The 72,089-nt window shown below is 43.2% G+C and overlaps 2 protein-coding genes and 1 pseudogene across 3 annotated transcripts; 2 read left to right on the forward strand and 1 right to left on the reverse strand.

Moving 5' to 3' along the window:
- Window positions 1–3,431: 3,431 nt before the first annotated feature.
- LOC123184257 (probable carboxylesterase 5) lies at window positions 3,432–5,121 on the reverse strand. The gene has a single exon (XM_044596403.1). It carries the CDS (start codon window positions 5,037–5,039, stop codon window positions 3,696–3,698), a length of 1,344 nt encoding a protein of 447 aa, XP_044452338.1. The 5' UTR covers window positions 5,040–5,121; the 3' UTR covers window positions 3,432–3,695.
- An 18,541-nt stretch (window positions 5,122–23,662) lies between these two features.
- On the forward strand, window positions 23,663–26,569 carry LOC123184258 (bisdemethoxycurcumin synthase). 2 transcript variants are annotated; one of them, XM_044596405.1, is made up of 3 exons: window positions 23,663–23,822; window positions 25,048–25,257; window positions 25,425–26,569. In XM_044596405.1, exons 2-3 carry the CDS (start codon window positions 25,068–25,070, stop codon window positions 26,414–26,416), a joined length of 1,182 nt encoding a protein of 393 aa, XP_044452340.1. In that variant the 5' UTR covers window positions 23,663–23,822; window positions 25,048–25,067; the 3' UTR covers window positions 26,417–26,569. The 2 variants fall into 2 exon arrangements, with proteins under 2 accessions (XP_044452340.1, XP_044452339.1); XM_044596404.1 differs by having other exon boundaries at window positions 23,669–23,822; window positions 25,051–25,257.
- Window positions 26,570–66,099: 39,530 nt separating this feature from the next.
- Window positions 66,100–67,186, forward strand: LOC123191317 (berberine bridge enzyme-like Cyn d 4; annotated as a pseudogene).
- Window positions 67,187–72,089: the final 4,903 nt, after the last annotated feature.

The following is a 72,089-nucleotide window of genomic DNA, read 5'->3' on the forward strand; positions in this document are numbered from 1 at the left end:
CAAAAGCCAAACAATACAAATATTGATCATGTTTATAGACAAAGATATGTACATTGAAAATACCAAATGGATGTCAATGGATACAAAGTCAATTATATTTTCATGTTGCACATTTTTATATTTGTATATATGAATAATTATCTATGTAAAGTCGGTCAAAGTTTGCTTAGTTTGACTTCTCCAAAAATCTATACACACTACATTATGAAACAGAGGGAGTATTTTGGTAAAAAAATGTTCCTCGCATGCACACATTTTCTAATTACAATAGAATTCCTTGGAGATATCTTTTCTGTGGTATCAACGTTTGCAGGACAAAATACTTCCAAGACTTTACTAAAGAGGCTGCAATTGGAATGGCAAAGCGAGGCTGCCATTTCTTTAGCTGCAAAACATAATCAGCCATAACAGTTAGTGAAATTCCCTTGAGTTACCCATCTAAATAGATGTGAAGTCATGATTGAGAAAATATTCCAACTCCAGAAAGAATCAAACCAACAAAATGATACAATACAATAGCATAGACTCATAATACAGATTAGCGAGGATACAAACTTCTCTAGCTTCATAGCACCACCAGGGTAGAGGCAACAACGAATATTATGGTTTTCTTCATAGGATATCTATCCCTCCATGACATAGGCATAGTTTCGGTCATATACCTTACCCGCGCTTTCGCCTACGACCCAGATCAATAGCCCTGCTCATGACAATTTTAAAATGTTAATATAATGTAAAAACAATATCGCATACATAAATGTTTTGTAATATTCAAAAATTTTTTAACATATATTTGAACTATTTTAACATTTGTTTGAAGAAAATGTTCAAACATGTATTTCAAGATTGTTCAACATGTATTTTAAAAATGTTCAACATTATATATGAAAAAATTTCAACTTGTATTGAAAAAATTCGACATGGATTTGAACAAAAAATAAAGAACTAAACAAATGAAAACCGATAAAACACATCAAAATGAAAGAAGAAGAAAAATCACCCATAAGGTTCTAAAACCGCTCCATAGAACCATCCCAAAATCGCTCCTAGAGCTACAATGTTTGGTCAGCCTGTTTAGTGGAGCATCAAAGGCGAGGCAGGACTATCTCATTAAGCGACTTATATAGCCCCCACGGCATAGCAGGCCCTGCCTGGGCTGATTTCCTAAGCTCCTCATCCTAGGCCATAGGTCAGTTAAGCGCCTGGGCCTTGCCCGACACTTTCTTGGGCAGCATACCCCGCCTGAGCAGCATGCCCTGCTTGGGCCACTGGACCGTTGTGCCCTCTTGTAGCATCCATGGATGATCATGTGTTGTGCCTTGGACACGAGCAAATCTTGTCAAGATCATTTTCCCAAACAAATCCATCATCCCTGATGTTGTTCTCGATTCTCGAGTGCTTTAATTTTCTGTATCATTGCAGTATCACCCTAGTACGACTTTGTTTCGGGCTAGTTGCATGATCATACTAACGAATCCTTTTCAACTCCTCCATCTGATGTTCAGCTTGTTCAACGAAAATCGACTCAACTCCAATCCCTCTAGATCAACTATCTGCATACTCCAAACCTCACATCCTTGTTCATGATATCACTTATTAGAAGATCCGGCACATACTTCAATCCATTGAGGACAAGCAGTTGTAACAAAACATCGAGGTTTATTTACAAGGTTCATCGAACATTGGTTACACCAATCCATGGGGCATGACTGCGAGCGCTCATCCCCCAAGTACTAAACCAAACATAGTACATTCAACAACAAGCCTGTTGTGGCCATCTCCAACGACCCACCGCGACCATTCCAACAACCCCTGCCACGGGGTCCGGGTCATCCCTCTCATGATCTCTGTCCAATGTACCAGTTTATGTCTGGTCTATTTGGCTATCAAATGACACCTTTATAGAATAGGCTTGGGTTACATGATTCAACTCAATCACATAAATCTCAACTAATTACAAGACCAACTGTATCCTGATACATACCCATACACATTTGACATAATTTCTTTTAAGATGTATTTGACACAATTTTCACTTGGAGAAGGAAAATAGAAAAGTCGGTGAACATGATAGTGAGAATGGGGATGCCGAAACAGCGGTGAGGGCAAGTGTTTTGTTTTTCTCTTTGTGATTTTTAATATTTTACACCACTGGCAGCGACAAACACATCATGCCATCACCGGTGGGATTAGATTCAACGCTAACCTTAGATTTCTGATGGGTCAAATACCACTAGTGGTTACGCATTTTGGCCTGTTACATGCAAATTATGTAACAACCGCAGCTTTACATGTGCAAAGACTGTGGTGGCCTGTTATTTTTGTGAGTAAAAGTTTGTTAAAACCATTTTTAATATATAAAATGGTTGTGGTTAATGGCTAACCTTCTTCTTTAGGTATATACTCTCATTTTTGATATTTTGCCCTGTTCTTTTTAACATTATTATCCAGAATATGAACCCTTGTATAAAGCCAATTAGTTGTTTGATGAAACCACTCTGGGTCAGTCGTGTGACATATGGGACATTGACAAGTTTGATTGACCCTCTAAAGGAAAAAAAAACTATGCCTATCACCAAAAACTGCCAATGAGATAATATTCAATAGCATAATTTATTTCCATGTGTTAATTTATAAACATAAATGAATGAGTAAGCGATCAGTAGAAATGGAGCCAATCAAATTTTTGTATAAAAAGAGCTCTAATAAAGTGAAGTCTATGTGAACTTAAAAAATCATCTTATGGCATCGAACATGCACAAATATTACATAGTGCTTATTGAATGGGCATTTCTCTGACAACAAAGCCAATTTAGACAAGGACGAGCATGGGCAAGAAATTCTAATTATTTTATTTAATATATTGTACTGCATATTATAGAATGTCCCTTTACATATTGTAATTAGTTTTGTCAATATATTTGTGAATATTCATTTATTATACCTATCCATTTTTATGTCTCCTCGGTTGGAATCAGATGCAAAATTCCAACAGTTTTGTACATAACTAATGCTATTTTGTAGGAAAAAAACATCATTTAATTACTATTATTATTTCCTCATTTTTACTTCCTTGTTTACTTACTGTAATACGCAATAATTTAACATGCACATGTAACATTATTTTTGTGTGTATACACGCATGCAACTTTAACACACATGAAAAAGCATGCACCAATGCAACATGAATCCAGACATGTAACTGTATATTCCATGTTAATCGTACGGAATATTCCATGTAACCGAATACTGCAGAAACTTGTCCTATGAGGAACATACCCTTATTTTTTTAAATAATATGTCAAAGAGGCATTTCACATGCAGTTGTTCCTATGATATAAACTTTTACGTCCTTAAATATGTTCAAAAGCATTTTCAGTTATCTTTTAGAATTGGTAGGCTGTGCTGGTGCACAAATTGATAACTACTTGGACACAATTTGTATAAATTTCATATACGTATGATGATACACAAATACTAGTACATAAGTCATACACCGATCTTACATACATAGTTTATATAAGGAAAAAGAAATATAAATACATCAATACATACACAGCATACAATTCTTTCGACCCAAACAAGCAGTTGGTAAATAATGTCCCTCTGTAACTTTTTGCGTACCTTGCTTATTATATTATTATAGTTATATTGGAGCATGGAATTCTGGAAGCATGTAGATCAACTTTCATCCACTAGATGAAGTTGTGGAAAACACAACTCTCCGGAGCTGTTGCTGATAATGAGATCCTGTTGGTCTTGTTAGACTTGCTAAGATGGCCCAAAAATAACCCATATCTAGTCTTGGAGGCCCTTCTTCCCTGTCCAATGCTTAAGCAACTACTACGTGTCATATCATTAGGGCCACTCAACAAGATTTTCATGGCCATCCCACACCCAAACACCCCCATATACGGCCTAGTAGGCACGCATTCAACAGGCTGGACAGCAAATGATGTCTTCTTCTTACCTCGGGGGCGTGAATGCAGCTCGTGAAGCTCTGGCAGCAAAGCGGCCGGCAGTGGCAAGGCCGTGCGTTGGTTTATGAACTGCACTATGGTGTCCATGAGAGTCTTGCTGGTCCCACGCAGTGGGTTGTACAGGTGGAAGCCATGGTCTTCGCCCTCCGACTCCACCAATGTCACCACATTTTCATCATCGGCCCATGAGCAGCAGTCATATATGCGGGACGCCAGCCGGCGCCCGCGGTCACGCAAGGTGTCCTTCTCGGCAACGGCGACCAGCACACGCCGGCATGTCAGGGAGGCGATCTCCTCGTCGGCAGGGTTGACCCGGCAATCGTCATTGCCGAGCCGACCTGCCGTAACGAACGGCCAGAGCCTGTCGATGACCTCAGTAGCAAACATGGCGACGCCGTCCCAGACTTCCTCGGAGCTGGACAGCCGATCGTCTCCCCAAAAGTATGGTTGCACGATGACAAGACCCTCAACGTCGATGTGGTTGCCAGTGCCACCACCGGTGGCCGCACGCACCGCCGTGTTGTAGACGATGTTGCCGCCAGCGCTATCGCCGGCGAGAAACATGCGCCCGGGATCAGCGTGGTAGGAGAGCCAGGGGTCAGAGAGGGACGCCACCCACTGAAGTGCCGCCCAGGCGTCATCATAGGCCATGGGCACGGTATGCTCCGGCGCTAGACGGTACTCCACGGACACGACGAGGGCCCCGGCGCGCGCGGCCAGGGACCTGGCGTAGTTGTGGTACGTGCGGCAGAACGCACTCTCCGTGCAGAAAGATCCGCCGTGGACGTACATGATGACGGGGAGCAGCTCGCCGGCGGCTGCGGCAAGGGAGGGAAGGAACAGGCGTGCGGACACGCCCGTCTTCTCGTCGATGACGGCGTCCCTTGTCGCAACTCCACGGTTGGCAGCCGCGTCCTCGGACGCTGCCACGAATGGACTGCGAAGTAAGCGTTCGACATGGCCGCCGTTGTATTCACGTATAAATGGATATAGGTCGACGGTGATGTCCTCCTCGGCGTCAGCCTTCTTACTTGCTGGAGAACTCTTGCTTGGATGCATTATTGTGCTAGTTAGCACTTAGCACTTGTGTGTAGGCAGTATAATCTAATGCCGAGCATGCAACTCTATTTTGTGTTGTCCACTTTGTGGTGGCTGAGACGAATTAAGCGGTTCGTTGGTTTTTATAGCTGGAGTTTGTGTCCACTCCCAACATGCCCATGTATGTTGGCACACCCTTTAGCTATACTTAGTTCGACTAATAAACCAATTAGGGTCAGTCGGTTTTTTAGGACGCTGCTAGGCGCCGGCGCACCGGCCCAAATTTGGGCCGGTCTGCCCCAGCTACCTGATACAGCTACGCACAGCCGTTCGATACAACCATACCTCTTCTTCCTTCCGCTCCTCGTCTTCAATGTGGTCACTGGTCAACACCGGGAAATCCATGGCGGGCGTAACTCTCTCCCCTCCATCGGATCCTGTGCGCGGCGTGCGTCCGTCCTCGCCTGTTTGCCTCGCCCCTCGATGCTCGCCGCTGAAGCTCGCCGCCCCCAGAAACGCAAAAGGAAAAAAATATAGGCCGTTGACCCATAGCAGCTTTTCTATTGCCTCCCCCGTTCCCAGTTGCATCCATGGGTGGTCCTTCTCGGGGCGGCCGCAAAACAACGGTTCTCGCCAGTGTTGCCGTCCCTCTGATTGCAACTAATGCGGTCCACGGCGTCGTTCGCCAGCCGAGCCGGTGGTAGCAAAAAAAGACACTGATTCCAGCAAGAAAATAAGATGGTGGTAACAAAAATTTGTTGTCCCAGCAAAACCTAGAAAATGGCAGTAACAAAAATCATCAATGGTTCCAGCAAAACACAAAGCTGGTAGTAGCAAAAAAAAATCAGGAGTGATTTCAGAAAAAGAATTGATGCAGCAAAAAAATCACGCCGGCGACAACACCACCATCCTCTTGATTATAGCAAAATTTAAAGAAGGTTTCAGCAAAAAAAGAAGCGGTTCCAGAAAAAAAATGATGGAGGAAAACATCCATAGCAGCATAACTCAAAACAAATTCGATGTAGCAAATGAACTAGCTAGTTCCAACAAAAAAAATCACTGGTTTCAGCAAAAACTGAAGTCGTTGGTGAGGGCGTAGTCTGGTTCCAGCAAAATTGGAAACTGGTTCCAACACGTGGCCTTGCTGGTTGCAGCAAAAAACGACGCCGGTTCCAGCAAAAGGTGTTGGCCGGTTCCAGCAAGGTGCCACCGGCTCGCCGTGTCGGCTGTAGCTCGCCACGCCTCTGATTCCAGCTTCCCGTCATGGGTTGTAGCAAGATGCGGCACCGGTCACAGCTCCCCCGGACACCGGTTGGAGCTTCTCACATCCATGGTTGCAGCATCGGCTAACCATGGCCGTGGAGAAAAAAGAGGGAGGTAGGCTCCGGCCATGGCCGGGCGCAGCTTTGCTGGGCGGATGGGCGGGATGGAGGGAGGAGGCAGCCGGTCGCAAACCACATGTCTCCCGAATGGCAGCTGTCGCGCAGCGACGAGGAAGCAGGAGGAGGAGACTGCGGGCGGCGGCCATGGCGATGAGCTGCTGGGGAAGAAAAAGGAACGAGGCAAGAAAAAAGATGTGGCTGCGGCTCGGTCCTCGTGTGCTAGGGGATAAGAATGAAGACCGGTGCATGGGGCCACAGGCGATCCGCGTGGCGCCTGACCGAAGGAGTTGGGCCTGCAACATCGCAGCGAGCCACGAGCGACCGGCCGAAGCTTCCGCCGGCGTCCCGGCGTGAAAAATTTCCCTTTTTTTAACTCTGCACACGTACACTAGCCCCAAAGTGAAAATTTGAGCGGTAATGGTACGCAGCAGCCGATCCATAGCCGCTCATACCAGCGTCAGGATTCGTGCTGCAATATGCAGTATAACGATTGAATGGTTTTCAAGCTCGTATACAGGACATGAGCGTTTGGTTTATGGGTGTATATATACCTTATATGAAAAAAATTGGTAATTAAATAAAAGTAAAAAACTGAAAATATTTTTGAAATAACTTGACCTTGCATTGTACTTGTAAAAACACTAGAAGCATACACGCGCCTTGCTGCGCCGTTCTACTTTTCCACTAGTTATTTATTTGATTGTTAATTCACGAATAGATTCCTTGCTGCTCTATTTGCGTGTCGGGGGTTGTTTTTCACTTCATGGGTCTTCTGTGTTTTGACTTCCATAATTTTGCGGCCGGAACACCCTTTATTGCATTGTAGGATATGTCCAGATGCTAAGAATCATCATTTACTTGGTAGGATATTACTCGTTTTTTACAACTATTGTTCTTCACAAAAATGATATGTTAGCAACACTGCCAGAAACATATCCAAAGCAGTGGTAGGCATCACGCATACCCCGGACCTGAAGAGTTAACCATAGTGTTGGATGAACATGATAATATTCATCTACAAAACTAATTCAAAACTATGATATGCGTAACTGAGGCTTCTGATTGTAGTATTCATCTAGAACAATCATACAGCTCTATAATTTGACCAACCAATATTTCATAACTTACCTTAGTCAAACAATACAAAACACCAACAATTATGGTCTGCAATAACGGTAAAAGGGTAGTGGAAGTGAGAAATACTTGGAAGTTGCAGCACTGCATCAAAGTATATGGCTTCTGATTTTTAATATTGATCATTTAGATGTGTAGTTAGAATGAAAATAGAAAGAACATATTTGAAATAAAAGCAATGCTTTACACTGACTAATGACAGAAAAGGGAATGGATCATATCTATAGGGGCCTCTAAGAGGAAGAGACAAAAATGGGAGGATCAAGAGATAATAGTATAAGTGATTGATCTCAGTTTTCATTTGGATGTAACATTACTGATTCATTAACAAGGCCTGATCAGTTGTGTATATAAGCAACCCTGTGACAATTAACCAAATTATCTTCACAGAAAAACCAAGTTAGCATCTTCTCATTGTTTTACTGCCAACTAAGTTCAGTTAGAGATCATGCTCCTTAAGTGTGCGACCATATGCTAATTAATACTCCTTCCGTTCTAAAGTATAGTACATACTTTGTTTTGAAAAGTCAAGCGTATCAATGTTTGACCAAGTTTTAGAAACAAATCAACATCCACATGTACTTTTATAGTTTAGTTATTTAGTACTTTAGACATTGATAGTTTATTCTATAAACCTGGTCAAACATGGACATCTTTGACTTTTGAAAAAACTAATATGCACTGCATTGTGGAACAGAGGCAGCATAAAGCATGTCGTGTATAAACTGTCTGCATGAGGTTGTTAATCCACAAGCACGAACATGGTAATCAAGCAGTGAAGCATGAGGCTTTCAAATTGAAACCTTACACGGTGAGATAAAATCCCGGTATAATCTGCTACTTGTTTAGCCCCGAAGCGAGCGAGATCGAATTTGAATCAGGCTGCGAAAGAAGTGATGACAGAGGGAGAGGAAGGAGGTATGGAGAGTTGTACTGCAGACCTTGTGGGCCATGGCGTGTTGATGAAGGCGACCAAGTTCTGAAGATGATAGTCATCCCTGTCCAGCGTCGTTGCTAGCCATGGCATCCTACCTCGTCGTGTGCTCTTCTAGGCCTCAAGCATCATCGTCGTGGGACGTTAATCACCGCACAAAAGAAGGGGAGAAAGATGGGGCAATGGGCGCTGTGTGCGGCGCGGTGGTGGACAGGCAAAGCCCGTGCATCCTTGTGGTGCGGAGGAGGCGGTGTGCGCCAGGCGCCCGTGCAACCGTGTGGTGTGGAGCAGGCGGTGATGGACTGGCAGCGCCCTTGCAACCATATGATGCGGAGGAGCAGGTGCTGGGTCGGGTGCCTGTGCAACCGTGTGGTGTGGAGGAGGCGGTGATGGCTCGGGCTTACCGCCATGAGAGAAGGGGAGAAAGATGGAGAGATGGGTGGGACATGTGGCATGGTGGTGGACTGATGATGCCCATGAAGTCGTGTGACGCAGAGGAGGCGGTGATGCGCCAAGCTGTCAGTGACCATGCGGATGTGCGATGGTACATCACTTTGACAAGCGTGGATATAGTTGGCCGCGTCATTAATTCCCCTCATACCAGATGTACATGAGCGACATGTAACCCTTTTTGTTCTCGCAAAAAGGTAGTCCCTCCATTGTAAAATAATGTCATGGTTTTAGTTCAGGGAGTAAGTGACACGTAACCCATCAAGTATTGGACATGGTTGACCCGAACAGTAAACAATATCTATTGTTGGATGGTTAGGAGGACATTGATATCCCCTGCTCACCAGAGTTCAAGCCCTAGACTTGACATTTGTGCTCGCATTTTCCTGGATTTATTTCAAGCTTTTCGACGATGTGCGTTCAGTGGGAATAGACGTTTCCTTCAACTACAAAGGCGTGTGCGGCAACTTCGTCAATCTCAAGATGATGTGCAGACTCGGTCTCTCGGAGGTATTCATAAGGATAGGATTGCATGTATGTATTCATAGGGGTGAGTGTGTGTGAGTGACTTTGATTTTTATTGTGTTAAGAAAAAAAATACCTACTCACCCAGTAAAAAACTAAGTAATTCTCCTAAAAGACGACGTGGTCACTTGATCTTTCCAGCCCGGAGCGCTCACCGCGCTTACATTCGTGGAAGCTTAGATATTGTAGTGATTTGACTACTTAAAAAATCGGCTAAAGAGTGTGAATAGTGACTTATAATAGTAATATTTTTTGATTTTTTGCCCTGAAGTCAATGCTCTTTTTTTATTCCTTCAAAAATATATACTAGTGCAAAAGAAAGTCAACTTTATTTAAGAAACGTCTTAAATTTTTTGACTTTTAAAATTAATCTAAACCCTATATAAGATGTATATACACCCAGTAACCAAAGAGTATTTCCTCTAGTATACATGGCTACTATGTGACAAGGTTACATCAACGGACTAAGCTGACGCGTGTCCCACTAGATTTATGTCTCGTCATGCATGCATGATTGCATGCTCCCGAGCCACTCCACCCATAGATTAATTTGAATTCCAAACTACGGGATAGCCAAAACAAGATCAAATTTGAATATATATTTAAATGAGATAAAATTTATTACACTATTTTCACTTTTTTTTAGAAAAAGAATGTTTCACTCATTTCTAGAAAAAACAAGTTTCACCCATTACTTGAAAAATGATCACAGTCGTTGATTTCACTCATTTCAAAAAACATATTCCACTCAATTCAAACAAATAATTTCAATCATTTTCACAAAGAATGATTTCACTCGTTTAAAAAAAACATCACACGTTAAAAAAAGATTTCACTCTTGCCATTCAATTCAAAGAAATAATTTTAATCACTTTCAAAAAGAATGATTTCACTTGTTTTCAAAAATTCTTTCATTAAAACATGATTTCACCCTTTAATTCAATTCAAACAAATAATTTTAATCATTTTCAAAAGTAAAAATTTCACTCAATTAAAACAACATATTTCACTCATTAAAAAACAGATTACATTCAATTCAAACTATAATTTGAACCTTTTTTAAAGATAAAGATTTCACTTGTTTAAATAATTTATTTAACTCATATCAGAAAACAGATTCCATATATTTCACTAAATGAAAACAAATCGTTGCAATCATTTCCAAAATGAACTATTTAATCGATTAAAAGAACATATTTCACTCATTTAAAAAAAAGGTTCCGCAAATTTCAAACATTTTCGAAAAGAACGATTTTACTTGTTTGAAACAACATATTTCAGTCATTTGAAAAAATAGATTCCACTTGTTTCACTAAATTCAAAGAAATAATTTCAATCGTTTAAAAAATAGGGATTTCACTCGTTTAAAAATATATCAAGGAGAAAATAAAATTGATGACTTTTAGAATGGGAGGAGAGATAAAGATATTGCATGCATGTGTCCTATACTCCTAATACAGTACTTATGTCAAGAAAGGACTAGAATGGATGAACATGCCTACTTTAACTTACACGCGGGGAACATCTGAGGTGATTTAAGTCCAAAATACACGAAAGGTTCACATGCAGATACAGGCATGTACATCTATGGTATGCCCATGCAGCACAAATCTCAATAAAACCTTGTCAGTAGGAGATTTGCGTACGGTCACCGCTCAAAATATGGATCAAACCGGAATGGAAACGGATGGAACTGAACGCTACCACATTTGTTTTCTTATATTTTTACAGAAGCGTAAACGAATACAGAAACCGGAAAATGGATAAGGAAACAGCACTATCAAAAACGGACACAGAGTGAATACAAAGCGGACACGGAAACAGACATGGGCGTTGACCGGCACATAAAAACCCCTTCATAGAAAAATACACACAAAAACAGAAGAAAAAAAGAATTGTTAACATGGCTATAGCGTCAAGCTGAGTACATGTGTGGTAGTAGAAGTTGGGCCTCAAATGATTGGACTACAAAGCAGCCATAGGTTTATAGTAAAAACGGAAATTCCTTATTCACGGAAACGGAAAGTTTCGTCTCCATGCATGTTCCACCGGAAAACATAGTTCCATTTTTGTTTCCGTTTCCGCACTAAAAAAATCCATTTCCACTTCCGTTTTCTAAATCTCTGTTCCCTGTTTTCATATTTCCTCTATGTTTCCATTTTTTTCTTCGGAAAAGCGGAAAGTTTTCGCTCCATTTTCATCCCTAGCTTAAAATGACTTTGACGCTACCCCATGAACGTGGCATGCAAGCAGTGCGTGCATTATTACATGTGGCGTGACAGCCAAGAGCATTAATCGGGCATGTTAGTGGAGCGAAAGTGTGATCAATCCAGCAATCTCGTTTTAATTTGAATTTAAAGATATTTTTATGGGGTTTCTCTATCGTGCTAACTTACAAGTCTGAATATTCTATGTCTCTTCTCCATGTCTTCTTTATTTATTTTCAGTTTTTGTGTGTGTGTCTGTGGGGGGGGGGGGGGGGGGGGGGGGGGGGGCGCACGCACATGTGTGCGGGTAGATGACACCATCCATATAAGGTGCACTTTACTTTTGATATGTCTAGAGACGATTAATTTACAACTTTGGTGTCTTGTTATTTGAATATGAAGTATGGCATGAATGTATAGATGCAAATTATTTATATTTAGTGCACAAAATATTTTTTGAGATCTTAGGTGAGTAGCAATGCCACTAACACGTCCTTTCTTTGAAAACTATTTTTAGTTTTTGTTTCATTTCTGTTCTTGTTTTAAGTGTACTACCAATGCCACTAATTTATTTAATCTCAAAAACATTTTTTATGAAATTTCAATATTATATGTTTATTATTGCGTATTAAAAAATGTCAATTTGCTCAAGTGTTTTGTGATATTGCTCCAAAACCCTCAACCACTTTATCAATCCAAATATGTCCAAAACCCTACAATCCAACTCGGCTCCACCGAAACTTCCACATTCGGACCCACCGAGTTCATCTGGACACCGCCACAGCCAAAACCTAACAAATCAGAGTCACCGATATGGTTCTCGGTCACACTGGGATGGCTTGCCCAACTCTCTGTAACTTGTTGCAATTATTACGGTCTCTCCGGGTTTTGCAATCGGTCCCACTAAGATGGCCTGCCAAATCTTCTATAACCAACTGCAATTATATCGGTCCCATCGAGTTTTGCAATCGGTCCCACCAAGACGGCTTGCCAACCTTTCTGTTGCCTTATTGCTTCACTTCGGTTCTACCAAGTTGATGCAATCGGTGCCACCGAAATGAGGGATGCCTTTGCCATTGCACATCGGTCCCTCCGAGTTGTTTCCGTTCCATCCCACTGAAACCTCCAATGTTCATATCTTTTACACAGCTCGGTGCCACCAAGTTGGGTCAAAAGTGTGTAACGGTTGGATTTTGTGTGGAGGCTGTATATACCCCCCACCCGCCTCTTACTAAGTAAGAGAGCTATCAGAACGTGCCTACACTTCCACTACTCATTTTCGGAGAGAGAACCACCTACTCATGTATTGAGATCAAGAGATTTCATTCCTACCATTTAAACCTTGATTTCTAGCCTTCCCCAAGTTTCTTTCCACTCAAATCCTTTTTCCACCATAGCCAAATATGTGTGTGTGAGAGAGAGTTGATAGTTGGGAGACTATCATTTGAAGCACAAGAGAAGGAGTTCATCATCACATCGTCTATTACCTTTTGGAGAGTGATGTCTCCTAGATTGGTTAGGTGTCGGTTGGGAGAGCCTCCGACATAATGTGGAGTTGAACCAAGAAGTTTGTAAGGGCGAGGAGGTCGCCTAATTCGTGAAGATCTTCCTGAGTGAGGCAAGTCCTTCGTGGGCGATGACCATGGTGGGATAGACAACGTTGCTTCTTCGTGGACCCTCCATGGGTGGAGCCCTCCATGGACTCACGCAGTCATTACCCTTCGTGGGTTGAAGTCTCCATCAACGTGGACGTACAATAGCACCACCTATCAGAACCACGCCAAAAAATCTTCATGTCCCCATTGCATTTGCCTTCTCCAAACCCCCATTTAATTATATGTGCAATGTCTTACTTTCCACTGCTATACTCTTAGAATTACATGTGTAGAGTGTTGCTTCACTTGCTATAATTGCTAAAATCTGCCTAGAACTAAAATTAGGAAAATGTTAGGTTTTATTTGGTCAAGTAGTCTAATCACTCCCCTCTAGACATACTTTTGATCCTACCCCCCCCCCCCCCCCCCAATATGCGTTCGGTGCCAGTTTTGCCTTGAGCATCTTACGTGCCATTCCGATCACCTTCTATTTCCCTCGCTCAAAGACATTGTTCTAGTGCGGCAACTATGGGGCACTGAGGTGATGTTGCCACTAGTAGGGAAACCCCTAATTAGCGGTGTTTGATAGTGATGATTAGCAGCGTTGGCGGAGCACGTTGCTAGTACAATGCCACTAGTGAGTTAAGGCTACCAGCTTGCGGGCTAGACGCTGCTAGTCTGTGATAGCTAGCAGCGTTCGAGCAGGACGCCGCTATTGTGTGTTACTTTAGCGGTGTTTATGCCACGAAGCAGTGCTAACTTGTAAAGCACTAGGAGCATGCCCACGCGGCGAACACTTCTAATCGGGAAGTCAAGTAGCAGCGATGATTTCAGCTTATACATTGCTGATTTAATGTCCTGGATAAAAAATTAAAATCATTTATATTGTTTTGCAGCATTTTGATCCTATTTTGCTGCCAAAGAAAATAATGTAATCCAGTTGGTGCAATTGGTAGCTTTCATTCAAGTTCTACCACGTAGAGCAAATGTACGGCTGATTTAATTAACTATACACATAGCAGTAGTCATGCCATAGGAGGATTTTTCCTAATTAATTTTCCTGCCACTTTTGTAGCCCAACATGGTGCCATGGTAGCTGTTAGGAGCCAAAAGAATAATTATGCTTCCATGACACCTTTTTGGGCTAGCAAAATATAATGGAACATTATCTAACATAAGTTCAACACACACAACTAACATGCATACTAAACAGTAATGTTCTCAACAAGGCGGTACATATGATGATTTGAAGGAGAATGTACACAATCTATCAATTGAATAATGAGGGGACAACAAGAGAGTAAAGTGATCGGAAAGGTACATATATTATGATTGAAAATGAGAAGATGCCATTTTAAAAGGCAAATTTCTTTACATTTTAAGTGAAAAAACTTATTTATAGGTACTATTGATATATAAATAAATGCTTGAGTTTGAACAAAAGAAACAACATGATGAGATTTTTATTCAAAAGTATTCTATCATTACAAAACGCATAACCGTCACCAGCAATAACAATGATCGAACATATACCTTAGATATATTTTTATATAAAATGTGATGTATTTTTGGAACTAAATAACTAATTGAGATACATACATATCTAAAGATAATAAAGATTCACTAGCCTACCTGTCCATGCTGATGAATTCTTATGTTGTATACATCTAACTTCCCATACATGCTATTCGATCTCAACTATATGTACTCATGTAATGCCATAGACAAAGAATCGCCTATCTTAAGGTCAAAACTTTGATTCAATGTATTTTTATATCCTCACAGACAAATAAATGTACAACTAACATGATTATCTACGGAATCGTAAAATATATTTTCAACAATTTGAACGTGTACGATCCATTTGTGTGGATTACTTCTAATGATAAAAAATTGGCTACTCTCCACCAAAGCGTTTAAATTTTTAGAGTTGTTCATGGTTGATAATCTTTGTGGACAACTTGACACACACCTACACCTAAAAGGTACATAAAGAGTTAGTTCTTCAATAAATTGTTGACAACATATTTTTATGTGTTTGATCATCCAACTACCGATCTTACATCACTTAGTCAAGCCAATTAAGCCACAAACATAGAAATTCTTCTATATTATATTGTCCAAATTTTACAAGTGAGAAAATTGCTCAAAGTTTGCATAGATTTATCAAGCATCACTGCAACAATATATAAATTGAAAACCCAAGCATGTGGAAATATAAATACGTTGAAAGCATTTACAAAAATTAATTACATGATTAAAGAGGTAGATATTTAAGAATTTGTTAATTACACTTTAACCATTTACGTATGATGAATTTGGAGACTCATTGTTAAACTTTATAAAATCCTAGCCCGCACATTGATGGGGCACTTTGCTAGCTAAAGAAATAAACATATGTCTGATCCTAACTCCATTCATTTATCTTGGTCCACATGGAATACCGAACACATTTTGCAAATCATTAACGTGAACCTCACCGCCCATGAGGACTAGAAAATTGGTCGGATCTGGTGGCCGGCAGCAATGAGGGCCCCACCGACAAAGGAGATCCGGCGAAGGCTAAGACTGCTCATAGAGGGAGTAACTTCAGTAGTAACATATGGTCCAACCTAGTAAATTTGCTTATGTGGCAATGATTTAATGTGAGAGATGATTTGAGAATAGCTAGTTACTCACACTATGAGTAATATCATACATATCAAGACAAAATGAGTATACAAGTTAAAAAATAAAGTCATCTTAAATTGTGGATCGTGAAGGTAGTAACATAGACTAATCATAATATATGAATGTTACTAGTTTAAGTTACTCTCCACTGTGACCAGCCTAATGCAACTGCAGCGAGACCGAGGAGGCACGGGGCCTCAACCCTAGCCCGGAGTTCGATGGCGTTGAATGTCACCCACGGCTGCCAGTACACGTTTTTTCGAAAGACAGTTTGCTTTCATTTTCATGTTTATGGTTATAGTTATTGTCATTAATAGTTGAGTGCCCAAAACGATCAATCATGCAAGTTGCGGCAATAAAAACATGCTAATTGTAGGATTTAATGCGGCCATTAGTTCCTACCCGTCACTTCACCAAGACCTACACTAGTCAAGCATGGACATCACGATCTAGGCATGCCTTAGATTGGACACCGCAAAAAAAGTTGAACAGTGGAAAAAAGCCAACCACCAAACCAATCTTTCCTTGCAAATTGGACACCGCAAAAAAATTGAACAGTGGAAAAAAGCCAACCACCACACCAATCTTTCCTTGCAAACATAGTCAAATATAGCAGTTAATCTCCGCATTTCATGTTGTGATGTTTGGGCTACCCATACATAATTTTTTCTCTCCAACGTCCTTCAAGTGCCCTAATAGTTGCCCAATCATTTAAGACTACCCACAGTGACAGTAATATAGGAGGTAACATCACACATCTTTAGGCAAAACAGATGATGTGGCGAGTAATTAATGAGAAAAGAGGGGCATGTGATAACATAGCTAGTTATTGTAACATCACACATATCAAGACAAGATGAGTCTATAACCTAATAAATAAATTATTACATGACACCACACATACTCCCTCTGTCCGGTGAAGAGTGTACATTTGGATTTAAAATTTGTCCATAAAAGAGTGTACATATATCTTCCCAATGCACATTAAAGTAGAAAAAAAATGCTTCTTTCTCATCACACGGTAATCAAGACCAATAGCATTCTACACATGGTCTTCTTAATTTTTACATGCACTTAGGTCATTGGTGGTTGGATAATTAAAGAGGAGAGACATGGTGGTTTGCACCTTTTCAATATATATTTTTACATGCACGGCCGGACTCTAGTATGCAAATGAGCGTTGCAGCGCGCGAATTCCGACCGGGGTAGGCTGTTCCTGATTAAGAAAGTTCGTCAGGGCGCATTAATTGAAGATTGAGAAAATGAGGGCCCCATCCAATTAAAATATTAGGTGCACCGGAAATTCAGGGGTCCTAGAATATTAGGTGCACGAACCGATGGAATATAGGTGCATGCACCGATCGTGAAAGCAGTAGGAAACTACTGAGGTTGGTATGGAAGGGGACACAACGCAGTCATGGATCGCGCGACGTGCGGTCACGGAAGAGTCTTCTAGGCCATGCGTGGAAGTAATTAGGAATGGAAACTCAGCTAGACCGGTGGAGGAAAAGAGGTGCGTTTAATAACAACCGTGACTTATACTTTTGGAAAATTTAGATTCTCCTAGGCATCCAATACACTTGGACGGAGGGAGTACCTGTGTTAAGACCTCTCACACCATACGATTCGTGCATATACCACTATGGATCAACACCATAGAGCCGCAGTCTTCGCCTTTGAACAATTGAATCTATCTGATCTTGCCACAGCTCACTTATGATACGAAACCCTAAACCTCGCCGCACCATGGAGAGAGCAAGAATGTACGCAGAAGCTTTGTCGACTCTACCTAGACTTACGAATTCGAGGAGAATCAGGGCTGACAGACCAACTCGGAAATGTTAAGTCTACATAGCTTCACTACATATTATTTTGCACCCTCATACTTTTTTTCATAGTCGAATTATATTGTTTCCTAGAGGACCGATTCATATGGTTCTTTGTAGGATGTGTCAGAAATATCTCATACCCACATAGAAAAATAAATCTCGAACCACATTAATCTTAGAATTTTCGAAGAAATTATTGATTAAAAAGTCAACTAAAACACATTAATTCTATCCCACATATACAAATTAGAGAATTTTATATTACGTGGCTACAAATATCACATATCCCTTGATGGAACACATGCGCAGTCAAGTATTTCAAACAACCTGTTTTGGTAATTAAAATAAACCAGTTGGAACTCAAATTTTCTCTATGTTCCTCACATTATACTTCTGCATGGATATTCTACCCAATAATACTAAACCATTTTGGTTGATCAGTTTCTCTGCATATATGAAGATCAAACACTATCGGACTTTCGTGGCAAAAAGGAAAATATATGCTGTTGGAATAAGCCATGCCCGTGGCGGTGGTGACAGGCGTGAACGCGCCCAGGTTGAGTTCGTGGCGGGCGTGGGCATGTGTGTGTGCCTGTCCGTGCGGGGCGTGGGTATGTATGTCGCGAGTGTGTGTGCATGCTCGCGGCCGTAGTTAGTTTTTTTTTTAACATCAGTACAGACACAAGCGCTCATATACACGCGCATACACTCATTCCTATGAACGCACACACGCATATCCTACCCCTATAAGCATCTCCGAAAGACTAAGCCGGCATATCATCTTGGAATTTACGAAGTCATCGTAGGCACCTCATCGTCGACGGGAACGTCTCCTCCCACTGAATGCGCATAGCCGGAAATACTGAAATAAATTCAAAAATAAATGCGAGCATCAAGATTTGAACCCTGATGGGTTGGGGATACCATAATCCCACTAACCATTCAACCACATGTTGGTTCGTAGTTAGTTGAGTGGATGTAGTATTAGCTAGCTAGTTAGGTGGCCGAGTCATTTGCCGGTTGCATGGCTGAGTTAATTAGCTAGAGTGGAGCTGCATACGTGTAGGGATTTGTTGGGCAGGCCCGCGTCGTGCAGCGGAAGCGTGGTTAGATTGCGTCGTGCGTTCGTACGTCGTTGTTTAGCCTGGTATAAATTCTCATCCTTATGTACTGTTCGGTGGCGCCGGTATGAGCTGAGCCAGCAGTTCGAGTCGCATAAATTAGAAGAGGCCGTATGTGCGTCCATGGCATTTGTGCGCCGGAAAAAAAATCCAATGTACTTCTTTTTCCGCCTTTTGAGCAATTGAGAGAGAGAGAGAGAGAGAGAGAGAGAGAGAGAGAGAGCTGGTCCGGGGTTTGTCACAACAAATGCTACAACATGACATTCGTTTTTGGAGCCTACGTACAGAGACTTTTTGGACCATAGACCATTTTTTCTTGACATCAAAATAGAACATTGACCTAATTTTCCAGTTGCGCCGATGTTGTCTACTAATATAATGCATCTAATTGAAGTTTGTATCCTTATTTTCGTATCATCGCTCAATCTGAGGTTTCTTGACATCACCCCACAAAAATATGTGTGCCATGCAACATAGCTAAATCACAAATTAGACAATACAATAAAAATTATTTGATCCCTGCAGATAACCAAGAGAAATTTCTACGTGCATGCTTAATAATGATCCATGAAAACATGTGCACGCTGTTGACCAACATTTCTAATTTATAAAAATATTGACAGAAAATGAATATATACTAGCTCGTGCAGGTGCACGGGTTGATGACTAGTGGAAAGCTAACCCAGAATTAGTTTCTGGAGGTTGGAGTGCCACCACCATGAGGCGTCATTGCTCTTTCTTGCCGATGTTGAGATCCACCTCCCGCCTCATTTAATCTAGCCGATTGATACAGTTGTGAGCGCGAGACAGTAGGATGGCACTCGGCAAACCATTTCTGCATTAAAATGACTAGGTCTACAGGCTCTGCCACTGATTGGAATCTCGTGTTTCTAACATTCTGTTGGTTAGCGGTCCTGCTGTCATGCTTTGAAAATATGTCATTGTTGTTTGATCTTAGCCTTATGTACCTACCTATTAATGGCAGCAACAAAATTATACTCGAGATAATTTGATTCCTATAACAATGGTAGAGTCATGCGTGCCCTAAAGTTGAAATGAGGAGTCAGGCAAGAATATTTTTGGTAATCCAGTGCAAGAACTTTCGGTCACTTGAAAGATGTACTAGCATCTAACCAACTCGCTCTAACTCAGTTAGGCAGATTGTTCCCTTGTGTTGCGTCCGTCCTTGCCACACACTCTTGGTCCTGCTGGGCGTTGCACTCGCTGCACACAAATAGGTGACATTGTATTTTTATGTATAAAAGTGAAAACTGGTGTTCTCAGCTCCATGGACCATCGAACATGTGTGCTCACCTCGTACAATCAACTTAACTTATATGTCATCAGCAAATGGAACATGAGAAACAATTGAATACAATCCCTTTGTGGTGAAACCGATGTAGTTAATTACCTTCCCGCGTTCCGTTACGGCCAATTTTTTTCTTTCAGGTGCAAATGCATACCCGCGGACCTAGATATTTACCATGGGGGGTGCCAATCCTATCATTCACAACAAAAATGTCAGGCATAACCATAAAAAATGTCATTTTATCATTCTACCCTTATAATACATATAGGATTAGACTAAGAGTACTAGATAAAAAAAGATTTGCATTTTTGAAGGGGATGCCAGGGCACCCACGGAACCCCCATTGGATCCGCCACTGCCCGAGGGATTCATTAGAACTAGCAACCGAAATTTCCGATCGTATATATCAAATGTGTAAAAAAAGTGAAATTTATTATTTTTGTAACTAATAAGATCCATGTTAAATGGCATGCGCTAAAAGTACAGCCATAATTGTTAGATTGTAATATCCTTGCATCACACATTTTACAAAAAGGAGGATAATCTTTGGCCTTTGGATCTATTGATGCACAATGTTTATAAATTAGTATTTTTTATAAAAATTAGTAGCATTTATACCAAACAAATTTTCTTTAAAAAAAAGAAAGCCCCAAAGTTATCCAGGGCCTCCATCGCACCAAGCATCTCCACAACTACCACAAACGTATGACCTATGACCCGAATCCACCAGCAGAGCAACATGTGACATAACAAAGGCCGTAAAACTTAGGCAACACCTTCAAGGAGTCGTAGCTCGAACACCGATGTTGTCGGATCCAACCAAAAGGTTTAACTTGGTGCTAGCTATCACCCACTAAGAAAAGGTCCAAGGTAACACCCTTATTGAAGAAAGCGCCATATTACGGTAATCTTTACCTTTACCTAATATTAAAGGAAGGAGCCTTTCATAGTTCTTCATACGTCATCTTTTTATGTCCGTTGATTTTGTTATATTTGTGTCGAATATATTACGTACGCAAGGGGTTACGTGGACTTGGAGTTGTAATTGGTGTGGTTAGGTACGAGTTGTGTAGGAGTCGTACACTTGTATCCTAGGCCTCTTATATACGGAGGGGCACCACACGTTGTAACCCATGATGACTTGATAGCAAAAGGTACGCGGGGGAGCCGACGGCTTGTGCCGGCGCCCGGGCGACCGGTGTTGCGGTATCTTAGGGAGGAGCGCCCGTAGTCATGCCCCGGAGATGTAGCCATATCGGTGAACCTCGTTAACAAATATCGTGCCTCGATGTATCTCTATGATCTTGCATTAGGGTTTTTTTCTAACAGATTTTATCTTAACCATAAAGATTAGCTGTTGTGATTTAAAAGGAGGGAGATTTTTTTATCAAAAAACTATTCGTCTCTCAGTCAAATTTACATTCGGTCAACTAGGAGTCGAACCCAGGCTAGGCCCAGGCGAAGTTTGGTGCTGGTTGTGTCATTCACAGACTCATATTGACTATTATTATACAGCAAACCTCCGACCTAATTTTGTGTCATTCCAGACATGATCTGGAATACGGGAGGAGGAGGAGGTCGGGGAGAAGAATCACCCCATGGCTAGCGTACTAGGTTGCGTTTCGCCGAGCGTAACCACAAATACCATGGCGCATTAGTCACTTCGTCTCTTAGCATGTCTATGGGTTCATGGTGCAGGGAGATGACCGAACATGGAGCCGATAGCATTGTCACGTGATGAACTCGACAGATTCTACGTGATCTCAATCTCGGCACGCAGCACAATGACGGCCGGCCGGCCCGTCCACGACGTCTGCGGCGCATCCATGCGTGCAGCCCCATAAACACAGGCACACACACATAGGTATGCTAGCCGTCGCGCGTGTGGCCGCCGTTGAGGATCAACCATCCGCCGAGAACAACATCACCGCGAGCAGCTTGCCTCCGTTGCACAGAGACGAGGATTGGAAAGGGAAAACCATGGAAGAAGCTTTCTCGGTAAGAGACCATGCTTCATCCCGATAGGCGATCGTGAGTAATTCCTACAACTCCAACTACAGTCATCGACAGTTATAGCCTGTGTGATCACTCATCCGACGACCGGTGCATTAAGCATCATCCAGGTCTGGTCTATGTACGTACTAAACCGGCCTAACGGCCTAAGTATTTGATTATCAGTCTATTGTTATAGGTAGTGCTTCTCTCTTGAATTTACTGACTTTTGCATAACTGCATGTATATGACAGTTCTGCAGGCTTAGGGTAGCTGATGCTTGCATGGATACATGCATGCATGGACGGTCTGAAGTACTACCTCCGGCCGGGTTTCCTAGGCTCTCTCTTATTTTGGACTAAAGTTTGACTAACAGATTAAACTAATAAAATATAAACTATATGTTACAAAAATTATACATTCGAAAAGCTCTTTCAAATACAAATCCAAGAGTGTACTTTTGCTAGCATATATTCTATATTTTATTAATCATATGAATGGTCAAAGTTTGACTCAAAATAGTAGGAGGCCTGATAAACCCGGATGGAGGTAGTACTATCTCTTTCTTTAGCATTTTGTATATGAAGAAACTAGTAGAGTATCATTCTATATAATCCATTATTTTTCGCGTATAAGAGAGAAAATTAAATTAATTGGATTTTAAAAATATTAAATTATGAAGTTTTTGCACTAATATAAAAAATAAAATCTAATAAGAAATATATATGTAGACAGGAGTATATGCATGCATGTGTCTATTATGTGCTGCAGATGGATTATTTTATTTTTTTGCGCTGGAAAGGCAGTTTTTATTGCATGTCACAGTGTTACAATCAAGAGGCCACAAATCCTCGATACAAGGTGGAACCGAGTTCACCCACACAGCCGTGGTTCTCTTGGAGCGGCTATATTTGGCCAAACGATCTGCAACACTATTTTGACTACGATGAATTTTCTGAGGTAAAAACTCCCTAACACACATGAGCTCCTTAATCTCAAGGACTAGCTGACCATATGCTAATCTGTTGAGGCAGTTACTTGACAAGGAAGATGGAGCTTCTTTTTTTTTTTTGCGGGGGTCAAGGAAGACGGAGCTGCAGCCGAGTCGGACAGCACAACCACTGCAGATGGATTATTAATGACGAGGAAAATTTCTACCATGCATCTACTAAGCATTATTACATAAAGTCGGATTCATGGGATGTTGTTGTTCCATGGCAACACATGTCTATCGATCTTGGTGAAGATTAAATATGAGACGAGATGTAGCTGTATTTTGCACATACAATTCTAACTATACTTAAATATGCACTATTTTTTCTTCCGTTGCAACGCACGAGCATATTTGCTAGTGTTGCATAATCTTGTAACAAAAATGTTAGATCATGGGTTTTTACCCAAATAAGATGCAAACTCCTACCCACCCTCTCTATTGCCTTCTTACATATAGCATCTTCTAGCCCGCTCCCAATCCGGAAAAGCCCTTGTCCTATTCGCCTCGAACAATTGCATGCTTTTATCGTCACCCACCATCCACCTGTTCTGATGTTGTCTTTAAATACTTTGCACCACCTCCCATCCCTCCATATTGTTTAGTCTTCTGCTTAGTTTCCCCTCTTCTGGAGTAGTAAGCCTTGTAAGACAGACGAGAAAAAGGTAAGGACTAGTCGCAATTCAAGGTGTGGATATCTTTCAAGGTATAGCAATAGGGTCGTACATAAGGAATTTTCATTTTTGTAATTATTACCTTCCTTGTACATAGTTCTTACTAGTTTATAGAAATTGTAGTGATGAACACATTCCCTAGAAGACACACTTGCATAAGCCAGACCCCAGGGCTGTTAGAAAATGGATTAGCATTATATTATAGTAGTGGCACAAGTCAGCTGCAATCTATGTGGCTGGTTACTTAAAATGTCGAGTAGAGCTTCTGACTAAAAGTTGGGCCAGAACCTATGCAACATCACTCCATGTATAATTAACAGCACAAGGTACCTCCTCGGAAAATTAACTACAGTTATTGCTACAAGTTCCTGGAGTGCAACCTGGGCAATCGAGTTTCATATTCCTATTGTATTGCACTATTGTTTACAAAAAAATTTGATGTCCAGCGCCATTGTATTCCTATTGCGGGTTTTATTTCATGTCAAAGGAGCCTCTCTCGGCAATAAGTCTGCTGACTTTGACTCCCTTGACCAGACCACTTTTATGTACCAAAAATTTTATAGGGATGTCTACAGCTACCGTTACAAACTGACGTAGCACCGCCTGATTGCAAACCATGGGACCCACACTGAAATTTTGGAGGAAGGTGGCATCACCTGGTTGGAAATGGGTGGGTGGTGGGTCAGGGGCACATTTATTTAGGGGGAAAGGTGGTGTGGGTGGGACACCTACATCACAATCTGTATTAGCATTTTTAGATATTTATGTCGATTTATCGGTCATGTGAACTTCTCATATATCCTAGCCACACTTTTAAGCACCTGGCTCGGATGTCCTGATTCCAGATGCATAAAAGTGTGGCTCGGATGCATCTCTCGTGTGTACTAGACATATTAGTTGTCCTTGTGTTGTGCATGATCAACAATGCTAATGATAGAATGAAATATTCTTAATTGTATTCACAACATCGACGCATCATTTATCTATCATCATGACATAATATTTTTTATTTCAATTGATCCCTGTGTTAAGAAAAATGAAAAAAAAGGAATTGTGTTGATGCTTTCATGGAGTTTTCCCAGATGTACTATATGAATCTATGATCAATACAGATCATAGTTACATCTCTAGTGCATTAGTTAAAACACCTAATGTTTTAGTGTAGACAACATACAATGCCGCCCTAATATCCTCGCCTTTCTTCTGGTATATAAAGTAGGTCACTGCTCCGAGGCCATGGCAGGCGGCCCATCAAACCTCGGCAAGATCCAGTGCACTCGGCGTGCACAAGGCTCCGCGGCAGTGCTGGCAATCGGAACGGCAAACCCAGTGAACCACGTGTCTCAAGAAGAGTTCCCTGACTACTACTTCTATGTCACCAAGAGCGAGCACCTCACTGACCATAAAGACACATTCAAGACAATATGTAAGCATGCAAACGTATATACTAGCTACGGTGAACGCATAGTCCACGAATGCAACCTTTGATCCCTGGGAAGTTTTTCAGACCTAACGATGCCATGCCTATGTATGATCTAACTTCTGACATGCTTTATTATATTGTCGGTGTTTCGGTCACTAAAATATGACCAGGTGGTGCGATTGGCACGGAGAATCGTTTCTTTCAATACACGGAGGAACAGCTGAACTCTTACCCTGACTTCCTGCTTCAACGCACGTTGCCATCCCTTGAAGTTCGGCTTGATATTGTGGCTAGTGCTGCTCCACAACTTGCCGCATCAGCCGCCAAGAAGGCCATTGCAAAGTGGGGACGTCCGGCCACTGACATCACCCACCTTGTCGTCAGCACCAACTCGGACGCCAGCGCCCCAGGCATCGACGTACACTTGGTTTCACTTCTTGGCCTTCGCCTCAACATCTGTCGTACGATGCTCCAACTGAACGGCTGCTTCACTGGTAGCTCTGCTTTGCGCTTGGCAAAAGACCTTGCTGAGAACAACCGCGGAGCACGGGTCCTTGTGGTTTGCGTGGAGCTCTCCATTGCTGGTTTCTGTGGCCCCGACGACCACTTAGACACCCTCATTATTCATGCGCTGTTCGGCGATGGGGCTGGAGCGGTCATTGTCGGTGCTGATACCATGCACCCTGTCGAGCAGCCGATGTTTGAGATGGTGTCTGCCTCACAGACCATCATACCGGGCACCCAGCATGTGCTTGGCGTGAAGATGGGGAGCTATGGTGTTGGTGGCAAAGTTTCCACCGAACTGTACAAACTGGTGGCAGACAACATCGAGCCATGCCTTTCGGAGGCATTTGGTCCACTTGACATGGGTGCCCAGTGGAATGACCTCTTCTGGGCAGTTCACCCTGGAGCCCGTGGGATATTGGATGGAATCGACAAGAAACTCCAGTTGGAGCCCACAAAGCTAGCGGCGAGCCGAAGTGTTCTACGAAACTTTGGTAACATGTTTAGCGCTACTATCATCTTCGTGCTGGATCAGCTACGACGGCGAATAGAGGAGGAAGGAGAGCGAGCAGAGTGGGGGGTCATGCTCGGATTCGGGCCAGGATTCACTATCGAGACGATGGTGCTGCACGCTACCGGCGCTCTAAACAAAAACTAGCAACTCATTAATTAAGTGTGCTTGCAACCTTCGTGCCTATTACAATCATTCCCGTTTTTGTACTCTTATAATTGTGCTTAATGTATCTCGTGATGTTTTATGGGATCACTGTACTCCAAAGTTAATCAAATAAAATGTCACTTCATGATGTTATTGCTACTCTTAAACTTAAACTTACCATTCAAGTTTCTACATATAAGTCATAGCTAGTTTGACGGTCAAAAATCATTCTTTGACCAAAAGTTAGTTCAATGGTATGTAGTTTATCATACACATAATAGTAATCATTAGATGTATTCAAAAACACTTTTATATGATTATGATTTAGTATGTCTACATATTGTATGAGAGATCGGAGATTTATGGTCCAAACATGAATTTGGACCAGGTTTCACTGTCGAGACGATGTTGTTGCACGCTAATCGCGCTCTGAGAAAAAACTAGCAACTCATTAATTAAGTGTGCTTGTCTGCACTGGCGGAGCTATTTGTATTGCTGCAGGGGCCATGCCCCCCCCCCCCCCCCCCCCCAGCCTATGGATTTTTTGTGAAGCAACTTTTTTTTGGTTGTACAAATTGAGAGAAATACAGTTTTTGGCCCCTCCAGAAAATTATAATTCACCATTGGCCCCCTCAACCATTACTCGCTAGCTCCGCCACTGCTTGTCTGCCTTGTAACCTTCGTGTGCTACTACAATCATTCCCGTGTTTGTACTCTTAATTGTGCTAGCTTAATGTATCTCGTCATGTTTTATGGGATCACTGATATCCAAATTAAGTTAAATAAAATGTCCGCACATGTACCTCGGTACTCTTAAACTTAAAGTTACCATTCTAGTTTCTACGTATAAGTCATAGCTACTTTGACTGTCCACATTCATTCTTTGACCAAAAGTTAGTTCAACGGTATAGAGTTTATGATACACAAAATAGTAACCATTAGATTTGTATACAAAAACACTTTTTTATGATTATGATTTAGTAAATATTGTGTGAGCGATCAGAGATTTTATTGTTCAAACATGAATTTGGGCAACCAAAATAAGGAGTAAGATGGAGCCTACACTACTGGAATATGGTTTTGTGCGGAGTTTGAAAACTATGGTGAGTTCATTCTATCGAGAACTCGGCAAAGTTTATGTCTGCTGAGTTTGATTCATGGATTCGGTAGTGATAAGCAACTCAGCAGACTTCATATTTTGCCTAGTTCCAACGAAAAATGGCTCTGCGAACAAAATGAACTCAGCAGAATCTCAATTTCTTTGAGTTTCCAACAGAAACAACTCGGCAAAGTCTAGCGGGTGGGCCCTGAGGTCGAGCAGGTGACAGAGCCATGGGTGCGGTCTATATTTGCTGAGTTTCGGCTAACGGAGACCCGGTGAACATTTTCCATTTTTATTCTTTTCAATTGAAATTTCACGGATCACGGCTTTGCCAGTTACGGCTAATAGAGACTCGGCAAACATTTTTTCTTTTTCAATTTTTTTTCAAATTGGAATTCCAGGAGTCACTGCTTTGCCGAGTGACGTCCACGAAAAACTAGGGAAACACTGACAGGTGGGCCAGCGAGTAACGTGCATTTAACCAGTTGACCGCGTGTCTCACTATGCCGAGTTCCAAAACTCGGCAAACGATGACCCTTCGACTTAAATGGGGAATGGGGAAGGGCTCGCACCAAACGAAAAGCCTCAGCGGCAATAGCCATCACCCTAGGTCACTCTCATCCGACGATGGACCGCCGCCGCACCGCCTCCTCTACTTCTTCCAGGTGCGTCACCACCTCTCCACCCGAAGCCGTCGCCGCATCGATTCGGCAGCCAAGTCATTCGCTGCGCAGACGGCCACTACGGACGTCACTGCAGTAGCTACCCAGACGGATGCTGCAAACGTCGCAACCACGGCCATGGGGCCTTCCTCTGTCAGAATCGTGCTCCCGGACCGTGCACGCACACATAGTGGTGGAGCTTACCCAAAAATTGGCGAGCCAAGCTATAAGGATTGCTACTAGCTGGTATTTTCTGACCCATGGGTTGGCCATGATAGGAGGAGGAACTTGAAAGCTGGGCATGCCATGGCCCATTCAACCTTGCCTAAGCTCCGCCAGTGCTCACATATACGACAGTCACAGACTATGCACATAGGCACGTAGGGGCGTACGCTGGCTGTTGTTCATTTTCTTCTTTTTTATATATTTTAAATACATGTACTTAAAAGAATAATGTATCTCAATTTTAACATTCAACAAACATATTAACGTAGTATAAAGAATTTGTTCACGCAACTTTTCGTACCAACCAAAACAATGTTTGTGAAATTTACTTCGGTTTGCATGCATTTCAAAAAATGTTGATGATATTTATACAAAATATTTATATAATGTAAAAAAGTGATCGTGTATTTTTTTAATGTTTCATACAATTAAAATATGTCCATAAAAGTTCACATGTTTTGGAAACATCTTCGTGACATTTTAAAAAAGTTTAAGCCATGTAAAAAATGGTTCACGCAAGTTAAAAGAAATGTTTTGTTCAATTCAAAAAATGCACATGACATTTAGGCAAATGTTCGCATGTTCTAACAATATGTTTGAGACATTTTTAAAAATGTGAATATAAGGTAATTTTTTGCATAAATAAATGTTTCATACCATTCAAAAATTGTGTAACTTGTATTTGAAATGTTTTAACATTTGTTCGGAGAGAATGTTCAAACCTATAGTTGAAATTGTTCCATCATGTATTTAGAAAAAGTTCAACGTGCACCGGAAAAGGTTAAACATATATACGAAAAATTACAACATGTATTAAGAAAGACGACATGAATTTTAAAAAAACTAATAAAACCAATAAAAACACATAGAGAAAAAGACAAAAATCACACTGATGACTCTAAAACCGGTCCATAGAACCATTCAAAACTGGGAGCTACAGTGTTGAGCCCGTCCGTTTAGTGGTGTGGCGGAGACACGGTGGGGCTATCACATTAAGGGGTTGTTTGGACAGGTGGAATGTACAGAACCTATTCTCTATAAACCAGGAAACTAGCATAACAGAATAAAACCACGTTTGGCTACTCTAACAAATCTGTGGATATGGAGAACTTGGTTTCCGTAAAGCTGAAATTATGCGTTTGTGGAAAAACGACTATTAGTCGTTTTTGTAAAAACTTGTTTTGCATATACTCCATCGCAACTAATTGTTGTCCACGCGCTCGTCCGCCGCCGTGTCGGTGTGCCGCTGCCTGGTACGAATGGTCATCCCGCTCGTCCTCTAGCAACGACATGGCCGCCATTCCACGTGCTTGTCCTCCAGCCACGGCATTGTTGTTGCTGCGTTCACACCCAGCCCAGGACCCCGCTCGCCGGCGACTCCTAGAGCTCGTCCTCTGGCCACGACATGGTTGTCGTTGCGTTTACGCCGAGGATCCAGCTCGTTGGATGCCAGAGTTACCAGTAGGGACGGTGCCCGTAGGACGTGACAACGCCATCAGCGACCTATGCCTCCTGGGACAACGGCCGGCCATGCCCCGACGGTGACGTACGCCACCCTCTGCGAGCTCCTGAAGCACAAGGGGACGTGTGCATGCTTATTCTGGTCTGGGACAACCTCACATCCATGGACTCTCTCGACATGCATGGGATACATGAGATGCACGACGTCGAGACAGTAGAGTACTTCGACGGCACAGCGTGCAGTGCATTCTCTATCCATGGAACCCAACGCCGGCGAGGGTGGTAGGAGCGGCAAGGTAGACGAACAGGGGAGGCGCCTCTAGGCTTCTGCACCCGGAGTCGTCCAGGCCGGCCTGAGGGAAGGCCACCAATGGCGTCAAGCGAACAAGGACGAAGAATGGAGAAATAATCAAACGCCGGAGCTTGTGAATCGTCTCAAATAACCAATCTGGGGAAGTGAGAATGTGTGAGAGAAGAGGTCACGGGAGGAGCTCTTTTTATCAGCGAGAAGGTCATGGGGGGGAGCCAGGAGCAAGCCAAACAAATTTTCCTACAAACGGGTTATTCATAAGCTGACTAGTAAAACCGATTTAGCTAAACATCAGCTAAAAACTGGTTTTATATAGTTGACTGTCTATTTGACATTTGACTGTTTTTTAATTCAGCAACATTCAAAAAACTAGACAAATCAACAGCCGACACTTGTACGACCACGAAAACAACCGACAACACAAAAAGGACGTCAAAACGGGTCAAGCAAAACATCTAACCCGGTACCCTGGATACATAACCACTCCAGAAAAATCAGGGAACAAACCCTCTTGATCTCAAGGACCACAGCTTGTGACCATCTTGCAAGGCACGAGAAGGGGCAACCCCCTCCCACAAATTAGTCGACAGATCTCACCTAACACCACAAACACGAAATCAGAAGGGGGGAGAAAAAGAAGAAGGGAGAACATGGAGACGACCATGTGCAATGGGGGAGAGGAAGATTTTGAACCTGATGAGCAGCAACAAAGAAGAACATCAGAGGGAAATTAGCATCACGATCCACAGGTCAACAACAATCCCAACTTCTCACTATCTTCTCTCTCCACCACTCACATGAACAAATCAGGAGCAATTTTCTTCGTCTGCAAAAAATAGATCAACGTCAGTTCTAATTCTGGGAAATTACATAATTTTTGTGATCAATTACATACACATCATCAAGGAAAAAACATTGAAAACTTGTAGTTCCGATGGAAAATACAGTGCAATCGCAGTGGGAATTTCCAGTCAAAATACTTACAGTCAAAATAAACATGGAAATACAGCAACTACATGGAGACATTGTCAACAAAATACTTTCAGCCAAAACAAACATGGGAATACATCAATTAGGAATTTCCAGTGTGAACCCCAGTGTGAATCACATGCTTTTTGTGTGATCATTTAAAGTGACATCAGCATGTAAAAAACAGTGTAAGTTTCAGAAAAAACTTACAGTAATTACAGTGTAAAATCCCAATGCAAAATTAAGTGTAAATCCAGTGTAAAGCCCAAAATGTTAGTAAAATTACAGTGTAAGTAGTTGGCAATTTCCAGTGTAAAATACTACTGTAAGTAACCTGTAATTTCCAGTGTAAGTACATGTTTTACTTGTTTCCAGTGTAAATCTACTGTAAGTTACTTGTAATTTCCAGTGAAAAATACAATTTATACACTGTAAATCTACAATAACTAACTTGTAATTTCCAGTGAAAAATACAATTTATACATTGTAAATCTCCTATAAGTAACTTGTAATTTCCAGTGAAAAAGTAATAAGAAGTTCATTAATAAACTAAAGATACAAAGGGGAATCCCCAACAGAAAGAAACATCAGACAAGCAATCAAAAGATAAGAAGAGATGGGAAATAGAAACACAAGAAGAGAAGAGACTTACAACATTCCTTCTACTAACAGATGATAATTTCCTCTTGAGGTACTTGACTTTCTGTACAAAAAGAATACATAAACATCAAACCAACATATAAAAAGAATAAAATAATCAGAAAAAAATAATCATGAAAAAATAAAATTAGATCAGAAAAAATACTTACATTATTCACATAGAAATTGTAAAGTGCTTTATCAAACTCTTCATCATCAGCAGAGAAATCCTGAAAAAGGAAAAATTCAGACAACGAGCACAACAATTAAGAAAATGAAAAAATAGAAAAAACACAAGGAAAATGAAAAGAAGACAAAGATAACTACCAAAGACATAGCATTGTCATCAGCAAAATCATTAGGCACAAAAGGATCTTTTGAAGAATCAACACTCTCAACTGAAGAAACTAGCGGAACATCCTTGGGAGTTGGAACCGACTTTCTGTAGTCTCCCCATTGAGATAGTAGCTGAAAAACAAAAGAGAAAATGGGACTCGGTTATAAAGACACTGGAGGTGCAAACCTGTGTTAATTTACTGTAATACTATAAGAGAAATTTACACTGTAGAGAACAAACTACACAGTAATTATGAATAAAATTATACTATAAAAAGGGCATCAGGTTACCGTGTAACTATAAAAATACAAATTACAAAGTAATTACGGGTAAAATTACACTGTAAAAGGGCAACGGGTTACAGTGTAAAACACCATCGGATAACAATGTAAAGTACATAAATTATGGGTACAATTGCACTGTAAAAGGGCATAGGATTGCAGTGTAAAAACAGTGCAAACCTACACAGTAATTATGGATACAAATTACACCAGAAATGGACATTCGAATTGTAGTGTAACTACAGTACAAACTACACAGTAATTATGGGTAAAATTACACTGTAAAAAAACATCGGGTTACAGTGTAACTACAGAGTAACTACACGGTAATTAAGGGTAAATGTACACTGTAATAACCCATCAGACTACACTACAAACAAGGTCATTTATGCAGTAATTATAGAGAAATTTACACCACTAAATTAAAGTGAAAACTACATTACAAAATTTACAGTGTAAATACGCATCGGATTACAGTAAGAAATCAAGACAAACTACACAGGAAAGAAACTGTAATCAAGTGAAAATTACACTCCAACCTGCACAGAAATATACATGGGATTACAAATAAGTGAAAATTACATGACAAAATACAATGTAAATATACATGGGATTGCAATGTAAAAAATACATGACAATATACACATGAGATAAGATGAACAAAACACTTTGGCACCTTCAGAAAAAAGGATAGGAATGTGACCAAAAGGATAGAATGTGACAAAATTAAGTGAAATTAAGCGTAACTACAGGACAAGTTATCCACTCAAAAATTAGGGGGGGCCAGTTTCACAGTACTTACTACAAAAGGTGCAACTTAGTAGGGGCATAAGATAGCAGTGAAGCTCTACATTACAAGTTGCAGTGAAGATATGGGGCAACTAACAGGGGAAAATGCAGGAGAAGCTATCATATATTCTTGCACAAAATACAGTAAAATGGAGGGTAACTACAATGATTCTGGAACAAACTACACAACAATTACATGAGTATTCGGGCTAAATTTACTAAGTAAACTACAGTGAAGTCCTACGACATACTACACAGTGATTCAGGTTTACAATACACTGTAAATCTGGGCATATACACTGAATATCCTAGGACATATCCACTGTAAATCTAAGCATATACACTGTAAATCTGTGCATACACTGTGATACATGATTGTAGTTTACTTAGTAGTTGGGCTAAATTACTGTGTAAATCCTAGGACAAATTACACAGTGATTCCAGAGCATAATACACTGAAAATCTGCACATACATTGAATATCTTGCATATCTCAGAACATACACTATAATCAGGATTATACTGGAATTAGGGGGGAAATTACACAGTACTGCTAGGACAAATTACAATGTAATTGAACGATAAATTACACTCAACATCTGCAAGGATACACAGTAATTAGGGGGTAACATCCACTGTAACTTTGAGCTACAGTAAATAGAAGCATCAAATTCAGAGAGATTGCTGGAACACATTCAGACACACCTCAACTACCAGGGGAAAATCATGAGCAGCCACCTACAACTACAAAAACTACATTGCATAATCAGGTAAAAAAAACCACCCAGATCATCTAACGGCAAAGGACCTAGCAGAAAATACAGTCAAATCAACCGCTGCAACAACCAGTAAGCCTACATCCACATATACAAGCATACATCCACGTGAACAAGCAGGGGAGAAACCCTAGAACCCGCATACCTCCACCATCTAGAGCACAAAAATGGAGGGGGATCCATGAACAACAAACAAACAGATGAACTACGGATCCACAGAGATGAAAACTCATCCTAGATATGGAACTACACGACCACAACACAAGCAGAAACATACGCGCGGGGCTGGGGGGGGGGGGGGGGGGGACGAACCTCGGCAGCCGGGGAACGGAGAGAATAGGAAGGACAAATCAAAATCGAATGGCGGAAAGGCTCGCAATCGCCATGAACATAAGGAATCGCCTCTCTCCTCCGCCGCTCCCTAGCCTTATCGAAACAGAGTACCCAAATGAAAAGGGAAGACGACACCCAGTCCAATATTCAAATGGGACAAAAACCAAGTGGCGGGACGGGTGCGGTTTTGGGTCGAGACAAAGAAAAACCAACCCGAAAACAGAAAACCAACCCGAGCGAACACAGCGCCAGCGAGAAAAAAGAAAACCAGCGCGAATCTCCGCGCGACGATAGACGGACACAAATTTGAATGACGACGAATTAAAAAACACTCGACTGTAAAATAGCAAATCCGTTCATATATATAAACATGGCTATACAGCGCCCGTTACAAGCATCGGCGCAAACGGGCGCACACCCCGCCTCGTGCCCATCGATGCTACATGGGCCAGCCCATTTAACTTTTTTTTTCTTCTTCTGTTAAATTCCAGAAAAAGGTGCGGGCAACAAGATTCGAACACAAACCACCCGTTTCGGCGGCAAAGGCACTAACCAATAGGACTTCTTCACGCTTATGACTAATCTCTTTGTTTTTCTTCTTATCCTGTCTTCAGTTCGGGGAAGCTCTGTCTTTGGAAGCTACCAGCTCGGTTTTTTCGTTTTTGTTTTTTCTGGACAGCTTTTTGTGAAGGTTTTTTAGTTCATTGTTCGTTCTCTTTTAATTTCTTTACATTTTTTTTCTTTTTCAAATGCATGAGCATTTTTTTCAAAAATCGATGATCTTTTGAAAGTTTTGTCAGGTTTTTTTTGTCAAATTTGAAGAACCTTTTGATTTTATGTGAAATTTTAAAAAATGAATGAACTTTTTTCAAATCGATAAAGTTTTTTTCCAAAATCGATGAACCTTTTTCCATTTTTGATTAACTCTTTTCATGATTGGTGAACTTTTTTCGAATTCGTGAACCCTTTTTGAAAATCAGTGAACTCTTTTTCAAACTGATGAACTTTTTTTCAAAATCGATGAACCTTTTCCAACTTTATGAACTGTTTTTTCAAAAAAATTGAACTTTTTTTGAATTTGTGAACCCTTTTTTGAAAACCCGTGGACTCTTTTTCAAATCGGTGAACTCTTTTTTAATCTTGATGAACTTTTTTAATGATTGGTGAACTTTTTGTTCAAAAAAATTGAACTTTTTCCGATTTTCTGAACCCTTTTTGAAAATCCGTGAACTCTTTTTCAAATCGAATGATTTTTTTTCAAAATCGATGAACTATTTTCCAAATCCGATGAACTTTTTCCAGATTTATGAACTTTTCTTCAAAAATGATGAACTTTTTTATAAATTGATGAACTTATTCAAGTTTACGGTTATTTTAAATAATTCAGAAAACTAAGTACATTAAATAGCGCGGCCGCATGTCCTTATAATGTTGACACTTTTCTCATGCACTAGAGTTGAGTAGGTCTACTGATTTATGTGCGCTTGTACGTGAAGGTGACGTCTAGAGTTCGATTCCTGGAGAGGGTGACCTTTTTTTTGCGCTTTTTCACTCGTTCAGGTCGTGGCAACCGGGCACATCTCCCTTGTTGGGCCAGGCCAGGTGGGTAGCGCGCGGGCGCCAGTACCTGTTAGCGGCAGCCAAAAGCGCTGCTTAGGAGCTCCCGAGATATATTGCCCCCATAACTGGCCCCAACTGAGGCGATTGCCTAAGGCCAACTTCAGCGCACGATCCCAAACAGATGTCTGTTTTGTCCGGATTTCATCCGTTTGGGATGGCAAAGGGTGATAAAATGGACATGCGCATTTGGCTGTTGTTGGAGGAGCCCAATGCGGCGACCAACCCCAAAACGTCTACCCGCCGCCGCGCCCCGAACGACTACGCGCGCCCGCTCGCCGCCTTCTGCAGCCACCCGCGCCCGCTCGCCACCTTGCCCCCGCCTAGAGCAGCCGCCCGCACCCGCACCCTGCGACAGTAGCAGCCCTGCGCGCCCACTCGCCGGCGCATGCACGCCTGTGTGCTTGCCACCACGGTCGCCCTGCCCGGCTGACACCCACGCGCCCCCCTACCTCGTGGCTTTCTCGAAGCTTCCTTGATGTGCACTCCAAGTCTGCCGGGTTGCTTTCCTTCCAAAAATAAGTTTCGTGAAGTTTCAGGTCAATTGGACTCCATTTGATTTTCCTTTTCCGTGATACTCTAAAACAAGGTAAAAACAGAAACTGGCACTGGGCTCTGGGTTAATAGGTTAGTCTCAAAAATCATATAAAATAGCATATAAGTGCATATAAAACATCCAAGGTTGATAATATAATAGCATGGAACAATCAAAAATTATAGATACGTTGGAGACGTATCAGCATCTCCAAGCTTAATTCCTGCTCGTCCTCGAGTAGGTAAATGATAAAAACAGAATTTTTGATGTGGAATGCTACCTAACATATTCATCATGTATTTCTCTTTATTGTAGTAAGAATATTCAGATCCATAAGATTCAAGACAAAAGTTTATTATTGACATAAAAATAATAATACTTCAAGCATACTAACAAAGCAATCATGTCTTCTCAAAATAACATGACCAAAGAAAGCTATCCCTACAAAATCATATAGTCTGGCTATGCTTTATCTACACCACACAAAATATTTAAATCATGCACAACCCCGATGACAAGCCAAACAATTGTTTCATACTTCTGATGTTCTCAAACTTTTTCCATTTTCACGCAATACATGAGCGTGAGCCACGGATATAGCACTATAGGTGGAATAGATGGATGGTTGTGGAGAACACAAAAAGGGAGAATATAGTCTCACATCAACTAGGCGTATCAACGGACTATTGAGATGCCCATTAATAGATATCAATGTGAGTGAGTAGGGATTGTCATGCAACGGATGCACTAGAGCTATAAGTGTATGAAAGCTCAAAAAGAAACTAAGTGGGTGTGCATCCAACTCGCTTGCTCACGAAGACCTAGGGCATTTTGAGGAAGCCCACCATTGGAATATACAAGCCAAGTTCTATAATGAAAGATTCCCACTAGTATATGAAAGTGACAACATATGAGACTCTATATCATGAAGATCATGATGCTACTTTGAAGCACAAGTGTGGTAAAAGGATACTAGCATTGCCCCTTCTCTCTTTTTCTCTCATTTATTTATTTATTTTTTATTTGGTCCTTTCTCTTTTTTTATGGTCTCTTTTTTCCTTTTTTTATTTGGGCTTCTTTGGCCTCTTTTATTTATTTATTTTTATCCGGAATCTCATCCCGACTTATGGGGGAATCATAGTCTCCATCATCCTTTCCTCATTGGGACAATGCTCTAATAATGATGACCATCACACTTTTATTTACTTACAACTCAAGAATTACAACTCGATACTTAGAACAAGATATGACTCTATATGAATGCCTCCGACGGTGTACCGGGATGTGCAATGACTCATGAGTGACATGTTTGAAAGAATTATGAATGGTGGATTTGCCACAAATACAATGTCAACTACATGATCATGCAAAGCAATATGACAATGATGAATGTGTCATGATAAACGGAATGGTGGAAATTTGCATGGCAATATATCTCGGAATGACTATGGAAATGCCATAATAGGTAGGTATGGTGGCTGTTTTGAGGAAGGTATATGGTGGGTTTATGATACCGGTGAAAAGGTGCGCGGTATTAGAGAGGCTAGCAATGGTGGAAGGGTGAGAGTGCGTATAATCCATGGACTCAACATTAGTCATAAAGAACTCACATACTTATTGCAAAAATCTATTAGTTATCGAAACAAAGTACTATGCGCATGCTCCTAGGGGGGTAGATTGGTAGTAAAAGACCATCGCTCGTCCCTGACCGCCACTCATAAGGAAGACAATCAATAAATAAATCATGCTCCGACTTCATCACATAACGGTTCACCATACGTGCATGCTACGGGAATCACAAACTTCAACACAAGTATTTCTTAAATTCACAACTACTCAGCTAGCATGACTCTAATATTACCATCCTCATATCTCAAAACAATCATCAAGTATCAAACTTCTCATGGTATTCAATGTACTCTATATGAAAGTTTTTATTATATCCCTCTTGGATGCCCATCATATTAGGACTAGTTTCATAACCAAAGTAAACTACCATGCTATTCTAAAGACTCTCAAAATAATATAAGTGAAGCACGAGAGTTCATCTAATTCTTCAAAATAAAACCACCACCGCGCTCTAAAAAGATATAAGTGAAGCACTAGAGCAAATAACAAACTACTCCAAAAGATATAAGTGAAGCTCAATGAGTAGTCGAATAATTATGCAACTATGTGAAGACTCTCTAACATTTAAGAATTTCAGATCTTGGTATTTTATTCAAACAGCAAGCAAAGCAAAATAAAACGATATTTTAAGAATAGCAAACATCATGTGAAGAAGCAAAAACTTAGGATCAACCGAAACTAACCGATAGTTGTTGAAGAAAAAATGTGCGATGCCAACTGGGGCATCCCCAAGCCTAGACGCTTGAGACTTCTTAAAATATTATCTTGGAATGCCTTTGGCATCCCCAAGCTTGAGCTTTTGTGTCTCCTTAATTCCTCTCATATCACGGTCTCCCTAAATCTCAAAAGCTTCATCCACACAAAACTCAACAAGGACTCGTGAGATAAGTTAGTATAAACCAATGCAAAAACCTTATCATACTCTACTGTAGCAAATCACTAAAATTATTATTCAACATTGCATACTAAATGCCTCTGCATATTTAATAGTCCTATCCTCAAATAGAATCATTAAAGAAGCAAACATATGCAAACAATGCAAACATAACAGCAATCTGCCTAAACAGGACAATCTGTGAAGAATGCAGCCAGATCCATACTTTCCTAACTCCAAAAATTATTAAAGAAAATTCCAACTGTAGTAAATTTATCAGAGCTTAATATGCAAAAGGTTTCAACATTTTATCATATTCTGACTTTTCTAGGGAATTATTGCAACAGCGGCAAACTTTCTGTTTTCAAACAGCAACATGAAGACTTGTAAAATAGGCATAGTAAAGGCTATCAATGCCACTTTTATTGAAATAAAAGATGCAAAACATTGTTATAAATAAGAGCAAGCAAATCCTAACAAAATAAATTGACGCTCCAAGCAAAACACATATCATGTGGTGAATAAAAATATAGCTTCAAGTAAAGTTACCGATGAACGAAGACGAAAGACGGGATGCCTTCCGGGGCATACCCAAGCTTAGGCTCTTGCCACTCCTTATTCCATAGTCCATCGAATCCTTACCCAAAACTTGAAAACTTCACAACACAAAACTTAACAGAAAACTCGTAAGCTCCGTTAGTATAAGAAAATAAATCACCACTTCAAGATACTGTAATGAACTCATTCTTTATTTAAATTGGTGTTAAACCTAATGTATTCCAACTTCTCTATGGTTTATAAACTCTTTTACTAGCCATAGATTTATCAAAATAAGTAAACAACACATGAAAAACAGAATCTGTCAAAAACAGAACAGTCTGTAGTAATCTGGATCAAACGTATACTTCTGGAACTCATAAAATTCTCAAATAAATTGCTGGACCTGGGGAATTAATATATTAATCATCTGAAAAAATAATTAACTAAATAGAACTTTCCAAATAAAAATGGCAGCAATTCTCGTGAGCGCTAAAGTTTCTGTTTTTTTACAGCATCATCAACAAGACTTTCCCCAAGTCTTTCCAAAGGTTCTACTTGGCACAAACACTAATTAAAAGCATAAAACCACATCTAAACAGAGTCTAGATGAATTATTTATTACTAAACAGGAAAAAAAGCAAGGAACTAAAATAAAATTGGGTTGTCTCCCAACAAGCGCTATCGTTTAACGCCCCTAGCTAGGCATGATGATTTCAATGATGCTCACATAAAAGATAAGAATTGAAACATAAAAAGAGCATCATAAAGAATATGACTAGCACATTTAAGTCTAACCCACTTCCTATGCATAGGGATTTTGTGAGCAAACAACTTATGGGAACAATAATCAACTAGCATAGGAAGGTAAAACAAGCATAACTTCAAGATTTTAAGCACATAGAGAGGAAACTTGATATTATTGCAATTCCTACAAGCATATATTCCTCCCTCATAATAATTTTCAGTAGCATCATGAATGAATTCAACAATATAACCAGCACCTAAAGCATTCTTTTCATGATCTACAAGCATAGAAATTCTATTACTCTCCACATAAGCAAAATTCTTCTCATTCAGAATAGTGGGAGTATCATAAGAGACTCGAATACTATAAATTGTTTCCACATTAAAAGAGTAACATTCAGAAAAGGGGTAACCATAATCATGACAAGTTTTATAAATATAATCACTACTTTTTATAGCATAAGTATCATCACAATAATCATCATAAGTAGGAGGCATGCTATCATCATTATAAATTTGCATATCAAAACTTGGGAGACTAAAAATATCATCTTCATCAAACATAGCTTCCCCAAGCTTGTGACAAACATTAATTGCAGCAAATATATTCTCAAAAACATCATCTTCATCAAACATAGCATCCCCAATCTTGGGCCTTTTCATATCATAAGCATAATCACTTTCATCATCAATAGTATGGATAGCACCAATAGTATAGCAATTATCATATTCTTTCAAGCAAGTGCCAAAAAGATTTTCAAGGCCATAAGAATTATCATTATCTTCCCAATCATAATCATCACAACAAGCAATAGGCATAACGAGATCATCATCAAGTGCATCATGTTCCACAATTATATTTTCATGAGGCACAACAGTAATAGGAGCAACATTATTTGGGAGTGAGGGAGTCCTGGATTAGGGGGTGTTCGGATAGCTGGACTATACCTTCAGCCGGACTCCTGGACTATGAAGATACAAGATTGAAGACTTCGTCCCGTGTCCGGAAGGGACTTTCCTTGGCGTGGAAGGAAAGCTTGGCGATACGGATATGTAGATCTCCTACCATTGTAACCGACTTTGTGTAACCCTAACCCTCTCCGGTGTCTATATAAACCGGAGGGTTTTAGTCCGTAGGACAACAGATACAACAACAATCATACCATAGGCTAGCTTCTAGGGTTTAGCCTCTCTAATCTCATGGTAGATCTACTCTTGTACTACCCATATCATCAATATTAATCAAGCAGGACGTAGGGTTTTACCTCCATCGAGAGGGCCCAAACCTGGGTAAAACTTCGAGTCCCTTGCCTCCTGTTACCATCCGGCCTAGATGCACAGTTCGGGACCCCCTACCCGAGATCCGCCAGTTTTGACACTCACATTGGTGCTTTCATTGAGAGTTCCTCTGTGTCGTCGCCGTCAGGCTCGATGGCTCTAACGATCATCAATAGCGATGCAGTCCAGGGTGAGACCTTCCTCCCCGGACAGATCTTCGTCTTCGGCAGCTTCGCACTGTGGGCCAATTCACTTGGCCATCTAGAGCAGATCGAAAGCGATGCCCCTGGCTGCCAGGTCAGATTTGGAAGTTTAAACTACACGGCTGACATCCGCAGGGACTGGATCTTCGACGGATTCAAGCCACTGCCGAGCGCGCCGCACTGTCCCGACGAGCATGATCTAGCTCTGCCGCCGAACAGTGCCCTGGAGGCCGCACCCGCATCGGCTTCGACCCTTAATTCGGAGCCAACTGCGTCGATCGAGGATGGGTGGTTGGACGCTGCCTTGGGGGCTGTGATCCTAATGGCGATCGAGCCGAACACCAGCCCCGCACTCCGCAAGACTCGTGATTCCAAGGAGTCGGACTCCTCTCCGAACTCCGAACCATTCGCGCCTCCGCCGATCGAATCCGATTGGGCGCCGATCATGGAGTTTACGACCGCGGACATCTTTCAGCACCCGCCCTTTGGCGATATTATGAGATCACTAAAGTCTCCCTCTTTATCAGGAGAGCCCTGGCCGGACTACGGTCAACAAGGTTGGGATACGGACGATGAAGAAATTCAAAGCCCACCCACCACCCACTTTGTAGCCACTGTCGACGATTTAACCGACATGCTCGACTTCGACTCCGAAGACATCAACGATATGGACGCCAATGAAGGAGACTATAAAGAACCAGCGCCTATCGGGCCCTGGAATGCCACCTCGTCATATGACGTATACATGGTGGACGCACCAAAAGATGACGACGAGGAGCGGAAGGACGCACTGAAGGCTTGTTCCCTCGAAAAGCAGTCAAAGCGGCGACGCAAGCGCCACCCCAAATCCCGCCTCGACAGAAAAAGCGATCACACAGACCCAGCGCTGGAGCAGGGCGAACCGCTGCCGGACAACGGCAATCCGGAAATCAAACCGAACAAACAAATCCTGTCAAGGATAATGGTCCGGACGATGTAACGCCGGACAGGCACCCGAAGCAGCAGACTACCCGTAAAAGGCTTGTTGTCACCGCGAGGAGTCTGAAAAAGCAGAAGCAAAGGCTCAAGGCTGCGCAAGACACACTCCACTTCAGATGGAGCAAAATACTCAACACAGCAGCAAGGTACGGCGACAATCGCCCCTCCAAGAGCTACCCAAAGCGGAAGCTGCTACCTGAATTCGATGAGGAGGCCTCAGACCCCCCACAACCAAATATCAAAGCAGCCACCTGGTCGGATAGACGACCTCTCTACCAACACAGAGCGGCATACAACGCCGCTCACAATACAATACGCAACCCATGCGAGGGCTCGCACCCAAAGGACGGCGCAGCAAGATCCATGTATGGACCACGCAAGCGCGCCCCAGCATACAATGCAACACAGCAAACATCTAAACAACGCGGTACACCCAGCTACAGGGGTGCCGCACACCCCTATGTTTCACCGATGAGGTGCTGGACCATGAATTTCCAGAGGGATTCAAGCCCGTAAACATAGAGGCATACGACGGAACAACAGACCCTGGGGTCTGGATTGAGGACTACATCCTTCACATCCCTATGGCTCGAGGAGATGATTTCCACGCCACCAAGTACTTACCCCTCAAGCTCAAAGGGCCAGCTCGTCACTGGCTCAAAAGCCTCCCCGAAAACTGCATTGGAAGTTGGGAAGAGCTCAAAGACGCCTTTCGGGCAAATTTTCAAGGGACTTATGTCCGACCTCCGGATGCGGACGATTTGAGTCATATAACTCAACAGCCCGGAGAGTCAGCCCGACAGCTTTGGAACAGGTTTCTTACTAAAAAGAACCAGATTGTCGACTATCCGGACACCGAAGCCTTGGCAGCTTTCAAGCATAGCGTCCGTGACGAATGGCTCGCCAGACACCTCGGCCAAAATAAGCCGAGAACAATGGCCGCATTAACAAACCTCATGACCCACTTTTGCGCGGGTGAGGACAGCTGGCTAGCCAGATGCGGCACCAGCGACCCCAGTATATCTGAAGTTAGAGATGGAAACGGGAAATCACGGCGCAACAGCAATAACAAACGCCGGATTAAAGAAGACAGCGCGAAGGGCATGGCAGTAAATGTCGGATTCAAAAACTCTCGGCCGGGTCAAAAGCCGCCCCCTAAAGGCACCAGGGATGAACTGTCCAGCCTCAACAAAATTCTGGACCAAGTATGCCAGATCCATAGTACCCCTGGTAAACCCGCTAATCATACCCACAGAGAATGTTGGGTCTTCAAGCAGTCCGGCAAGCTCAACGCCGTACACAAGGGGGAGGATACACCAAGTGAAGACGAGGACGAGCCCCCCAAGCAAGACACGGGGAACAAAAGAAATTTCCACCAGAAGTCAAAACAGTAAACGTGTTACACATGATCAAGGGAAAAAACAACGCGGCACTCCCAGGAAAATATACCCAAGTGCCTGTCACCGCGAAGTCCTGCCACTGGTCGTCTCAACCAATCACTTTCGACCATTGCGATTACTCAGCAAGTATCCGACACGCAGGATGAGCTGCCCTGGTATTAGACCAAGTAATTGCCGGATATCACTTCACACGAGTCTTGATGGACGGCGGCAGTAGCCTAAACCTAATATATCAGGATACAATCCGCGGGATGGGGTTAGACCCAACACAAATTCTCCATAGCAATACTACCTTTAAAGTAGTAATGCCAGGCCCAGGGGCTCATTGTACGGGCTCCCTCTCACTACAAGTTATATTCAGCTCCCCCGATAACTTCCGTCGCGAGCATTTAACTTTCCACATCGCTCCGTTTCAAAGTGGCTATCAAGCACTGCTTGGATGCGAAGCTTTCTCTCGCTTTAATGCAATACCATACTACGCCTCCCTCACACTCAAGATGCCCGGTCCACGTGGCATCATTATAGTGCACGGAAATATCAAGCGATCTCTGCGCGCCAAAGAGAGTGAGGCTGCCTTGGCAGCCGCACATTAAAGGCGCCCGGACCAGCGAAAGCATCCAATGGGTCGTCAAGACCTCAGACACAACTAATCGAGTCCGGCGCCGCTGGTTATACCGAATAAATGGTCACACCCCTATTTGTCAATACAGGGGGCTCAACACGCGCAGACAAGTGGCAATTTCTTCTCATCTTGAATTATACATGGTTTCTTTACCAAACTATCTTTTTGCACGACAACTTTTTCACCTAAATTCCTCTCTTTTACAGACGATCATCGTGCTACACCCGTCTAGGATACAGCACAATGGAGACACATGCACAGACGTGCAGCAGGGACCCGCTCCAAGGATTCTTTTTAGATTAAGACCCTGCGTAAACCTTTTTTACTGTCTCTTGTTGATACATATCCACCGTTGAGAAGGATGCTGACGTCTTGGTGTGGCCACACCAGAACAATGCACGTACCTGGACACAAGGGGCTTCTTACAAAGGCCATTATTTCGGCCCGGTTTATACCACAAAGACCGAATACCTTAGGGAGTGTTCGGCGTCGCGAGTTTGGCCCTATATGCATCAGCTCCGAATCATTGTCTTTGGTCAAATGTTGGGTTTGCTCGGCTCCTGTGTTTTGGTGTCTTACGTTCCGCTTTACCGGCTAAGGTAGCACCAGGAGAACTACTGCGATTGTGCCCTGGTTCATCCGGACGAGCACCTCAGTAGAGAAAGCCGAAAACTGACTGTCATGATATAGCATGATACTGGTCAACCACTCGATGACCTATGGGAATGTTAGAATTCCTCCGCCTTAACGCAGGGCCATTTTCCGGCCAGGCATGTATGCACCCCGAAATCGGGAGAGTGCGGAGCCACCAGGGGCTATCTAGTAGCCCCACTATCAAACTCCTATGGCTAAGTGAAAGTGCTAAAGCATTATAGTCCGGTTGCCTCGCTCGCTCCGCTATCACCTCCTTAATAGGACCAAGACGTTGGGTTAAGTGTGAACGCGTATTTTTGAGAGCACCTCTGCATTATATGTGTGGGGGTCGAAGCCGATGACTGCAATCTTTCAGGTTATACACATGTATACATAAACAGCCGTCCAGGAGGCATCATATTACTTTCAGGCAAAAGTATAAAAATAGCCTTATAAAAATTTATAAAAGCATTTCGCCTACAATGAGATTACATATCACTCAAACATAATATTTTTTGAGCACTGGGTCTCTATCAAACGGGCACCCTCAAGAACTTCTTCAAAGTAGTGCTCAGCAGCCTTTCGACCTATGGCCGAATCCCGCGCTGCAACATTGGTAGCATCCATCTCCGCCCAGTATGCCTTAACACGGGCAAAGGCCATCCGTGCGCCCTCTATGCACGCCGACCTCTTCATGGCATCAATGCGCGGCACCACGTCAAGGAACTGCTGCACCAAGCTGAAATAGTTGTTCGGCTTTGACCCTTCCGGCCATAGCTGATCCACAACAGACTTCATGGAGAGTCCGGACAACCTATTTAGTTCGGCCCATTCGGCTAATTGGTCAGTCAATGAAAGCGGACGCTCGGGAGAATGGAATTGTCTCCAAAACAGCTGGTCTACTTCACGGTCCGTCTGGCCCTGGAAGTACCTGGCCGCATCGGCAGCGCTCGCCGCCAAATCCATATACACATCCTCCGAACTCCACATCCGATCCAGAGGGGCATACAGTGGATCTCCGACGAACTTCCTCCGCAACATAAAGGATTTCCCAGCTACAATATCCCCGGCTTCCCGCAGCTCCTCCTTCTTTGCCCTCATAGCAGAGCAGAGGTCTTTTTTCGTCGCAGCAGCCTTCTCAAGGTCCGATGCCTTCGCCTGGTTTTCCTTTTCAAGATCCCGGCAACAGTCGGTGGCGGCTTTTAATTCTATGGCCATCTTGGCCATCTTGTCTCGGCTCTCGCCATGTGCGGCCTTCTTGGCTTGCAACTCTTCGGCCGCCTTCAAAGCAGCCGCATTACCCAACCTCGCTTGTTCCTTGGCTCGGCAAGTTCTGCCCGCAAGGCTTCAACAGTGGCAGCTCCATCTGCAGTCACAACATATTAAAGATACTGGCATCACGCTGCTCTTCCTATGTGGCGTTTACCAGATAATGACACTTACCCTGTGCCTCGTCAAGCCTTTTGTTAAGAAGCTCCATGTCGACGTCTACCGCATCCAACTGCCGTTCTAAATGGGCAAACTCGCTAGTCCGGCTAGCCACCGGAGCTTCCATCACCTGCACATAGAGGCAGTATGGTTATTACCTGGGAATATGATCCTTTGTTCGTCGTCGTTTCCGACGACAACCAGAGTCTCAGGGGCTACTATCTACACAGGGCACACCTACCATGTGCAGGACTATCATACATTCTTTTACGTACCTCAAAGCAGCCTGCCAGTAGACTCATAAAAGCTTCATGCAATCCGCTTTCGGCGGACGATATTCTCTCCATCACCGTATTCATCAGCACACGGTGTTCATCTAAGATGGCCGCTCGCCCCACCAACTCCCTCAGAACATCCGATCGCACACTAGACGGTGCCGGACTCTTTTGTCTGCTCTCGTCGGGAGCCGGACACTGGGAGCTTCGGGGGTCAATGGGATTATCTTCAGGGTTGCCCGCTTCCGTAGCGGAGGAGTCCGGAGGAGGCATTTCGCTCTCCATCATCTTTGGAAGAAGATCCCCCGAAGACGAGCTCATTTGAGAGGGGCTAAGGCCCGAACTACAAAAAAATATGTTGTGGTTATCTTCTCAGAATAAAAAGATGGCATATATGTACTATTAAAGTATTTCGGGTCACTTACGACTCGCTGGAGAATTGATCCCCCCGCGGACTTTGTGCGGCAACGGTGCCCCCCAAGGTAGGACCCTCTGTGGGAGACTTCTTCTCCCATTTGGAAGCTTCGGCTTTCGAATCACCGGGCGCAGTCCTTTTCCTCTTCTGGTCGTCTTCCTTCATGGAGACGCTCGCTCCCTCAGCTAGAATGGGCAGCGTTGGGGGCCCGCGTCCGCCCGCATTATCCTCAACGGTATCTTCCTTCAAGGGCTTCGGGCAAGGTGTGGTCTGGAGCATCTTTTCCAATACCGGATTTTCCAAACCCTCAGGGAGGGGGGCCGAACACCGAATCAACTTCGCCTTTGTTAGCCAGTCCTGGTCAAAAAAGCGAAATCTCAAAAATAACTTCGTAACAAAGGAGAGATAGTATGTTCGGCCGGAAGATGCCTTACCTGTTCAGCGGCGCGGTTACTACTCAGGCCCACGTCCTCGGTGATTTCCGGACACTCCACCTAAGGTCCGAAGAATCACTTGTACATCTCCTCGTGCGTCAGGCTGAGAAAATTTTGAATGACACGCTGTCCCTCGGGATTGAACTCCCATAGGCGAAGAGGCCGGCGTTTGCAAGGCTGGACTTGACGAACCCGCATAACTTGTATTACCGCAACCAAACTAAAATCTCCATTGAAGAGATCTCGAATGCGGCTTTGCAGTATAGGCACGTCCTTGGTTGGACCCTAGCTCAGACCTCTGCTGATCCATGACATCAGTTGTGGTGGAGGGCCCGAGCGAAAAACCGGGGCGGCCGCCCACTTGGCACTTCTAGGAGTCGTGATGTAGAACCACTCCTGTTGCCACAATTCAGACACCTCTGGGATGGAACCTTTCGGCCACGGAGCTCCCGTCATATTGTGTATTGAGGCACCTCCACACGCTGCATGTTGCCCCTCGATCATCTTCGGCTTCACTTCAAAGGTCTTGAGCCATAGGCCAAAGTGAGGGGTAACCCGGAGGAAGGCCTCGCACACGATAATAAATGTCGTGATATGAAGAAAGGAGTCCGGAGCTAGATCATGGAAGTCTAGCCTGTAATAAAACATCAAACCCCTGACGAAAGGATCCAGAGCAAGGCCTAGACCTCGGAGGAAGTGGGAGATGAACACGACGCTCTCGTTGGGTTCGGGGGTGGGGACGGCCTGCCCTCGGGGAGGCAGCCGATGCAAAATCTCGGCGGTCAGATATCTGGCCTCCCTCAACTTTTTGATGTCTTCTTCCGTGACGGAGGAAGGCACCCATCGGCCTTGAAGGCTAGATCCGGACATGACTGAAGGTTCGGAGCACCTGACCTGAACTTTGGGTGCTTGAGCTTGAGGTGGGGGAAGGATTCGATTGAGCACGGGAGGAAAAAATAAAAGCCTTGTCCCTTTATAAAGAGGGTGAATATCAAGCGTCCTCTCCGTGTCCATTTGGACTTGCCTATAATCTAGGAGTTCTAGAAGCGGTTGGGTTACCCACGCCCGTATTGATGAGAATCTCGGAATAAGGGGACACGGTCTCTGCTTTAACAAGACGTGCCAAGGAAACCGCCTCGCATGACGCATTGAGAAGGGATAATAAAATGACTCGGATAAAGGCTTGGCCGTGGTGTGTCACACTACGGAATACGTCAGCAGATTAGATTTGTGTAACTATTCTCTCTATGGCAATATGTGGAAACTTATTTTGCAGAGCCGGACACTATCTTTGTGTTCAAAAACTTCTATGAAGTACTTGGAGGAGGAACCCGCCTTGCAATACCGAAGACAATCTGCGCGCCGGACTCGTCGTCATTGAAGCCTGGTTCATGGGCTACTGAGGGAGTCCTGGATTAGGGGGTGTTCGGATAGCCGGACTATACCTTCAGCCGGACTCCTGGACTATGAAGATACAAGATTGAAGACTTCGTCCCGTGTCCGGAAGGGACTTTCCTTGGCGTTGAAGGCAAGCTTGGCGATACAAATATGTAGATCTCCTACCATTGTAACCGACTTTGTGTAACCCTAACCCTCTCCTGTGTCTATATAAACCGGAGGGTTTTAGTCCGTAGGACAACAGATACAACAACAATCATACCATAGGCTAGCTTCTAGGGTTTAGCCTCTCTGATCTCGTGGTAGATCTACTCTTGTACTACCCATATCATCAATATTAATCAAGCAGGACGTAGGGTTTTACCTCCATCGAGAGGGCCCGAACCTAGGTAAAACTTCGAGTCCCTTGCCTCATGTTACCATCCGGCCTAGACGCACAGTTCGGGACCCCCTACCCGAGATCCGCCGGTTTTGACACCGACAGGGAGAGATATCTTTTTTACCTCTCTTCCTTTTTCTTTTCTTCTTCTTCACCTCATGTGTGGGTTCAATCCTCTTTTTGGAGCTCCTTATTAATGAAATTGGTTGAATAGGAGGCTCCTCCTCGTTACCTGATTCATCATAAGAAATAATAGGAGGGTATTGGGAAGTCTCTTCCCTTTCATTAGTATTCTCTTCATCTTCTATTTGTTTTCTTTTCTTTATGTAGTTGGCAATATAAGGATTTTCAATGCAATTCATTGCACAATACATATAAATTTCCTCTAGATCAAAGCCAAGAAGTTTGTAACGGGAAAATTCTAGAAGATGATTAGTTAAATGTTTCATTTCTTCATAACCCATAAGCAAACTAAGTTCATTATAATGTGCAAGGGAAATCAAGTAATCACAATTTTTGGACACGATTGGATCATGAAACAATTTGCATCGGATAGCTAAATGACCCTGTTCATTGCAAAGTCCACAAGTACGGCCAAGAAAATTTAAATTTTCAGCACAATCATCTAGCCTTTCTTGCAACAATTTAGTTTCTAAGTACTTATGCCTCTTGCAATATCTATCTTCCCTATTTGGTGTGTACTTACAAACCCAATGCACTCCACAAAAATTGATATGTTTATAGGAGACATTTTCATCATAACTAGTGCAATCATCATTAGTATCATGGATATTCAAAGAATTCGTACTAACAACATTGGAATCATGCTCATCATTCACATATTTTATGCCAAGCATTCTATGTAATTCTTCTTCTAGCATTTGAGCACAGTTTTCCTTTCCATCATACTCACGAAAGATATTAAAAAGATGAAGCGTATGAGGTAAACTCAATTCCATTTTTTTGTAGTTTTCTTTTATAAACTAAACTAGTGCTAAAACAAGAAACAAAAAGATTCAATTGCAAGATCTCAAGATAACTTCAAGCACTAACCTCCCCAGAAATGGCGCCAGAAAAGAGCTTGATGTCTACTACACAACCTTCTTCTTGTAGACGTTGTTGGGCCTCCAAGTGCAAAGGTTTGTAGGACAGTAGCAAATTTCCCTCAAGTGGATGACCTAAGATTTATCAATCCGTAGGAGGCGTAGGATGAAGATGGTCTCTCTCAAGCAACCCTGCAACCAAATAACAAAGAGTCTCTTGTGTCCCCAACACACCCAATACAATGGTAAATTGTATAGGTGCACTAGTTCAGCGAAGAGATGCTGATACAAGTGGCATATGGATGGTAGATAAAGATATTTGTAATCTGAAATTATAAAAACAGCAAGGTAACGAATGATAAAAGTGAACGTAAACGGTATTGCAATGTGTTGAAACAAGGCCTAGGGTTCATACTTTCACTAGTGCAAGTTCTTTCAACAATAATAACATAATTGGATCACATAACTATCCCTCAACATGCAACAAAGAGTCACTTCAAAGTCACTAATAGCGCAGAACAAACGAAGAGATTATGGTAGGGTACGAAACCACCTCAAAGTTATTCTTTCCAATCAATCTGTTGGGCTATTCTTATAAGTGTCACAAACAGCCCTAGAGTTTGTACTAGAATAACACCTTAAGACACAAATCAACCAAAACCCTAATGTCACCTAGATACTCCAATATCACCTCAAGTATCCGTGGGTATGATTATACGATATGCATCACACAATCTCATATTCATCTATTCAACCAACACATAGAACCTCAAAGAGTGCCTCAAAGTTTCTACCGGAGAATCACGACGAAAACGTGTGCCAACCCCTATGCATAGGTTCATGGGCGGAACCCGCAAGTTGATCACCAAAACATACATCAAGTGAATCACGTGGTATCCCATTGTCACCACATATACGCACAGCAAGACATATATCAAGTGTTCTCAAATCTTTAAAGACTCAATCCGATAAGAAAACTTCAAAGGGAAAACTCAATCCATTACAAGAGAGTAGAGGGGGAGGAGAAACATAAGATCCAAGTAGAATAGCAAAGCTCGCGATACATCAAGATCGTACCACCTCAAGAACACGAGAGAGAGAGAGAGAGAGAGAGAGAGAGAGAGATCAAACACATAGCTACTGGTACATACCCTCAGCCCCGAGGGAGAACTATTCCCTCCTCGTCATGGAGAGCACCGGGATGATGAAGATGGCCACCGGAAAGGGCTTCCCCCTCCGGCAGGGTGCCGGAACGGGTCTAGATTGGCTTTCGGTGGCTACAGAGGCTTCTAGCGGTGGAACTCCCGATCTATTGTGCTCCCCAATCGTTTTAGGGTATATGAAGATATATAGGCGGAAGAAGTACGCCAGGGGGGCACGAGGGGCCCACGAGGGTGGAGGGCGCGCCTAGAGGGTGGGTGCGCCCCCCTACCTCGTGGCTTCCTCGAAGCTTCCTTGACGTGGATTCCAAGTCTCCCGGGTTGCTTTCCTTCCAAAAATAAGTTCCGTGAAGTTTCAGGTCAATTGGACTCCGTTTGATTTTCCTTTTCTGCGATACTCTAAAACAAGGTAAAAACATAAACTGGTACTGGGCTCTGGGTTAATAGGTTAGTCCTAAAAATCATATAAAATAGCATATAAAACATTCAAGGTTGATAATATAATAGCATGGGACAATTAAAAATTATAGATACGTTGGAGACGTATCACCATGCCCGCGCGCTCGCCTCGCCCACGTGATCGCCGCTCTCCCATGCCCGCACTCCGCCGCGCTCGCCAAGGAGCTACTACATGCCGCATGCGGAGGTGGTGTGCGTCGTCATGGGTGGGTCGGGAGCAGAAGAGAGAGGACGTAACATCCACGGATGACCGTGAGAGCTCCTACTGAGCTCCCATTCCCATGCGTCAAATTACCCTCTAAAGCGAACGTGGGGAGTCGAACCCATGACCGCTCGCTAGATAGAAGCGTTGCTAGCCACTAGAGCTAGCGACTCTGCGACTGGGTATGGCTACATTGCAGCACTATAGTTAAGGTACTATGTACACATGCATTTCCAGGCTTTTTGAAACTACATTTATCAGGAAAAAAAACTCTAAACAAATTTTCTTTAAAAATTGAATAAAGTTTGAAAAATGTGAACAAATTTAGAAATTCCAACAAACTTTTAAAATGGGAAAAATTATTGAAAACATGAACAAAAATTATGAAATTCAAAATGATGACTATTTTTAAATATTAATTGAGCATTTTTGTACACTGAACATCTTCATGATATACGCTAAAAAAATATTTAAACACAAATTGAACATTTTGTGATGTACTCCAAACAATATTGAAATACTCATTGAACATTTCTATGATATATGCCGAACAATTTTAAGATACACAATGAACATTTTTTAAAATATGTTAACATTTTCTTAATATAGGGTGAACATTTCCTTAAATATACGAACATTTTTGTATATAAACACGCAATGAACTTTGTATAATGCATGAAAATAAATAAAAATAAAAAAATAATACAGAAAAGAAAATAAAAGAATGTAAATATAAACAGAAATAGAAAAAAAGGAAAGAAACAGAAAAAATAAGTAACAGCAGAGCGGCCGTTGGCCGGCCTAAACTGGGTCGTCGAGAGGCAAGACTTTAGCGAAGCCACGTTGTTTTGACGCTCACGAGCGTCAAATAGGATATGCGGTTGATCATGTGTTGCGCCTTGGACACGAGCTGATCTCGTCTATTTTGATTTTGATTTATACTTCTGAAAATAATGTTCAAATTTGATTCAATGTGTCACAAAAAAATCGGGTTTAAACTTTTACATTGTGATGAAGGTGTTGCTCAGAGTATGCTTTGGTATATTTAGTCCCTCTCAATACTTGATGGCTTAGTTACCTTATTTGTCAGAAGGTTGGTTTATTTTCCTTTGAAAAATATACCGTTGATCCAGTTCATAAGGGAATCATGCAACAGCAGCTGTTATTATGCTTGTCAATTTTATAAGTAAACTGCAAGATAAATGTGTCATTGCTATTGGGTCTAATTTATAAGTAAGCTATTGTTATGCTTGTCAATTTTATAAGTAAACAGGAGAAGCTGTCATCGTTGTCACTTGATCTTCAGGTTCCAGCGACTTCTCAAACTTTTACTTTTCATGTTTACAGGATTAATAATTGGGATCCATGTTTGAGCGACTTTGTAGAAGTGCGTTCACTTTAGCTAGCTTTCTGGTGTAATTTCCGGTGTGATACCCGTAGACTGTTTTTGGCATATTCACTTCATTCGTATTGTCTATTGTTCTAAGTGCACATGAGTGATATTATTAATTATAGCTCTTATCTTGAGTTTACCACAACTTTTGACCATGTCTACATATTGTGATATACTGTTCAGCATTAGTGTGTTGCAGAATTTGCTCAATATCAAACATTTAATGTTCGTACATTGGTGTGTACACTGTTTTTGTGATATGGAACATAACTCTTTTCGAAGACGAAGTTTATACTGAATTTTCAATATTGTCAATCTATTATATAATTAAGACAAAAGACAAATAAGCTACCACGTTAATCCACATATGCTAAAATTTTATTATCCATTGATTCTGATTAAAACGGTCAAGATTGAAAGATGAATTTTTTTTACGCAGAACATCTCTTAGGTACAATTCTTTGTTGGCACGTACAGAGGGTCCATCGTGGAAAACAAAAGGAGTTCTTTTTTTGGCACCTACAAACGAGTGCATCATTGGCACGTATAGAACCAGGTCACGTGAAAAGGAGTTTTTCTTTGGCACCTACAAACGAGTACATCATTGGGACGTATAGAACCAGGTCACGTCATAGTAGGAAATACTTCTTCATCTTCTAATATATCTCTGGGTCCCCTCAAAAAATATATCAATATCTTTCGGACAGATTACACGTACATGGTGGAGGAACCATAAGGTGCTCACGGTCTCGAACACATAAACACAGACGAGAAACAAGATCGGCGCCGAGCACATGAACACAGTCATCTCCCAATTGAATAGAGGCTTGCCTACAAACCCTAGGAATATGATCTGATCAGGAATGCAGTCTCGCCACTAGAAATCAGCGGGCGGGAGCAAAGGTACGAGTACGACAGAGCAAGTTGAAGCAGTCATCCCATGGCCGACGCGGAAGAAGCGGCAGCGGCGTCAAAGACGCCGCAGGCGATGAGGTAAACCTACAGCCGTCTCACTGAAGCTATAATTGAAGCCTAAGATGTCAAAATTTAAATATAGGGCCATGCACTTACAAATAGATGAATTTGTTTGCACATGACGTCGCCTCCGACGGTGACTACAGCATGAGAACGTAGCAGGACTCGAACGCATCAACATAGACAAGAAACAAATTTGGCTCCAAGTTTAAAAATCCAGCCGTCTCCCGATTGAATAGAGCATTGCCATCAACACCTAGGAATATGATCCAACAGGGACAAAGTCTCGCGGCCGGAAATCAGCTGGCGGGAGCAAAGGTACGAGTGCGACAGATGGTGTTGAAGCAGCCATCCCATGGCCGACGTGGACGTATGCATCAAAGAAGTGGCGGCGGCTGGAAAGACAATGCCGACGATGAGGTAAGCCTACAGGCTACAGCCATCTCATTGAAGCTAGCAATTGAAGCCTGGGATGTCAATGTAAACATATGCAGTTACAAATAGATCAATTTGTTTGAAAAGCTAATTTCTGTGTGATTGCTGAAGTCTGCACATAGCATAATCACCCGCGCTGACTACATGTGAGAACGAAGCAGGACGTTGCATGCGACCTAGCATGAACGTTTCCATGTTATATCACAACAGTCACCCTCACGTCACAATTGGGTGTGCGCGTGTCCACCGGACCATGCTCGCCTGATATATTTACCTGTAATTCATGTAAAAAAATAGTACTACCAATGAGAGGTACCCCCCCCCCCCCCAACACACACACACACAAAATGAGAGGTACATCCAACCTGATTTCGTGCATGAACGTGAGCGTCAACTAAAAATTCAAATAAACAACAGCTCAGTTTCAATTTTTTTTTTTTAGAAAAGGAGGATGACCCCCGGCCTCTGCATCTGGGAGATGCATACGGCCACTTTATTGATTATTCTCGAGGACCTTACAAAGTATTACAACAATATGCCTGAATCCGCCATCTTGGCAACATATGCCACTACTCCTATCCATATGATGAAGGGGTGCTACCTAGGCCACATACCCGGTCTACTCACCTAAACCTATCATCAAAAGCCAGAAGCTCCAGCCTAGCCACATACCGGGTCTGGGGCATAAACTGGTCTGACGCACTCACATGTGTCGTCGCCGCCATCTTTCATAGGTCCGTCTTCAGAGCAGATATTGAGGCTTCTACCTTGTCAGGCCACTCCGTCATCGACGCCACCTTGACGCCAAACAACTACCTCCACCTGCGCGAGTCCATCCCCGCGCATCGGGCGCCGAGTCTCCACTGCACCACGCCGCCGAGATTCGCCGTCATCAATGTGAAGGATGAAGTACCGCTCCACCAATAAGGCACCCGCTGGTCCCTCGATCCCGTGTACGCCTCCAAGAATGACGCCCCCAAGGAGGAAACGACACCAACGCGTCGCCATCATCCGATCAACTGATCTAGGGTTTCCCCCGGAGGTAGCGGATAGAGGTCTAGAGCTTCTCCACGACGATGCCTTCAAGAAGGTAATGACACCACAGGGTGCCACCAACGCCGGTCTTGGCAACAAGCCGAGCACAAGGTTTTCACCCGGATCCGCTCGAAGAACCTCCATCACGTATTGTGCGCACGGGTCGCCGCCGATCTGAGCCGCCGCACATCGAGCAAGCCGCACCGGGCAGATCGGATCTGTCCGGAGGGCAAACCACACATGGCGCCGACCCAACCACCAGGCCCTCCATACCGCCACCGCCGATCCGAGGACAGATGGTCCGCCGCTGCAGATCCGGCCACCACTGCCGAACGCAGCCAAGGCCGCTGCCCGACGCAGGGCCGGCCGCCGCAACCGCCACCACCACCGCCCTAGGACGAGGCCGCCGCCGCGCTGCCGCCGGTCAAGGCAGGCCCGCCACGCCACGGAGGCCAGATCGGCCGTGCCACCTCACGCCGCGGAGCTCCGCACCATCCCCATGGCGCGGGAGAGAGGAAAGGCCCCCGCCACCACCGTCAGCCCCCGGGCAAAAGGCCGGCGGCGTCCTTCGGCGGCGGCGGAGGGAGGGATGGATTCAATTTGGTTAGAATATAAGTTGTCATAAAATAACAAGGACGATGAAAAAACTATCACAAATATTTAGAGTATGAATAATATATGGTAATATTTATGTAGCCTTAGATGTCAGGCCATATAGAGTAAGTTTTTGATGTACATATGAATTGTGTGCCAGATTGGCAAAGCGTAGAGACATGGGCCAGCAGCACAATTTAAAGGATTCCGGAAGCCACTACGGATTATCTCCCGACTCTTTTTTTTATGTTTTTAGGAAAGCGGCCGGACTGGACATCAATATCTGCATCCATTCTTGCCTTCATGAGAAGCACGTGCGTGTGAAGGAAGGTTATTTTCATGGCATGCACATAAACCAGTTTGGTTGAATCTGCAATACATGTACATATTTATCTAATAATAAGGATTTCTCTAACTCATAAGATTAATAAAATAGGAATAGAAAATGATGAATTGCAAAATCATATTGACCTGATTTTTTTTATTTTACTTGGTTGCACTGTAGCTCAAAATTTTATTTTCTAGAGATTTGAGTAGGATGGAAAGTTATGTTATTTTTTTCAAATTTGTATCTTCAAAATTTAAATAAAAAATACAAAAAATCAAAGTGTCCCTATGGAAGTGAAACATAATTTAATGCTATAGCAGATATAGACTTAAGATAGATAAAATCTTCAATAGGGAGGATACATTCATATCTACTTCTCACCATAATCTATTATATGCAGCCGAATTAATTTTGAAAGATACGTGAGTCATGGGCTAAGTATATTAGTGCCAAACTGTGCATGTCTAAGCTATAAGCTATATATGCAACTTTTTTAGGTGAAGTATAATGGTGTTCACTGATTAAATCTAAAATACTACATCACTTTGATATAAGCATTTGTCTACGTATATCATTACGGTGGATCAAAGTGTTATAAAAATGCCTAATTGGACAAAACAACAAAGCTTATGTACCAAGAATATGTTACATTTTTTTCTCTCACCAGAATCAATCATATGCACATGAATTAATTCTGAAAGCAGTATGAATCTTGACTAAATACCGCAATGTGCAACACTATATGGGTATATAAGCATAAGTTCTAGACAATTATATTTCAGTTGGCATTATAATGTTAAAATATATGTTTTAGCAACATATATTGTTACATCAGTTGGAAGCGACCAAAAAGTGGTTGATCCCGAAGAATCAAAGCTAACCATTCCAAATATTATTAAAAGTAGTAGTTGCTGGCGCAACAAATGAGGAACTATGTTTGCTTCATTGGAATTATATAGGACAATATTTTTTCGACAAGTTACAAACAGTGAGCTCAAATCTAATTGATAAATATTGTAAAATTCCAAGCATCTCCTTTCATTCTCTCCTTGCATCTTCTTAGTAGTTCATCTTTCAGTGTATTGCTGCAAAATGCATCTTTCGTAGCAATTCATGTATTTTACCCATGTCCATATGAATTTACATCCATGTGTTAATGAGAGTTCCATGTCAAGTATATTAAGTTTATTCAGATGGGAGAACAATTTTGATATCATAGAATATAATCAAACCATGTCAAGAGTTAATGAGACAGAACAATATATAAATTTTCAATGAGGATATGTATATGATTATATTGCTTTATATGACCAAGACATTAGCATGTATGAAAATATCTTTTGGCGTGACATTCGAAATGAAAAACACAACTACGTACAGCCAATATGTAGGTGGAAGCTAAATATTAATGTTTACATTTAGTTTCCGGTTGAATAATAAACACCAACAACTGATTTTTAAATCTTTGCCATATGGACTACTATATAACACAATAACATACAAATCTAGCCGCGCAAATGCGCGGGTCATCCCGCTAGTTAATAAGTAATAACAATCGACGACATAGGCTATGCCTTTCCGTGGGCGTGGGGGGCATCTCCAGGGCGGCATAGGCCTGACGATGCGCAAGTACGGCCTCTCCGCCTACAACGTTCTCGACGCCACCATGGTCGACGCCCACGGGAATCTGCTGGCGAACAAGAAGGCCAGGGGGGGCGACCTCTTTTGGGCCATCCGCGGCGGGGGCGGCGGGAATTTCAGGATCGTGCTGTCATGGAAGGTGAGGCTCGTGCAGGTCCCACCAAAGGTGACCTTCTTCAAAGTTGCCAAGACCATGGACCAGGGCGCGGCCGACGTGGTCACCAAATGGCAAATGCTCGCAGCCTCGCACCGACGCTCCCCGACGACCTCAGCGTACATGTTGTCGTACAAAATCGTCAGGCCAACTTCGAAGGCCTGTACCTCGGCAAGTGCAATGCGGTGGTGGCGACGATGTTCAGTCGGTTCCCGGAGCTCGGCGTGACGCGTGCCGACTGCAAGGAGATGATTTGGCTGCGGTACACGGCGTACATAGACTTCGGCGACGCCGTCAACAGCACGCCGCTGGAGATGCTCCTCCTCAACCGGTCCACAACCCTAGGTCCCTTCATTAATGCTAATTTGTTTTGTAAAATTCCAAGCATCTCCTTTCATTCTCTCCTTGCATCTTCTTAGTAGTTCATCTTTCAGTGTATTGCTGCAAAATGCATCTTTCGTAGCAATTCATGTATTTTACCCATGTCCATATGAATTTACATCCATGTGTTAGTGAGAGTTCCATGTCAAGTATATTAAGTTTATTCAGATGGGAGAACAATTTTGATATCATAGAATATAATCAAACCATGTCAAGAGTTAATGAGACAGAACAATATATAAATTTTCAATGAGGATATGTATATGATTATATTGCTTTATATGACCAAGACATTAGCATGTATGAAAATATCTTTTGGCGTGACATTCGAAATGAAAAACACAACTACATTTGATGGCGTCTACCAGGCTGGAGCATTCTGCCCGGGAAATTTTCTACCCCCATGGTTGGCGGTGTGATCTTCGGATTGATTCAGTACCTTTATAGGCTGGACTTTTTATTTTTATCTTTTATTATGGTTCTTCGCCAGAATATCTAGACATTTACTTTTGCGAACTTTGGCTGTGTGCATCTAGTTATGCAGAGGCCGGGTGATTTTTTTGATGCGATTGTATCAACTCGATATTTCAATTCAATGAAAAGCCCTTTATCGAAAAACTACGTACAGCCAATATGTAGGTGGAAGCTAAATATTAATGTTTACATTTAGTTTCCGGTTGAATAATAAACACCAACAACTGATTTTTAAATATTTGCCATATGGACTACTATATAACACAATAACATACAAATCTAGCCGCGCAAATGTGCGGGTCATCCCGCTAGTTAATAAGTAATAATAATCGACGACATAGGCTGTGCCTTTCCGTGGGCTTGGGGGGCATCTCCAGGGCGGCATAGGCCTGACGATGCGCAAGTACGGCCTCCCCGCCTACAACGTTCTGGATGCCACCATGGTCGACGCCCACGGGAATCTGCTGGCGAACAAGAAGGCCATGGGGGGGGGGGGGCGACCTCTTTTGGGCCATCCGCGGCGGGGGCGGCGGGAATTTCAGGATCGTGCTGTCATGGAAGGTGAGGCTCGTGCAGGTCCCACCAAAGGTGACCTTCTTCAAAGTTGCCAAGACCATGGACCAGGGCGCGGCCGACGTGGTCACCAAATGGCAAACGCTCGCAGCCTCGCACCGGCGCTCCCCGACGACCTCAGCGTACATGTTGTCGTACAAAATCGTCAGGCCAACTTCGAAGGCTTGTACCTCGGCAAGTGCAATGCGGTGGTGGCGACGATGTTCAGTCGGTTCCCGAAGCTCGGCGTGACGCGTGCCGACTGCAAGGAGATGATTTGGCTGCGGTACACGGCGTACATAGACTTCGGCGACGCCGTCAACAGCACGCCGCTGGAGATGCTCCTCCTCAACCGGTCCACAATCCTAGGTCCCTTCATTAATGCTAATTTGTTTTGTAAAATTCCAAGCATCTCCTTTCATTCTCTCCTTGCATCTTCTTAGTAGTTCATCTTTCAGTGTATTGCTGCAAAATGCATCTTTCGTAGCAATTCATGTATTTTACCCATGTCCATATGAATTTACATCCATGTGTTAATGAGAGTTCCATGTCAAGTATATTAAGTTTATTCAGATGAGAGAACAATTTTGATATCATAGAATATAATCAAACCATGTCAAGAGTTAATGAGACAGAACAATATATAAATTTTCAATGAGGATATGTATATGATTATATTGCTTTATATGACCAAGACATTAGCATGTATGAAAATATCTTTTGGCGTGACATTCGAAATGAAAAACACAACTACGTACAGCCAATATGTAGGTGGAAGCTAAATATTAATGTTTACATTTAGTTTCCGGTTGAATAATAAACACCAACAACTGATTTTTAAATATTTGCCATATGGACTACTATATAACACAATAACATACAAATCTAGCCGCGCAAATGTGCGGGTCATCCCGCTAGTTAATAAGTAATAACAATCGACGACATAGGCTATGCCTTTCCGTGGGCTTGGGGGGCATCTCCAGGGCGGCATAGGCCTGACGATGCGCAAGTACGGCCTCCCCGCCTACAACGTTCTGGATGCCACCATGGTCGACGCCCACGGGAATCTGCTGGCGAACAAGAAGGCCATGGGGGGGGGGGGGGGGGGGCGACCTCTTTTGGGCCATCCGCGGCGGAGGCGGCGGGAATTTCAGGATCGTGCTGTCATGGAAGGTGAGGCTCGTGCAGGTCCCACCAAAGGTGACCTTCTTTTGCCAAGACCATGGACCAGGGCGCGGCCGACGTGGTCACCAAATGGCAAACGCTCGCAGCCTCGCACCGGCGCTCCCCGACGACCTCAGCGTACATGTTGTCGTACAAAATCGTCAGGCCAACTTCGAAGGCCTGTACCTCGGCAAGTGCAATGCGGTGGTGGCGACGATGTTCAGTCGGTTCCCGAAGCTCGGCGTGACGCGTGCCGACTGCAAGGAGATGATTTGGCTGCGGTACACGGCGTACATAGACTTCGGCGACGCCGTCAACAGCACGCCGCTGGAGATGCTCCTCCTCAACCGGTCCACAATCCTAGGTCCCTTCATTAATGCTAATTTGTTTTGTAAAATTCCAAGCATCTCCTTTCATTCTCTCCTTGCATTTTCTTAGTAGTTCATCTTTCAGTGTATTGCTGCAAAATGCATCTTTCGTAGCAATTCATGTATTTTACCCATGTCCATATGAATTTACATCCATGTGTTAATGAGAGTTCCATGTCAAGTATATTAAGTTTATTCAGATGGGAGAACAATTTTGATATCATAGAATATAATCAAACCATGTCAAGAGTTAATGAGACAGAACAATATATAAATTTTCAATGAGGATATGTATATGATTATATTGCTTTATATGACCAAGACATTAGCATGTATGAAAATATCTTTTGGCGTGACATTCGAAATGAAAAACACAACTACGTACAGCCAATATGTAGGTGGAAGCTAAATATTAATGTTTACATTTAGTTTCCGGTTGAATAATAAACACCAACAACTGATTTTTAAATATTTGCCATATGGACTACTATATAACACAATAACATACAAATCTAGCCGCGCAAATGTGCGGGTCATCCCGCTAGTTAATAAGTAATAACAATCGACGACATAGGCTATGCCTTTCCGTGGGCTTGGGGGGCATCTCCAGGGCGGCATAGGCCTGACGATGCGCAAGTACGGCCTCCCCGCCTGCAACGTTCTGGATGCCACCATGGTCGACGCCCACGGGAATCTGCTGGCGAACAAGAAGGCCATGGGGGGGGGGGGGGGGGGGGGGCGACCTCTTTTGGGCCATCCGCGGCGGGGGCGGCGGGAATTTCAGGATCGTGCTGTCATGGAAGGTGAGGCTCGTGCAGGTCCCACCAAAGGTGACCTTCTTTTGCCAAGACCATGGACCAGGGCGCGGCCGACGTGGTCACCAAATGGCAAACGCTCGCAGCCTCGCACCGGCGCTCCCCGACGACCTCAGCGTACATGTTGTCGTACAAAATCGTCAGGCCAACTTCGAAGGCCTGTACCTCGGCAAGTGCAATGCGGTGGTGGCGACGATGTTCAGTCGGTTCCCGAAGCTCGGCGTGACGCGTGCCGACTGCAAGGAGATGATTTGGCTGCGGTACACGGCGTACATAGACTTCGGCGACGCCGTCAACAGCACGCCGCTGGAGATGCTCCTCCTCAACCGGTCCACAATCCTAGGTCCCTTCATTAATGCTAATTTGTTTTGTAAAATTCCAAGCATCTCCTTTCATTCTCTCCTTGCATCTTCTTAGTAGTTCATCTTTCAGTGTATTGCTGCAAAATGCATCTTTCGTAGCAATTCATGTGTTTTACCCATGTCCATATGAATTTACATCCATGTGTTAATGAGAGTTCCATGTCAAGTATATTAAGTTTATTCAGATGGGAGAACAATTTTGATATCATAGAATATAATCAAACCATGTCAAGAGTTAATGAGACAGAACAATATATAAATTTTCAATGAGGATATGTATATGATTATATTGCTTTATATGACCAAGACATTAGCATGTATGAAAATATCTTTTGGCGTGACATTCGAAATGAAAAACACAACTACGTACAGCCAATATGTAGGTGGAAGCTAAATATTAATGTTTACATTTAGTTTCCGGTTGAATAATAAACACCAACAACTGATTTTTAAATATTTGCCATATGGACTACTATATAACACAATAACATACAAATCTAGCCGCGCAAATGTGCGGGTCATCCCGCTAGTTAATAAGTAATAACAATCGACGACATAGGCTATGCCTTTCCGTGGGCTTGGGGGGCATCTCCAGGGCGGCATAGGCCTGACGATGCGCAAGTACGGCCTCCCCGCCTACAACGTTCTGGATGCCACCATGGTCGACGCCCACGGGAATCTGCTGGCGAACAAGAAGGCCATGGGGGGGGGGGGGGGGGGGGCGACCTCTTTTGGGCCATCCGCGGCGGAGGCGGCGGGAATTTCAGGATCGTGCTGTCATGGAAGGTGAGGCTCGTGCAGGTCCCACCAAAGGTGACCTTCTTTTGCCAAGACCATGGACCAGGGCGCGGCCGACGTGGTCACCAAATGGCAAACGCTCGCAGCCTCGCACCGGCGCTCCCCGACGACCTCAGCGTACATGTTGTCGTACAAAATCGTCAGGCCAACTTCGAAGGCCTGTACCTCGGCAAGTGCAATGCGGTGGTGGCGACGATGTTCAGTCGGTTCCCGAAGCTCGGCGTGACGCGTGCCGACTGCAAGGAGATGATTTGGCTGCGGTACACGGCGTACATAGACTTCGGCGACGCCGTCAACAGCACGCCGCTGGAGATGCTCCTCCTCAACCGGTCCACAATCCTAGGTCCCTTCATTAATGCTAATTTGTTTTGTAAAATTCCAAGCATCTCCTTTCATTCTCTCCTTGCATCTTCTTAGTAGTTCATCTTTCAGTGTATTGCTGCAAAATGCATCTTTCGTAGCAATTCATGTGTTTTACCCATGTCCATATGAATTTACATCCATGTGTTAATGAGAGTTCCATGTCAAGTATATTAAGTTTATTCAGATGGGAGAACAATTTTGATATCATAGAATATAATCAAACCATGTCAAGAGTTAATGAGACAGAACAATATATAAATTTTCAATGAGGATATGTATATGATTATATTGCTTTATATGACCAAGACATTAGCATGTATGAAAATATCTTTTGGCGTGACATTCGAAATGAAAAACATAACTACGTACAGCCAATATGTAGGTGGAAGCTAAATATTAATGTTTACATTTAGTTTCCGGTTGAATAATAAACACCAACAACTGATTTTTAAATATTTGCCATATGGACTACTATATAACACAATAACATACAAATCTAGCCGCGCAAATGTGCGGGTCATCCCGCTAGTTAATAAGTAATAACAATCGACGACATAGGCTATGCCTTTCCGTGGGCTTGGGGGGCATCTCCAGGGCGGCATAGGCCTGACGATGCGCAAGTACGGCCTCCCCGCCTACAACGTTCTGGATGCCACCATGGTCGACGCCCACGGGAATCTGCTGGCGAACAAGAAGGCCATGGGGGGGGGGGGGGGGCGACCTCTTTTGGGCCATCCGCGGCGGGGGCGGCGGGAATTTCAGGATCGTGCTGTCATGGAAGGTGAGGCTCGTGCAGGTCCCACCAAAGGTGACCTTCTTCAAAGTTGCCAAGACCATGGACCAGGGCGCGGCCGACGTGGTCACCAAATGGCAAACGCTCGCAGCCTCGCACCGGCGCTCCCCGACGACCTCAGCGTACATGTTGTCGTACAAAATCGTCAGGCCAACTTCGAAGGCCTGTACCTCGGCAAGTGCAATGCGGTGGTGGCGACGATGTTCAGTCGGTTCCCGAAGCTCGGCGTGACGCGTGCCGACTGCAAGGAGATGATTTGGCTGCGGTACACGGCGTACATAGACTTCGGCGACGCCGTCAACAGCACGCCGCTGGAGATGCTCCTCCTCAACCGGTCCACAATCCTAGGTCCCTTCATTAATGCTAATTTGTTTTGTAAAATTCCAAGCATCTCCTTTCATTCTCTCCTTGCATCTTCTTAGTAGTTCATCTTTCAGTGTATTGCTGCAAAATGCATCTTTCGTAGCAATTCATGTGTTTTACCCATGTCCATATGAATTTACATCCATGTGTTAATGAGAGTTCCATGTCAAGTATATTAAGTTTATTCAGATGGGAGAACAATTTTGATATCATAGAATATAATCAAACCATGTCAAGAGTTAATGAGACAGAACAATATATAAATTTTCAATGAGGATATGTATATGATTATATTGCTTTATATGACCAAGACATTAGCATGTATGAAAATATCTTTTGGCGTGACATTCGAAATGAAAAACACAACTATGTACAGCCAATATGTAGGTGGAAGCTAAATATTAATGTTTACATTTAGTTTCCGGTTGAATAATAAACACCAACAACTGATTTTTAAATATTTGCCATATGGACTACTATATAACACAATAACATACAAATCTAGCCGCGCAAATGTGCAGGTCATCCCGCTAGTTAATAAGTAATAACAATCGACGACATAGGCGATGCCTTTCCGTGGGCTTGGGGGGCATCTCCAGGGCGGCATAGGCCTGACGATGCGCAAGTACGGCCTCCCCGCCTACAACGTTCTGGATGCCACCATGGTCGACGCCCACGGGAATCTGCTGGCGAACAAGAAGGCCATGGGGGGGGGGGGGGGGGGGGGGGGGGGCGACCTCTTTTGGGCCATCCGCGGCGGGGGCGGCGGGAATTTCAGGATCGTGCTGTCATGGAAGGTGAGGCTCGTGCAGGTCCCACCAAAGGTGACCTTCTTCAAAGTTGCCAAGACCATGGACCAGGGCGCGGCCGACGTGGTCACCAAATGGCAAACGCTCGCAACCTCGCACCGGCGCTCCCCGACGACCTCAGCGTACATGTTGTCGTACAAAATCGTCAGGCCAACTTCGAAGGCCTGTACCTCAGCAAGTGCAATGCGGTGGTGGCGACGATGCTCAGTCGGTTCCCGGAGCTCGGCGTGACGCGTGCCGACTGCAAGGAGATGATTTGGCTGCGGTACACGGCGTACATAGACTTCGGCGACGCCGTCAACAGCACGCCGCTGGAGATGCTCCTCCTCAACCGGTCCACAACCCTAGGTCCCTTCATTAAGAACAAGTCCAACTACGTCAAGAAAGCCCTCACCAAGGAGACGTGGGAGAAGATCTTCCTCTGGCCCAACGGTGCTGCCACGGGGCAGCTTATCATGGAGCCTCACGGCGGAAGAATTGGCCGCATCGCCGCTGACGACACCTTGTTCCCGCACCGGATCGGAGCAGCGTGCTCTACAATATCCAGTACGTGGAGCTCTGGAACGACAAAGGGGCTGGATGCAACGCTACACCGAATTGGATCGGGAGTCTATACGACTTCATGGCCCTGTTCATGAGCAAGAACCCGAGGGGCGCCTACGTGAACTACCGAGACCTCGACATTGGTGTGAACAGGGTGGTCGGCGGGGTGACGAGCTACAAAACCAGCAAGGTGTGGGGCGAGAGGTATTTTGGCCCAGCAAACTTTAGGAGACTACTTCCGGAACGAGCAGAGCGTGCCGCCACTTGCCTTGAGCTAGTGTCAAGTAGGAAGCTAGCGTAACTCGCCAAACTATTTTAGAACTTGTGGTCAAACTGTGCAAACCAATTGAATTTGACCATATTGTAACTCCCAATAATTCCGATGAGCTAAAAAAGGTATTAACATGGGTCTGTATATTCTTGTGAATAGTTTAGGTTGCTTATCACATGTGTCACGTAGTACCATAGGTCTGTCTCTAGCTCAGACGACTAAGAATTACCCGTCAGCTGTTCCATCACAGCTAATATTCCGGTTCGTTCCAACGGTGTATACGCTTGGGAAAATATCTGGTGCACGGAAGCTTGTGGTGCTACCGATGCACCAAAGTCACATTGTGCTTTTAAAATGTTCAAAAAAAATGTAAAAAAAATTAGCACGCTTGCACAGCAACAATGTAGATTGTCACAAAATTTCAAGTCAAATTTTGAAACATAACTCCAAAAAAAAATGACAAATTCAACACTGAATAGTACATAACATAACTTGGGCTTTAGATTTGGCCCATTATCACACTGATGTCAAATTTGTCATTTTTGTATATGAAAAAATATTTCAATTTATTATACGAAATTTTGTGACATCATACCTTGATGTTGTATTAACATGCTAGAATTTTTTTCAGACTTTTGAAAATATTCTATAGCATCTGGTGCATCAGTAGCACCACAACTGTGGGTGCACCGGATACATTCCGTTATGGACTTGTGGGCTTGTGTTTTTGTGTCCATAATTACTTGAATAGGCATGTGTACTTTCATTTTTCTTGGGCTACATAATAGTTTTTGTCTTATTCCTTGATTTTATCAGGCTTCAACGACTAAAAAAGGCCTTTTCCAAACGAGTAAATATAGGGGGGGCGTACAAAAATATCTACTACCATTATAAAAGAAAGAGAGGGGCAGATCCAAACAATCATATCCATCCATCATCAAAATCTAATGGCCCTTAATCATTCTATATTTAACGCTATCAACCACGCAATAAGCCACGGTCTATCGATGCCCCGCAGTAAAAAAGAAAGGAAACCGCCCACTCGCACGACCTCCTTCTCCCGCACGACCTCCTCCTCCTCCTGCAGGCCGCAGCCGCGCCGTTCGCCTCCCGCAGCCGCGCCCTTCACCGCCTCCTCGCGCTGCCGGAGCCACGGGAAGCGGCCGCGGGTCGCCGGGAGCCTCCCCTGCCGCCGGAGCCGCCCCGCCGCAGCTTGGCCGCCGCCACTTCGCCTCCGCCACTCGACCCCGCCGTGGGACAGCCGTGGGACAGCCGGAGCCGTCGCGGGTGTGAGCTGCCGCCCCGCCCATCCTCTCCCACCTCCCGCCCATCCTCGCCCTCCGCTCGCCGATCCTCTTCTCCGCCGCCCGCCTTCCTCTGCTCCTCCTCTGCCGTCGACGATCTCATCCGAGCCAGTAAGTTTTCTTTACATTCAAGTGTGCATTGTTTGAACAACATGCTTGTGGTTCTGTTCTTTCCACACAAGATAATCTGATACATACATGATCCTTCTGGTTATGCATACATACATGATCCTTCCACACATCAGGAACAATTATTCTGGAACAATTGCCGTATGTGAATTATCATGATCCAACGCCAATGCCACACTCAACCCTAAAAGGGTTACAGTTTATGAGGACATATTGAATTAGTGAGAATTTCAGAAATTTGCAGCCCAAGCAACTCATACATTTGAAGTTTTGTTGCTTACCTTCCCATCCCATTGTGTTGCTATGCTCCTGAAGTTGCCTAACTACAGGAAAAGGAGGCCAAAGTTTTGCTATATTGGGTTATCCACAATAGTATCGGCAGCGATGTTTTGTTTTGTCACAACTACTCAAATATATAATATAAATAATCTAAATATATAATCTGCACATTGTAGTTTGAGTTAAAAGAATACCACATTGTAGTTTCAATTAAGAATAAAGAAAACCCCGTGTTTTGTTGTTTCAAGAGATTGAGTCATGGGCTGTGAGCAAGCATTATATATTGACATGAAAGGTAGATCTATTTAGATCATGAAGGTTTGCGCACTGTGATGCAAAGGCCGTATGCATCGACCAGGCGAAGGTGGGAAGGTGGGGCTTAGCGGGATGGGTTGAGAGGAGGCAGTGGAGAGAGGAAATGGGAGAGGCGGATGATGAATATAGGATGTTGATAGAATAGATGATTTTGCGCGTGTAGGTTATCTGTTCCAAGGTCTGCTCGGGGTATGCAGCCTTGTTGGAACTACTGGAGTTGGAATCTTCAAAGTTGTAGTTTAATCCTTTCTAATCAATGAATGTTATTGATGGAATTTTCCAACTCTGTTCTCGACTATATGGAACCTCTTGCTATTAAACTGAAGTACCAACCATGGCTCTTGGGTCTTCTGTACATGTATGTGTACATTACTTACTAATTGTATATGCACTAGACCGTTCTGTATAGGATGACCCATTTACAGGCATAGGCATACAGAGGTTTCAATTTTGAAATTTGGCAGGCTTAATTAAAGAATTCAATTTCCTCCTATTTTTGTATGGACAAAATGTATGTGCCTCTTAGAAGATGACTTTCTATTCATACAAAGTACTATTTTGTGTGTGTCATGCATAGCCAAGACAACCTAACTATCTGATCTTTGGGATGCTAATTTGTGCACACACAATTAAAACCAGCAGCAACGACAATGTTTCCTGTAAAGATCAATACCTGCTACATCTTCATTGTTTCCTTTGATAATGAATTCTTGCTACAGCTACAGTGGATCCTGTGATGCATTGTGAGGCCTGCAACGGCTTCGATTTTTAACATTTTTTAGTTTTAGTCCAGCAATGAAACGCATGTTTCTATCTAAAATTTTCTTCCTCTGTTGATCACCAGGTTCCTGAAGCATTGTATTTCCAGTTAAAGGGTGTAGTGATGTTATGTTCCTGCCTGCGGCTGCCACCAGGCTGTGCATGCGGCTTGCTTTGTTCAGGTCCTCTCAATTTCAGGAGAGGAAGTGAACTCGATTAATACTGTCAATTTTGGAAGCAGTTTTTGTGATTCTGGTTCAGCATGGATAATGTTGATTAGGACTGTAAACATTGTCATGCTTAATTTTAGTTGCTAGATGGAAAAGCAGTGCTACAAATGTTAGAACTAGGACGTCGTTTCCACGGTTCTATCAAGTTATTTGCATTGTACAGTCACAGTTCTAAGCTTAATCTTATTAGTTCTGTAGCATTGCAGATCAGGGTCTTTTTTCCTAGCAGATCAATACCTTTGGTCGGATTTAGCTTATTTGATAGTGAACAAAACATAAATGGTGTGAATATAACGAATAATTACGCGGTGTTACCTATCAAAACTATTAACGTGAATTTTTCAGTTCTCATTTTTACACTTTTTATTCTTCCCTTGAGATCCACTGTTTGCTCTTCTAACAATATAATACTAGCTGTGCACTTGCAGCCCCTTTCAGTTGAGCTGGGTCCTGGTATCCTCGGGAACATTTTTTTGGGAATCCATGTAAGCTCAGCATGATAAATTGATAATCAGTCCATTTCGTTGATTTACTCTTTCTGTGTCACTTGTCACAACCTCATTCCTGTTAAGTTTGAAGCGCCCACTAAAAACTATTGCTATTAGATCTAAAGATGATGCACTCAGGGAATTTAAGTGAAAAAAGTTGGGTAATGCATTTAGCATATTTTAACTGTGAACGAGGGACATTCCTGTTAATCGTTGGAAGGCCCTCTAAAATATCTCCTTTTATTATTTGCTTCAGCTGTTGGAGATGTTCTCGCAGTCGGAGATCTATATGATGTAAGTTCTTATGATGTTGAATTTTCTTTTATGGATATTATTGTACAGAGGATAGCAGCTTTGGGCCTGTGTGCTGGAATTTTGTCTATTTTGGGCATAGCCCAATAGCCCACGCAGCCCATTTGTGCAAGGCAAGAGGTGGAACAAAAGTTTAGTCCCACATTGCTAGTATAGAGGGAGTTGGACCTCTTTATAAGGGAGGTTCTTTCCCCACATGTATGAGCATGAGAACAAGAGGGACATCCACGCGCGCTCCTCCTCCGCCGCCCACCTCGTCACGACGCGCCGCGGGTTGCGGGAATGAGCCGACGGGTATACGAAAGGTCACATGGGAGTTGAAACGTTTTTCTATAGCGGACACTGAATTCGAACGGCGCGCCTCTTCGGCCGCTCCCTGTTCGCTTCGTCTCCCTTCGTTGCTTCACCTCCCGCCGCAGTCTCTTCGCGTCCTTCTCCTGTGCCTATATAAGAGAGGTCGCTCCTCTCCAGAGAGACACACCAGAAGATCCCCTTCCTCTCGCCACAAAGTTCCTGAGCACTGCGCTGCTGCTACGATCTTCCCCATCTCGGCTTGCGGCGTGCACCGCAGATCGGGACAGTAGGCCTCCGAAACCGCACCTTTTGAGTCCTGTACGGGAGAAGGGTGATAAGATTTTTGGGGAGCGCTCAGCGCGACTACTGGCTGCTTCATCACGGACGATCCGGTCGCCAACAACTACTTCCCCGACGTCCACGACCTCCTCGACGACATGGCAGGCGAGGACACCGACCCCAAGTCCAGCGCTTCTGCTGCTGCTGTCCCGTACGTGTTCTTGTCTTTCTTGTTAAAGGTTCTGCCGCAGTTCCTTGTTCTAGTCCTTGTCCTACACATGTTAGGTTCTACTTCATATATGCTACTTGCTATACTGTCTGCTTTAGATATGATAGGCTACGGTTCATATATGCAGAAGCTATTTACCTTCTCTCTGTCAGAACGCATGACTTGTTTTATCTCTTCTATATTAGTCATGCTTTATCTAGTATTTCTGTTAATAAAATCATTTGGTAAATTGCTCATATTTCCAACAATCCAAAAACCTTATTATAGGCAATTTACCCCAAGTGGTTTTGCTGCTTCCATGAGACCTCCTATGTT

Source organism: Triticum aestivum, chromosome 2A (assembly GCF_018294505.1).
Source record: "Triticum aestivum cultivar Chinese Spring chromosome 2A, IWGSC CS RefSeq v2.1, whole genome shotgun sequence".
NCBI classification, from domain to species: Eukaryota; Viridiplantae; Streptophyta; class Magnoliopsida; order Poales; family Poaceae; genus Triticum; species Triticum aestivum.

Excerpts from the sequence above, each read along its gene's own strand:
- LOC123184257 (XM_044596403.1), bottom strand. The coding sequence starts at position 5,039 with ATGCATCCAAGCAAGAGTTCTCCAGCAAGTAAGAAGGCTGACGCCGAG.
- LOC123184258 (XM_044596405.1), top strand. The coding sequence starts at position 25,068 with ATGGCAGGCGGCCCATCAAACCTCGGCAAGATCCAGTGCACTCGGCGT. Across the intron at positions 25,258-25,424 it reads AGACACATTCAAGACAATAT|GTGGTGCGATTGGCACGGAG; the intron begins GTAAGCATGCAA and ends AAATATGACCAG.